This window comes from Hemicordylus capensis, chromosome 1, assembly GCF_027244095.1.
Source record: "Hemicordylus capensis ecotype Gifberg chromosome 1, rHemCap1.1.pri, whole genome shotgun sequence".
In the NCBI taxonomy this organism is placed as follows: domain Eukaryota; kingdom Metazoa; phylum Chordata; class Lepidosauria; order Squamata; family Cordylidae; genus Hemicordylus; species Hemicordylus capensis.
Genome location: NC_069657.1, coordinates 200,297,279 through 200,368,264, shown reverse-complemented (window position 1 = coordinate 200,368,264; position 70,986 = coordinate 200,297,279). Strand labels below are relative to the sequence as shown.

Genomic DNA, 70,986 nt, shown 5'->3' with positions numbered 1-70,986 from the left:
CTGTTGTTCCCTGCTTCAGAGTATGCCCTGAAAAGATGGAGGAATACACCATTTTACCATTTCGGTTGCGAACTCGAGACAGGCTAGAGTTTGTTAAGGGGTAGGAACCCGACGCATTTATTTGGCATCATGCCCGATTTAGTTCAATGGGCTATGCTTCCGAAAATGCAAGTTTAAGATCGCAGCAAGAACGGAGATGGAGGCGACCCGAAGTTCAGAAACTCCTCCAGCGACTCCGTTCACACCAGACTAGCGAGGAACAACTTTCAGCCACCCCTTATGACGGTCTGAGCGCTTTTCTCTTTTGTCCAACCCGGATCCTCCTAGCCCCTTTTCCTTAGAAAATAAGTCCAGCTGATTTCAGCAGAACTTGTTTCCAGGTTGAAAGAGTGAGGAGTAACTGCCAAATTATTCCATCCTCTGGAAACTGACTTGCCAGTAAGACCCATTGAACTCACTACTGAGTCACCCTGCGCAGGACGAGGCCGTCGGTTTCAGAGAAGTGTTTCTCCCCCATCCCACCCCACGCCCACAATCCGGGTGCCTGATAGATCTGAGCTCACTGGGCATCACTACCATTCCGGAGGGTGACCCTCAAGTTACTCGTATTTACCTTTGGGGGGCGCATTCCTCTTGACTTTCATCCACTCGAAGGTGCTGAACGCAGCTGGAGAGCGGGCCTTGGGGCAGCAATCCGAAGGCCGAGGCGCATCCTTGGCGCAAGGCTGAAAGGTCTCCGTGAGCGCGTTGTAGTCCACATGCAGGTACGCGGCGGCGGCGCCGCCTGAGAAGATGGCGGTGGCGTAGGGCCCTGGGGCTCCGGCCTCGCGTTGGGAGCCGGGGGCTGCGTAGGGCGCCTCGGGGTGCAGCAAGCTGTACTCCGCGGAGGCAAAAGCGCTCCGCGCAAGCGCACAGGGCGCTAGCTGTTGCTGCTCCTGCTGTTGCGCTGGGCGCAGCGAGAAGTCAGGCAGACTCCCTGCTGCTGGCGCTGCGTAGGCGCTTTCTCCGCCCGCGGAGAGGGGACAGGGAGGCCGCGGAGCCACCCCGCCCGGCTCTGCGCCCCCAAACTTGCCTGCTAAGCTCAGGCCGTCCCCGCCCCGCGCCAGGTACTCCAGGAAGGAGTTCATGGCGTACCCCTGAGGGAGCAAAGAGAAACAGCGGCTGAGGAGTGGGGGACCGGGGCGTCTCGGCTCTCTGTACCTGCTCCTGCTCCTTGCTCCACCATCGTAAAGCTGGCCGCGAGGTAAACATTGCCCTAATATAGATCCAGGAAGGCTGGCACGTGCTTGCCCGCCGGCCAATGGGAACCCCGCGTTAGGCGAGCCCTTGGTTGGCGCGCGACCTGGGCTGCTGCTGCTGCTGGCCCGGCTTGGGCATCTTTGACTCCAACTTTGCCAAGTGGGGAGAGGAGGAGGAGGAGGAGGATGCGGACAGCGGCAGCATCGAGGTGGGAGGAGGCGCACGGGAGGTGCCTGCCTACCCGTACCTGCTCTGCCCAGGCAGACCCAATCCTCGGAGGAGAGGAAGGGGAGGGATGCCGAGAGGGAGACCCTGGCAGCAGTGATAAGGAGGGGGTCCAGAGAGGAAAATCCCGGCTGCCCTTGCTGGAGGTGGGCTGAGATTGCTATGAAGTGGAGGAGACCTCTCGGCACCGGTCTGCTGCTGGACAAATAGTGATCCTTCCGTGCAAACCTACCGGAATCACTAGCAGAGGCCATCGGGCAAAGCTTCTCGATTCTCAGCTCAGTGGTCAGGGATGTGTTGACAGCAGGATGTGTTGGCAGGAAGAACCGGTATGGGCATGGCAAGCTGGGGGACCAGGGGTACAAGGAGTCTCCTGCTTCCATTCATTACTCCCCTGAATGGACCGAAGACTCCCTCTGTCAAGGCTGCGAGAGAACGAGCTAGCTAGCCCAGAGTGGGGAATAGCCGAGGACCAGACGGGTGCTAGGGACAGCGCGCCGAGTTTGGAGTGGGAGAGTTCCAGGCTGCATCCTACTTATCCTGCCAATAAACGCTCCATTGGGTGGCAGCCTCACTTTTTAAAAGAGGAAATCCCAACACCAATTCTTGTGTGTGCGATTAGCTCGGCTGCCTGAAGGACAGCGACTACTGTGCGAAGCAGCCCAGTGAGGAGAGGCTGCAGTCGGTCAACCCTAGAAAGTCAGTTCCATCGAAGTAATCTGCACTGAACTCTATGGGTCTGACTTTCGGGGTAGATCTCGTGGCCAGGCTGCAAGTTTTCCTCACTGGGTCACCTTGCACAAGTCGCTGCTGAGGCCCTTGCTCAAGGGTGGAGCATTTGCTTTGCAAATAGAACGCCCCCGGTTCACTCCCTGGCAGCATCTCCAGGCAGTACTGGGGAAGACTCCTGCCTGAAACCTTGGAGAGCCGCTGCCAGTCAGTGTAGATAATACTGAACTAGATGGACCAGTGGTCTGACTCGGGCAACTTCCTCTCAGCCAAACTAACCTCATATGATTGTTATGGATTTATTTATTTTTTAAGTGAGACTGCAATCCTATGCGCAGCTTACTGATAGACGCGCCAGCTCTGTGTAGGATCGGGCTATAAGAGCCTCCTGCATAGCGAAAAGGGCCGCGGAGATAACCTAATTCTTTTCCTCCTCCTTTTGAACTGCTACTTTGTGCCTCCTTAGCCAGCCTTTCGCTACACGTTGAGGGAGAAGCGGGATAGTTTAGTGCCACCTCCTGCTTAGCTTCCACGGGCTATTAATGATTAGCTCCATAATAATTTCAACGTGTTAGTCAGAATCACGGGGAGCAACTTCACGAGGAGGCTGCAGTCCCACGCGCCTGGGGAATTCCTCCCACTAACTGAGCTGCTTGGTGGAGCTTATTTCTGCGCTTGGGGGTGAGCGCAAGAGACGCTTCCAGCCCTGCTTTGCTATGTAGCTTCCCAAACCTAAGCTCGCTCCCCCACCCCAGTAGTTTTAAGGGTATGCGTCCCCTTCCCAGTATGCGTTCCCTTCCCAGCCCAAAGACTTTATCGCTTGTTCTTTGCGATGGGACTCCAAAGGTTCTTTGCACTTTCATGGGAAATGTGACAAATATTTAAAATGCTAACCAAGTTGTCTGTGAAAGAAAGAAAGAAAGAAAGATCCTTTAAACGTTAACGCTGCCTCAAACACCCCAGTCCTTAGCATCTCTACGTGGAAGGGAGCCCTGTAGTTTTCACTGGAGCTTACTCCCAAGTAAGGGCCTTCCAGGCCAGAGAGGGTGGGTGGCAGCTCTGTTCTTCTGCCTTTGCTTTGCGAAGCACTTCATCTCTTCACTTGAGCTTTCTAAAGACTCTGGGCTGGGCTGAAAAGCATCCGGAAGCCAATGCAGATCGGGGTGATTTCTACAATGCACGCTACTGTAGTGGAGGAGCTATTAATGGTCCTCCGCCAGCCGGTAAGTGCTCTGTGGGTCCTTGTGAGTGAATCCGAGGCCTCCCGATGTTAATGGGCTTCCTTGTTTCCCTTGGTAATAATATCAGCTTTGTTGCTTAATGACTGCTTTCAGTTGGCATGGTAGAAAAGAGAGGAAGCGGGTTTACAAGTGGTACAATTTCTTTGCTAAACTCTCAGCTGGCTCCAGCATTTCTCCCTTTTCTGACGTTATTGTCCGGCAGGAGCAGAAAAAATCGGAGATTACTTATTCCTCCCTTCCTCCAAGGGACCACCAAGTGATCACCACTAAACATTAATAAAGCATATCCATTAACTATACTTTTGTTCTCCTGCTACTTTTGAGCAAATCCAGGCAAAGTCAACATGGTGTCACCACTGCAAAGAAATTACCCAAGTGATTGGTGGATGGAATGTTAATTTCTTTAAAAGAAAGATGGCAGGACTCCGGTCTGTTTAGAAACCCTTGACTGACAGGGTCAGCAGTGAAGCTGATGTCCTCCAAATATTAACAAGGTTTCTGTTACTATCTCATATGTGCCAAGCTAAGCTCTGACACTGAAGATGCCCATGCTGAGCTTTGGAGAACTGTGTCAGATGAAGGCTGCCGTCCTATGAGCATCTACTGAACACCAATGGGGTTTTCTTTTGAGCAGGTTGGCAGTCTGCTTCCAATCTATAGTGGAATTAACCTGCTTGCATCATAAAATTATCCCTTGCTACTGTAATTACTCCTCATCTATGGATGCTGTTGCAATGTAAAGTCCCAACCCACATACTCCAACGGAATTTCTTGAGAGTATGCAGGATGAGAATTGCAGTCTTATAGCACAATCCTAAATATGTTGCATCTGGCATCATTGGTTCCCGTTTGGCTAGAAGTAAGTCCTACTGAGCTCAGTGGGGCTTAATCACTAATAGATATGCATAGGATTGCAGCCTAAAACGTATTGGAAATAAGACATTCTTAATAACAAGAATTAGCATGTATTCTTTGAAGCATGAATTTAAAGCATGAATGTTTTAGTGCATTCAAAGCTTTGTAAGTGTGCTATAAGTGTGGTTTATATCGTTAAGATTTGTGGGAGACTGAGAGAAGGAGGCTTACTTAAAGCAAGAGTTCATGGCTGAGTTGAGATTTGTACCAGTATGGTACAGCAGTTTGAGTACATAGTCTAATTACAGAGGACTTACACTATAGAGGTAAACATAAAGTGTGCCGTCAAGTCGATTTTGACTCCTGGTGCCCACAGAACCCTGTGGTTTACTTTGGCAGAATACAGGAGGGGTTTACCATTGCCTCCTCCCACGCAGTATAACATGATGCCTTTCAGCATCTTCCTATATTGCTGCTGCCCGATATAGTACCAGCAGGGATTCAAACCAGCAACCTTCTGCCTGTTAGTCAAGCATTTTCCTCCTGCACCACTTAAGGTGGTAGACTATAGAGACCCAGGTTCAAATCCCTGTTCAACTACTAAGCTCTGTGAATGACTTGGAGCCAATCACTCAAGGTCCCCAGTGGGACCTGGGGACCACTCCAAGAATATGTATCATTCTGATCTCCATGGAGAAGCGTCAGGTTTTTTAAAATGTAATAAACCAGGGACCTTGAGTTCCAGCTCAGACTCACAGGAGTGCTTTAAACCAGCTGGGATTTAATTTTGAGGAAACATGATTAGGATCAGGCTATTCAATCAATAAAACATATACTTGCACATGCTTGTTTATGACTAGGATCTAAGATTATTGGCATTACCACTTAGGGGTGTGCAGAACTAGTTCTAGTCAAACGTGGTTTGAAAGAACCCGCCCAGTTTGACCAGTTTGGACTGGAACTGAACCAGATGCCTCTAAAGGGATGCCAGTCCAAGTATGAGCCGAACTGGTCTCATTTCTAACAAACTGGTTTTAAACTAGTTCGGGGGCATGCTTGTGAAGGGGAATCTGGATTGGGCCCAGTGCTCTAGCGTGGCCCGGTTCCAGCTTTTGTGCATGCGTGGAGGCTGGAACCAGGCTGTGCTGCCGCGCAGGGCCCTGTCTGAAGAGCTGCCCCACCACCACTGTCCTCCTCAGACTTCCGGTGCCCTCTCGCCCACCACTATTAGAATCTCTTTTTTAGGTAAGCAGGGTTCCCCCCTTGCTTGTAAAGTGGAATCCTCACTGGATTCCCCTTTACAGGCATGCCCCCTCAAACAGCCGAACCAGTTCGGAACCAGTCTGGCTCAGTTTGATACTCAGACAACCAAATCGGAAGCTGGTTCGACTCGAACTGGCTCATGGTCCGACAGTCTGGTTCAAATGGGGCTTGAACTCAAACTGAACCACCAGAATTGGTTCGTGCACACCCCTAGTACCACTTACTTCCAAGGATTAACATTAGGCCCAGTGATTCAAGAGGACTGAGAACAGTAGCACAAAGTTTTATAGTACTTTTCTGTCATGTCAGGTACTGCTATCATTCTAGTGCTCGGGGCTTTGTTTTCCAACCAGCTAGATTCTTCCAGCTATCATGCAAGTAAAGGAAACTGAAGGCCACAAGATAGAGAGCATTTAGCTAGAGAAATTGCTTGTGGCATATAATGGAGGAGAGTCAGATTCCCCAAGGTGTCTTCCTCTTTGCAGAAGTCCAGCCTCCACATCACAGGAAAGTGCAGTGTGGGTGAGAATGACAAACTGCAAAACAAGTTGGGTGATTATCTCTTCTATTGGAGAAATTTCTGCCTTGAAAATAAATTAAAAAATCAAGGAAATCCACTTCTTTCCATTGCATCTCTTACAGTGTGAGAAATACATATCAACAGGAAACTTATCAGCACTCCTTAGTAAAATTCTTATTTGAGTCAAATTCATATCCCCAGTTTTGAATCTTTACAAAATGCTCTGATATGGATCATGTGGTTGAAAAGCTGTGGATTTAAACACATGGACCTACATCCAGACTAGTGTTGCACTAGAACAGGGATTCTCAACATTGGGTCCCCAGATCAATGACATCAACTCCCATAATCCCCAGCCCCAGTGGCCTTTGGTTAGGGATTATGGGAGTTGAAGTCCAATAACATCTGGGGACCCAACGTATTTGCTGCAAGTATTGTCTGAACATAGATCTGCAAATGCACTCTATGTTGTAATCTGTCAGATTTGAGTCGGGTCTTTCTCCGCTTGCACTCCAGTCATTTACCTTGCGGCTTCAGCTCCCATAGTTTTTCCATATACAAAGGGGCCAATTTTGAAGCAGATCAGAGAGGACACTTAGGAGTGATCATGTCTACTGCCCAGGTGAGTTTGCTGTTCCAATTCTCCACTAGGGCATTAACAGAATTACTGGCAGAGCCAACACTAAATCCTTCCAAGGCTGGAATCCTATTGGATCCAAGAACCTTCTTGGGTAGACCATCCTAATAGACCCCTCACCCCTGCAGAGGTGGGATGTGATTTTGAGTCCAACCTTAACCAGATGGTGGTCTCTCCATGACAATGGGGAAATCACAGGAGTCCCCACCCACAGAACACCACCCTCAGCAGAGTAAAAGAGCAGATCAAGAGTGTGTCCAGCAACATGTGTTGGTCCCAAGACCACTTGGGATAGGCCCATAATTGTCATGGCCGCTGTGAACTCCTAAGCTGCCCTGGAAAAATTGGTCTTGAACATTGAAGTCCCCCACCACCATAAGTCTGGGGGACTCCAATGCCAAGCCGAGACCAAGTCCATCAGCTCAGTTAGGGACTCTGTTGGGCAGCAGGGTGATCAGTACACCAACAGCAGTCCCAGTCTATCCCTGGTCCCTAAACTCAACTACACACATTTGATATGGTTAGATACTTAACGCAGATCCTGGTAAGGGAGATGTTATTCTTATAGACTACAGCCACTCCACCTCCCCACCCACGTCCCATCACTTGCTCCTCAACAGAGTTCCCTGGAGGGAGAAGCTGGGACCAGACTGGGCCACCAGCACTCCTAACCAAGTATCTGTGATACATACCAGGTTAGCCCCTTCATCCAGAATCAGATCATGGATGGTTTCTGATTTATCCTGCACCAACCTGGCATTCCAAAGGAGCACTGTTAGGCTCTGTGTGTAGTTGACGCTGCTTCCAAAGGTCAAAGAACTGGCAGGATAGTTGAAAGTGGAAATAGCCAGTGTGATGTAGTGGCTAGAGTGCTGGACTAGGACCGGGGAGACCCAAGTTCAAATCCCCATTCAGCCATGATACTTGCTGGGTGACTAGGCCAGTCACCTCTCTCTCAGCCTAACCTACTTCACAGGGTTGTTGCGAGAAGAAACTTAAGTATGTAGTACACTGCTCTGGGCTCCTTGGAGGAAGACCGGAATATAAAATGTAATAAATAAATAAATAAATAAATAAATAAATAAAAATAGCTATTCCCCTTCCCTTATAGCAGCCTGATGACTTGCCAATGTTGCTTCTTCTATTCCCCACCACCACCAACACATTGTAGACTAATCTCACCCATGACTCAGACAAAGGAAGCTATCCAAACAACAACTTGGATTATATTCAAACAACAATTCTATTAGCATCGTGAGATTAACATTGTGACACAGTGATGCAGTGGTTAGAGAATTTTTGATTGAGACCTGAGTTCAAATCCCCACTTGCGCCACTGGTGACTTTGGGACAGTCACTCTCTGTCAGCCCAACTTCTCTTACAGGGTTGTTGAGAGGATGAAATGGATCAACTCCATCCATATATGCCACCCTGTGGTGAGCTCCTTGGAGGAAGAGCAAGAAATAGATATGAGGAATAAATAAATGAAAACTAAAGATGGCACTTCTGGCTGAAATATTTTGCAAGCTACTCATTCTTTAACTATTTGTTAATAAAACATAAACACTGTTTTCTGGGTTGATTGCTGTCAGAGCTTAATTTCTAGAAAAAGAGATACTCAGCTGCATGTCTGTCTAGAAAGATCAACTCTGATCTGGAAACCTGCCCTTAAGGCTAATGTATAGAGATTGCTTAGAGTTACTCATTTGCAGGGGCGTATCTAGGGTAGGGCAGGCAGGGCACGTGCCCCGGGCGCCACTTGAAGGGGGCGCCATTTTGTAAAATTATTTTTTTTAAAAAAAATGGCTGCCAAAAACAAAATGGCTGCCGTGCATGCTCCAATGGCCTCTGTGAGGCCCTAGGTCATGCCAGGCCTTGCAGAGGCCATTTGAGCATGTGCGGTGGCCATTTTGTTTTCAGTGGCCTTTTTTAAAAAAAAAAGGTTATTTTTAAAAATGGCCACTGCACATGCTCAAATGGTCCCTGCGAGGCCCTAGAGGCCAGTGGGGGGAGGAGGAACCTTTGCAACCCCCCCCCCGCCTTTAGGAAGCCCCCCAAAGGGGCTACAGGTAAATATATATATATGTATATATATGTCACTGTACACATATTCAGATTGGCACTATGTACAGAGAATCAGGGCTTGTGAATACTGAGCGGACGCTTATGAGCTAGGATTGTATTCATTTGCTCTTACTTTGCTTCTTGTGATAAGTGAGTTAAATGTGATGTTTTGCTAATATGGCTATTAATGGTGAGTTTGTCTATGAATCAGTGTGAAATCCTTAATATTAAGGCCCACTGGGAGTTTCTTGCTCTCTTTCTCTCATCTTAACTGTCTTTCTGAAATACTAGAATATATTCCAAGCAGTGACACAGTTTACTCTGCATATCCTTTAATTATTTCCAGAGTATCTGGGAAAAGTCAAATTCTCCATTTATTTTAAAAACTTATGTAATGGTGATGCTACAATGCATAGTAGAGAATTAGACAGGCACTTCTGTTTATTTTTCCAAGTACACCTCCACATAGTATTTGGGTATTTCATGAGCCCCAGCATACTGAAATTTGTAGTTTTCCAACATTTTTTGGTCTGGCTAAGTCCACTGCTAAATGGTTTTTGAAATATTAAAAGATTAACGAGCCTGACTTGTATTTTTGAGCTGATATTATGGTAAAGTTATCTGAAAGATGGGTGTCAAATGCTTGGACAGGGGGCGCAATTTCAGTGTTTGCCCTGGGTGCTATTTTCCCTAGATACGCCTCTGCTCATTTATGAGAAACGCAGACTTTGTGCTTACTGAAGAGGACTTTCATTGCCTGGGAAATCCACTCTGTGTACGCCCCTCTTCTGGAGCTGCTTCCGGGCATCAAACAGAAATTCTGAAGCTGGCTCCTAGAGAGGCTCTGGCTCAAAGTAAGTCTCACAAACCGTAGGTTTTCCATCACTTGCTCTGTTTATATTAGATGATACTTTTCAAAAATGAAGGCTTTCGAAGAATATAAAGCAGTTGGCTTTGGTCATCAAAAGGAAGCCTAGTGGTCCTTGATTCTTATTTTCTGTAAAGGTAAAGTGTGCCATTGAGTCGGTTTCAACTCCTGGCGACCACAGAGCTCTGTGGATATCTTTGGTAGAATACAGGAGGGGTTTACCATCGCCTCCTCCCACGCAGTATGAGATGATGCCTTTCAACATCTTCCTATATCGCTGCTGCCCGATATAGGTGTTTCCATAGTCTGGGAAACAAACCAGTGGGGATTTGAAACAGCAACCTCTGGCTTGATAATCACATCATTTCCCCACTGCGCCATTAGGTGGCTGTAGCCTTTATGAAACACATGGGAATAGTAATTATGGTCACCATTTGCTTCTGACATCTTTGACCACAGAAACTGATATGCCTCCCAGTGGCGCAGCAAGAATGCTGGCAGCCCCAGTCCAGTCTCCCCCAGTGGCCCCCGCCACCCCAGCCATGCCCCCTGCACCTGACACACAAGGGGCATGGTTGCATTTGCAAATGGGGCCATGCACTCCATTTGTGAGTAAAATTACAGCCAGCTTCATGTCTGCAGCGGGGGCCAGGAGTGTCTTCCCTGCAGGAAGACACATTTCCAGACAGGCTGGGAACCCAGCTTCATCCAGGGCTGAGTTCCCAGCCTGGACAGGAATGCCTCTCCCTGCCTTTACAAGCATGGAAAGCCACTCCTGGCCACCACTGCAAACACAGCATTGGCTGTAATTTACTTGCAAATGGGGTTCACGGCCCTATTTGCAAATGCAACCATGCCACCTGCACATCTGACATCAGATGCAGCGGTGTGGCTGGGGCACCAGGCATGACCCCTGGGCGTAGCGGCCCAAGTTCTTTGGGGGGGGGGGGGAAACACACACACACACACACACAATGTTGGCTCTGCCCTCCGATGCCTCCACCACACCAGAAGTTATTCAGGTTGGTCTTGGACTTTACTATAACTATATAATGGATATAAATGGATGTAATTTAAAAATGGATGTAATTTTCTCAGTCATTCATTTTTATTTTTATTTTGCAGCCATCAGAGGAATAATATTCCAAAAGAGTCTTTGTAGGATAGTTGTGGAACTGAAGAACATATTTAGTTCTAATATAAAGTCTGATAAGTTCGTAATAAATACTGTATAATTAAGTTGAAAATTGGATACATCCCACTAGTGGCATATTTATATCAAGGATTATGTTTTCTTCCTTATGAGTAGGAGATATAAACTTTATAGGAGCAATCTGGGCTTTCTTTCTTTCTTTCTTTCTTTCTTTCTTTCTTTCTTTCTTTCTTTCTTTCTTTCTTTCTTTCTTTCATTCTGAAGGAAGCTGTTGAAGAGCTGAAACCTGTAGATTAAACCTATATTTAACAAGAAATAGGGGAAAAATACAAAGGGCTCCCAAAAATGGTGGACATTTTCTGCAGGCAGGATAGTCATTGTTTGGATTTTTCCTGTAGTGATAACGCAATGTCCTTGTCTCAAAAAGTAATAAAAACATACTTTAAAAATAAAAAGGAAAAAACATGAAAAAGACCTAGAAGAAAAAGAAGAGAATGCCCTTTGTCACATGTGATATCACAGGCATAATCAATGTAGAAACAGAAAAAGGCACTGGGGTGTGCAAGGTGGGGTTAAAAAAAAAAGTGTTCCCAAGAAACTCCATTTTGCAAGGAGAGGTGTGGAAATCTGATTTTTGCTGAATTGTTGCACTAGCATGAACAATGGCTGGCATCTAGACTAAGTTATTCAACAATTGTACTACTCTGGGGTTATTTTAAAGCAGAGGTTCTCAACTGTTTTTAACAAGTGTACCCCTTCTGTCTCAATCCTTCAGATCAGGGAGAGAGAGAGACAGACAGACAGATAGACAGACAGAATTTAAAAGTTACAGTTGAGATAGGCTACTCCAGCTCCTAGCTTACATCCAGATTTTGTTACAGATGTGTACAATTTTCTTGTCCTATTAATATCAGTGGGAGTACTCAGTGCTAGTTTTCTGGAACTTGTCGGGCTGAGGGGTGGAGTATGCTGTGCTTCCGCATATAGCCAGTCAATCAGGAGCAGAGGAGGAGGGTCCTCACCCTCCTCCTTTCCCTTCTGCAACAGACACATCACTGGACACTTGGGCTTCGCACTGGTGATCTTCAGATTGATCTGGGTGGTGCATGACATTTGAGTCACACCAACTATGTATACTAGTGGAAATACACACACACACTGTGCTTAGAATCCATCCCTTTCAGATTCACAGCATGAAAGTTGCATGGAGTCACAGCATGAAGGTTGCCAGAACAGGGAGGAAAAGAGCTCAGGTGAGACTGAAATATCCAAGATGGGACTTGGAAGAGGAGAAAATTAATGAATGAGATACAAAGTTTACAGAGTTCCTTTGGAATACAATGTGAGGGAACTGCACAGGTATCATCTACACATGCAGCAGATTTAGATGTTTGGGTGAAGAGAATGGGGGTATCCTTTTTAATGTCTTCTCATTTTTTTCATTTTTTTCATTTATTATTTATTTGCAGAATTATTATTATTATTATTATTATTATTATTATTATTATTATTATTATTATTATTATTAAATTCCTGCAAGTAAAAAAAAGTTTTTGAAACTTTTGCTCTTGAAAAGGCCTATCCTCTTGAAAAGGCCTATCCTGAGTATTCTCTCTCTCTCTCTCTCTCTCATTTTAACTGGAGCCTTATGAAAATATATTAAAGCAGGGGAGGTCCATGGGTCATACCTGAGAATCTGGGGGCCCATGGGTGCAAAAGGGTTAAGAAACTCTGCTCTAGGTGAATCTGGAGCATATTAATTATCTTGAATTAATTATCCTGAAAAGCCAGTATGGCTTTCTTTTGTTTTTATTGTAAGGAAACACCCATTGCTTTCAGTAATGAGGCCTAATATTAGTCACCTATATTTGCATATATCTTTATGTAATTATGTTTGTTAAAATATTTGCATCCTGCCTTTCTGCTCAATCAGTCTTCAAGTTTAACATTGGTTAAAACACTTAAATGCCAACATCCAATACTCTACCTCAAAAAATAAGTCCACAAAATTTAAATAGATGCATGTAATTAGAATGATCTCCCATGTACCCAGAATGATCTCCCATGTACCCAGAATGTTGGGGGCAATATGCTAAATCATTGTAAACCGCTTAGAGAGCTCCGGCTATAAAGCGGTATATAAATGTAAGTGCTATTGCTATTGCTATTGCTATTGCTATGTACATCACCAACACCACATCAAATGGAGAGCACCAAAAAAGTAAGGGTGTTCCTTTGTTTTCTATTTTGTATTCCTATTGCCTTCATTCAAGATCAGTCCCCTACCAATACAAAATCCTCATATCAAATACATGGCTAATATTTTACTAAAAGGCTATGTGGCATTTTTTATCAAACAAAACTTTTACGTCTTGTTCTCAGAATTATTTTTGGTTGAGACATGAAGCAAGTGAATATGTCACTGTCCAGTAAAAAGGCTCACATTCATTGCTGGAAAACATACTGGCCGTTTAAAAAACCCCAAATGGAGATTTGAAAACTTAACAAGGCTATTCTCACGAACGGCCAAAAGCGAGCTGAGGAAGCCTATCCCACTTCTGGGCGAGCATGAGAACCACCGGGCTCACAAGCGATCCCAGTTTCCTCAAAATCCACTGAAGTAGCACTCACCTAAAACGAGGTTAACAGAGCAAGCGTTCTGTTAACCGCGGGGTTTTGATCATGTATTGCTGTGCCACGGCTTCATGCCGTGGCAACACACGAGGAGACTCCCGGGCTCAGGAGTCTTTCCAGCATGCCCTGCGCACTCACACAGGGCATCCTGAAACTTCTGGCACAGCCTCCTCCGGCAATCTTGTGGGTGGCCAATCCGGCTGCCCAGGACTGCTGCCTTGATCGTCTGCGGGGAGAGCGGGCTAAGAGAGCTAACCCTGCTCTCCCCACTAACCCCCTTACGGCGAGTCTCACTGATCGTGAGACTCACCTCAACATGTCTTTGGCCTCAGCTGAAAGATATTTAAAGGCTACTTCGGATACCTCAGTCCTGAACATATGTGACAGGAAATGTCCTATTTCCAGTAGGGAGTTCAAAATAAATCTGTTTAGATCTTTAGTGAAAGCGTCATTGATATAATTTCAATATATTTTCATTCCTCCTTTCCTCCCTCCCTCCCTCCCTCCCTCCCCCCGCCCCCACCGCTCGGACTTTACATCTGGCCCTCTGGCTTTGTGATTCCATCTTGCCCTGACGAGGAGCTGCCTGCCAGCCTGCTGCCTTCAGAAAGCCTGACAACTAACACCTGTGTCAGCCAGCAGTCCTTTGTGGCAGAAGGGGCTGCTGGGAAACTTTAGAGACTCATAAATACTGCTGAAGTCACGCCGGCGGCCTGTAGGCGGCCGCCAAAGCCAGCCTCCAAAGGGGGCCGGCCTTTGGGGCCGGGCCTTCAGGGGTGGGACTGAGGGCTGGGGGATGGTTGTTTTGTGGGTGGGTGGGTTTTTTTGGTCAAATGCTGTTTCTATTGCCCTGAGTTGTGCCAGGCCTAGTTGATGAGATGTGTTTGGGCTCTCCTGAAGAGGATGATGCAGGGGGTGCACTTGGCAGCCTTGGGGCAGCTATTGCTGTAGTGGTAGGGAATAGAAGAACTGGTGCTGGCAGAACAGCTGGCCGTTACCAGGGAAGAGAAATTAGTAATTTAGTAACTATTTCTACTTCCAACTGTTCTGACAACTCTCAGGCCTTGGGGAGCAGCATCAACTACCCACAGAGCCTGACCTTGCTCCTTTGTAATGCCAGGTCAGTTCAAAATAAGACCGAAATTGTTCATGATTTGATCGTGGATGAGGGAGCTGACCTGGCATGTATAACTGAGACCTGGTTGGGGGAAGCGAGTGGCCCAGTGTGGGCTCAGCTTCTCCCTCCAGGTTACTCTGTTGTGGAGCAGGTTAGGGGAAGTGGGCGGGGGGGTGGCGTGGCTGTGGTCCATAAAAATACTATCTCCCTTACCAGGGCCCCTGTGAGACAGTTGACCTATATTGAGTGTGTATTTTTGAGGCTGGGAACTAGGGATAGATTGGGGATTCTGTTGGTGTACTGTTTACCCCGCTACCCAACCATAAACAATTGCACTGGCTGCCGATATGTTTCTGGGCAAAATACAAAGTGCTGGTTATTACCTTTAAAGCCCTGAACGGCTTAGGTCCGAGTTACCTTAGAGAGCGCCTTCTTCTGCGTGATCCCCACCTCACATTAAGGTCATCTGAGGAGGTTCGTCTCCAGTTAACACCAGCTCGTCTGGTGGCGACTCAGAGGCGGGCCTTCTCTATAGCTGCTCCGGGGCTGTGCAATGCGCTCCCTGCAGAAATCCGCAATTTGAAGTCTCTATTAGCCTTCAGGAGAGCCCTTAAAACGTATTTGTTTGGCCTGGCTTTCCAGGGTTTTTAAATTCTAACCCGATTTTGGGGTTTTTAATTACTGGAATTGTTTAATTGCTGTTTTAAAATGTTTTTAAATTGTTGATCGTTGTTATATTGTTTTTAATTTGTTTTAGCTTTTTATTGTTTTAGTGGTTTGTTTTAATTATAAACCGCCCTGAGCCATTTTGGAAGGGCGGTATATAAATCAAATAAATAAATAAATAACTACAATACGAAACTAAATAATCAAAAGACATGTCAGGTCTTAGGCCACTTTGTTAAATATGTCTTTCACCAGAACATATTCAGAACATAAACTCAGCTGTTGAATTATAATCTGTGGTGTATATATCTCATTGAAACCAGCAGAATAAATTAGTTTACATCTAAGTGCTTTGACTTTATTTGATCTGGCTTCATAACCTGCCTATGGCAGAGGAAAGTAATGAGATTCTTAACAAATAAATAAAAAATAATAAATAGACACTATCATAATTCTGTCTAGCTCTGGTGTACACAATATTTTTATTTTCCAAAAAAACACAGCAGGGGCTGCTGAAATGAGTTACATTAATGTGTCACGCATCAAGAATCTTGTAGCATCCTGAAGACTAACAAAATTATTGTGGCATAAACTTCCATGAATGAGAGCTTACATCATCAAATACATGAAATATTATCCTCAATTGGTGCATAGATATAGTTCCAAAATCTATGAAATGCAAGATATAAAGTGGGTCGGTGACATTTTTGTGCAAAACATATTTTGTATACACAGTAAGAACAGTGACCATTCACAACTGTAGTAAATGGTGAGTAGCACACAGTCTTCCTAACTTTGCTCTGCTAATCTAATGCATGCAGTGACATGTAATCAGATCTGTGAAGACCTGAATAAGAATCAAATGTACTGATAATTGTAGTTTCATTTCACAGTTTCTCTTCCTTCCTATCTTCCTTTATTCATTCATTCATTCATAGAGGCTGAGTTTCAGGTCAGCAGCAGAATGTCCTGTGATATTAAAATGTTCTCCTACTAGAATGTTGCCATTTTTTAAAGGTCAGATTTATGTCATTTGATTCTCTTGCATAGAGACTGATCTGTTTGTTCTATATAGAAAGCAGGAACACATTATGGGTGTAGGTCATAGCGTATTATGATAAAGCATTGGAGGAAGACCAGGTGAATTATTCTTGATCACATGCTGCTAATAGGACCACTTTTCAACAAAAATTCTCAAAGCATTTTACATGGAAAAATAAATTATAAATAAGATGGCTCCCTGTCCCAAAAGGACTCAAAATCTAAAAAGAAACATAGGGGAGATGCCAACAACAAGAACTGGAGGGATACCCCTGTTAACTGAGCAAAGAGACACCTTTAAAAAGTGGCAATTCTCTTATATTTAGCAGGAGGAGAGCAACTGGTCCTATCCAACCCCAGCACAGCATCCCTCCAGTGGCTATGGCTGGTGTCTACCTTATGCTTATTTTTAGATTGTGAACCCTTTGGAGACAGGGGACCATCTTATTTATGTATTATTTATTTTTCTATGTAAACTGCTTTAAGAACTTTTGATTGAAGAGCGGTGTTATAAATATCTGTAGTAGCAGTAGGATGCTGTGCTGGGTTTGGATAGCGCCAGTTGCTCCCCATCCCACCAACACTAAACTTAAAAAGAATTGCCACTTTTAAAAGTGCCTCTTTGCCCAGTTAGCCGGGCTAACTAATCTGTGCCTCAAGACTGTTGATTTTGTTGCAACGGACTAATATGGCTACTCCTCTGAAATTTAACAAATTTTGGAACTGACTAGTTCAGCTTACGGAAGGGGCTTGGTATGTATATATTTTGTTAATAACTGCACAATGTAGGACTTCTGTTTTAAATGTGTATTATAATATAACAATTAATGTGACCCTTAACAGAAGTCTGTAAGGTAGGTCAGAGTTGTTTCTGTGGCAGAGAGAAAGTGCTTTGTCTCACATGATAAAATGAGTCTAGGGCTTGAACACAGTTCTGCCTCTAGCGGTCTGGTCCATGAATTGCACTGGCTTGCTAAAAGCTGAATAGTGGCTTGGATAAGGCATGTCAACACTACTTCTTAACACTAATTCTTAATAGCAGTCAGTCAGCACTCCAACTGAGAGAGTCATGTGTGGTGGGCTTCCCCCTTCAAACACTTGAACTGGCCTTATAATGGGGAAGAGGTACAGCATACGCAGCAGCAGTCAAATAGTATGTGACAACCCACACATGACAAAGGTGTGACAGTTTCCACTCTACATACTTCAACATTCATTCAATTGGTGGTAGGAGATTTGCAGAGGGCAGCTAGCAAATATACGGATGCCTGAAGAATACGGGTCCCATAAACTATTTTTTAAATTTAATTAATTAATTAATTAATTCTGATCACTGATCTAATTAATTAATTCTGATCACATGCTGCCAATAGGAGCTATGCTGCTGCTGCTACAAATATTTATATAACACTTTTCAACAAAAATTCTCCAGCATTTTACATGGAAAAATAAATTATAAATAAGATGGCCCCCTGTCCCAAAAGGACTCAAAATCTAAAAAGAAACACAGGGGAGCTTAATTAATTTTTATTTAAGACCCTCCTATGCCACCTTTCAACAAGTCCCTCAAGGCGATGTACAAGGAAAAGCATCCCAACAACAATGTTAAATCAGCAGTTCAACGCAGCAGCACAATTAAAACCTTTAAAAGTCTGGGATAAGATGCAGATTGCTGCTGGGCACCAAAAGGATAGCAACATGGGTGCTAGGGAAGTCTCTCTGGGGAGAGAGTTCTACAAATGGGGTGCCACAGCTAAAAAGGGGAAACCACTAGGGGTATTCATGGACCGGTTGGTGCGGTTCAGTCCAAATTCAAACCGAATTCAGACCGAACCATGGGTATCTGAACTGGTTTGACTGAACCAATTGGCTGGGCTGGTCAGTTCGATGAACCCGCTCAAACCAGTTCAGCATGGTTCACCGTCGAACCACTTGAACCGGCCCGGTTCACGCTGGACTGGTTTGCAGTTGAACCAGTTCTGCACATCGCTAGAAACCACCCACACTGGTGGCACCACGTTTGTAAAGTCCCTCAAGCAAGTACCTCTGTGGAGCCCCTTAGCACTGGTGGCAGGGACAGAGCTGCTCAGGGGTGTGCGCAAACCAAATATTATGATCTGGTTAGAATTCAGATCAAATTCAAACCAAAACGCATGCTATCAAACTGGTTCAGTCAAACCAACTGGCCAGTCCATTGGACCAAATCAGTTTGGTGGTTCGAGTGGCTTATACTTGTAAGGGGAATCTGGTGATGATTCCCCTTTACAAGTAACAGGATTGGGGTCCTGAATAAAACCTAAGGGGTGGCTGGGTGGGGGTTGGTGAAAGAAGTAGTAAGGTTCTTACTTGGCCAGTGTGGCTGCTGGTGCCGCCGCTCACCCCCACTTCAGCACAGCCCCAAGCACATGCGGTATCCTGTTAGGAAGCTGCCCACGCGGCGATGATGCTGTTCCGGCCTCCACACATCTGCAGAGGCTTGGACTGCGCCACTGCTGCATGGGTGGTTTCCTAACAAGGCATTGCACTTGCTTGGGGCCATGCCGGGGTGGGAGTGAGACAAGGGGACCCAGAAAGAAACCACACTGGTTGGGTAAGAACCATACTACTTCTCTCGCCACCCCCACCTGGCCCCCATTCACTGCCAAACCAGTTCACTCAAACCAGGCTTGGTTCCGTTCGATCGTGGACTAGACCACCCCTGGTTCGGTTCACAATCAAGCTGCTGAACCAGCCCAGTCTGAGATGAACTGGATCGGCAGAGAACAATTCAGGCACACCCCTAGAGCTGCTGTGCTCATAAATATATTTTTACCCACAATGCAGTGCCATGCTATTGCATCATTGGTCACAACAATGGAGATGGAAAGATTGCATTATAGGTAAAGGAGCATGATGTCAGCATGGCCACTAAGGTGTGCTCTGAGCCTTTGCCACCACTGCCACTAAGGTAAGCCTCCACAAGTGTTTGAGGATACTTACCTTGGTGGTAGTGGCAGCAGCTTGGCATAGTTCTTGATGGCCATGCTGGTAGCTGCCATCGTTTTTCACATGGTCTTCAGGGGTTGGCCTGAAGAGAAAACCCACCTCATCTTAGATGGCAAGAGCACCTGGAAGAGAGCCCTCCCAAGACAAGCTTAGTGTAGAGGTAGGTTGATGTGGGAACAGGCATTCCTTCAAGTATCCTGATCCTAAGCCATGGAGGGCTTGAAAGGTCCACACCAGAACCCTGAGTTGTGTTCCGATAATGACCAAAAGCAGATGACTTTTTAAAGCACTGGTGAGATATGTTCCCACTGTCCTGCCCCAGTTAATACTGTAGCAACTGCATTATTAACTACAGTTTCTAAATAGCTGTCAAGGGCTACCCTGTGTGCAATGTAACACACCAGTCAATTCACCACACCATAGCCAGTGTGGTGTAGTGGTTAGAGTACTAGACTAGGACTAGGGAGATCTGAGTTCAAATCCCCATTCAGCCATGAGACTTGCTGGATGACTCTGGGCCAGTCACTTCTCTCTCAGCCTAACCTACTTCACAGGTTTGTTGTGAGGAGAAACTTAAGTACATAGTACACTGCTCTGGGCTCCTTGGAGGAAAAGTGAGATATAAAATGTAAATAATAATAATAATAAATTAATTAATTAATTATTATAATTTACACAGTCAGACAGGTGTTATTGACTGGTTTGTTTTATCCAGACATCGAGTCATTCCCAAGGACCTGGGATGGTTGAATTTTATTATCAATGTTGCTGTTATTATATTGTCGCAGAATATAGGCTGTTCCCAGTAAAGTTGCTTTTTGTAATTGGCTGATGGTGATTTCTGTGGCCCCTATGGTGTTGAGGTGCTCTTCAAGGTCTTTTGGAATTTCACCTAGGGCACCAATTACCACTGGGATTATTTTGGTCTTTTTCTGCCACAACCTTTCAATTTCAGTTTGTAGATCTTTGTATTTTGTTATTTTTTCTATTTCTTTTTCTTCTATTCTGCTATCCCCTGGTATTGCTATGTCAGTTATTTTGACTTGTTTTTCTTTCTTCTCAACTACAGTTATATCTGGTGTATTGTAATTATTTATTTATTATTATTTCTTGCTTACACAGTCAGACAGGTGTTATTGACTGGTTTGTTTTATCCAGACATCGAGTCCTTCCCAAGGACCTGGGATGGCTGAATTTTATTATCAATATTGTTGTTGTTATTGTAGATATCTTCGCAAAATATAGGCTGTTCCCAGTAAAGTTGCTTTTTGTAATTGGCTGATGGTGATTTCTGTGGCCCCTATGGTGTTGAGGTGCTCTTCAAGGTCTTTTGGAATTTCACCTAAGGCACCAATTACCACTGGGATTATTTTGGTCTTTTTCTGCCATAGCCTTTCAATTTTAGTTTGTAGATCTTTGTATTTTGTTATTTTTTCTATTTCTTTTATTTCTTTTTCTATTTATTAAAGTTACGTCTCACCATATCGTTGATGGGAGAGGCACTCTTTGTCTGGCTCCTCTGGTGAGATTTGTCCAGTATGGTTGGACCTCTGGCATAGCTCTCACCTTCCTCAGAGCACACAAGCCCCACAACTACGCCAAGGTAGTGCCTCACTGGGGGATGATGATGATGATGATGATGATACCAGGGCATGGAAAACTGCAGCCAAGTGATCTCTGTCCAGGATAGACTGGAGAAGGCATACTGTACTCCCACTGACATTTGGATCTCCAGTGCAGTGCCACCCAGAACAGGCTGAATACCTTCATCCTAAGCAAGTGAGCCACCAACACAGTGCCTCTGACTAATCAGAACTGAGTTTTAATTGATTGGCCCTCAACCAGACTATTACAGACTCGAGATATTAATTCAGCACCTCCATTGCCTCACGTGATTACTGTAGGTTTTCAGCACAACCTTATGCATGTCTGTTCATCAGTAAATCCCACTGAGTTCAGTGAGACCTATTCCCAGGCAAGCATGTAACTAATAAACACACTTATCATTGAGGAAGCCTCATTTAAAACAGTGGGACTTTTCTGAGCCAACGTGTTTAGGATGTAATTGCCAGTCACCTTTCAAAGCTAGGAGCTTATTTTTAAACATTGGAAATGGGCCTGGAGTGTTTATCCTAACAATATTTCTTTTGAGCTTAATCTCATAGGGCTCAGCCTTTCTCTTTCCTCACCCACTCCCATAGTTTGAGGAACATAGACATTCAGTTATGCAAAATTCATGTGTTAATTCTCAAGTATTGGCTGGAAGGAAACTTAAATGGTCATTGGCATGTCATCTTTTACCATTTTCTTACCCACTTAGCAATCTCAGCAGGACATTTTGAAGTCTGGAACTAGTTTCAGATACTTATAGAGGGACCCAATGATGATGTACCCTAATTTCAGGATATCTGACACTTGAGCATTCCCAACAGCTTCCCATCTAGTCTTTTCTTCAAAAACCTTCAGAGAAAGAAGCTTCACCAACTCCACAGTGAGTGTTCCATTGCTGAACTGCTCTTGGAGTTTGTACTTTTCTCTGACATGTAGGCTACAGATGCATTCCAAATTCACTCAACTCAATAATGACCAAGAATGACAGCTACTTCAAGCATTCCCAAAGCCTTCATCTTGCCCAGGGGCAACCCTTCCATGAGACATAACCCCTGCTAACTGAGCAGGAGGAACCCTTTAAAGTGGTGATTCTCTTTATTGAGCAGGGGGAGAGCAACAGACCCTATCCATCCCCAGCACAGTATCCCTCCAGTGGCTGTTGCTGGTTGTTTCTTTTTTTAGATTATGAGCCCTTTGAGACCAGGGAGCCATTTTATTTACCTTATCTATGTAAACCACTTTGGGAACTTGAAAAGCGGTATATAAATATTTGTTGTATTCAAATTCGTAGGTGAGACGATTGCCTTAGGCATGGGTGCAGGGGGCACCAAGTGTCAGGACCCCGCTGTCATGATCCCTGAGCCTAACCCCTTCTCATCTGAGACCATCCCTGATCTCAGCTTGTGACTAGACCTGACTTACCCTGCTCCTGTGTAGACCTGGCTTGGCTTGTGACTTGACCTCACCTATGCTTGCTCTCTGATAAAACTGATTTCCTGGCTCTTCCTTGGATTGTGGTCATGAGTCCTAGCCATAAGACTGGCACTGCTCAGCCCCACAAGCCATGATACCCGCCACCAGAAGTGCCACCCCACCATCCACTGATACTACCTTTCCTTGCCCCACTGGGACAGGCTGTTCCTTTCCCCTCCCTCACCCTGCTGGGGGGCATTTTTTCTTTCCTTCACTCCAAGTTGACCTAGGAAAGAACACCCCTGACATCACTGCCTGGCTTGGTGCCATGGTCTGAGAATGTTCAGCACTCACTGGCAGATGCGGGGGGAGGTGTTCATATTCTTCTTCACTTCAGGAAGCAAAATGTCTTGGATCACCCTAAATTCTGGCTAGTGGAATATCTGAAACATATGTATGTATTATGCAACAGCTGGCCCCCATATTACATATAGCTTTGGAATATTTCCTCTGTTTCAAACGTAATTTCCTCTGTAGTATTGGACTTGGGATGCTTTCATAAAACACAAGCCCAAAGTCTCCTTGGGCACATGGAACTAATTATTTTGCCACTGATTTACCTTGCATATGATTTGTGCACTAAACCTACCTTCCTCTAACTGGCTTATAGTTTTATTTTTAATGGATAGGACTCACAATCATTCTCTAATTTCTTTCTGACACCCCTTTAAAAACTTTGCAATGCCATTTTTACAAATGTCTGTTCAAACAGAACATTTGCTATCTCCATTAAGCCAGTGTTAGGGAAACACTACTAAGATTTGTTTGCTTAGAGTCCACATGCCTAGTGTCCGTGGTTCACATTAAGGTTTAATTAAACTGGTTTCATGAATAAATTACTTTTTCAGGTATTGGGTAGCACATCCTGTTCAACTCAGTCAGATTGTTCAAAAACATATTTAGAATCATCATCCATGTCCACTTTTGCAGAATTTCATACACATCCTCAATTTAAATACACTTCTTGGAAGACTAGTGTTTCCATTAGAAATAGGTTATTTAACAATGGGAAGTTACAAAAAGATGACAAACTCTGGCAGAATTTTGCAAAATATTTGTCAGAAATATAGAGCTTGGTGTTTATACAAGTATCCAGTAATGCTCACACACCAGTCAGTGAGTGAGTTTATTTTCATATAATGTGACGTCCTTTTTGGCAACTTTATGCTGAGGCAACAGCTGGCAAATCCTATCCTAAGGGTTAGCTTGCTGATACAGGAAGTCAGAGCCACACTCTTGGACTTCACCTTACATCTATTTCTGAAACACCTAGAATTGTTCCTTCTGAATGCACAACCAGAGCACCTGCAGGCAAGAGGGAGTTACCAGCAGACTCAGGATAACCCAGAGATACACTGGTTTCACAAAACTCTGAAAGAAAAAAACATATGGCAGCAAAAAAACCCACCCCCAAACTGCCCCAAGTAACTCAATGGATGGAATGTTTGCAAACTCAGAGGGCATTCAACAGACAACCAGGTGGGTGGAGCTAATGGAACTTAAAGGCAAGGAGGGTGGGGAGGAGAGCTCGAACAAAAAGAGCAGTAAATTTCTTAGCTTGAAGAATACTCCTTCAAGACAGTCACAAACCCTTCTACTTCTGAGGGGGGGAAAGTTTCTATAACCCTTTAGTTTCTCACCACTGTTATGTTTCTGAGGGGTAAAGAGTTAGACATATTTAAAACTTGGTGTGAGGTATTAACACACACACCCCGCCGCACCCTAAATAATATGATGTGTTTGGGCTTTCCTGAGGAACAGAAGGGGGCGTTGTGCACTGAATCTATTGATCTGCTGATTATTTTATGTGTGGACACAGTCACACAATACACACACAACATATACCTTTTTTGTTTTCACCACAGGGATATGCTGTGACATTTTGTAGAGGATCCATACTTCTATCAAGATAGTTGTGTAGGTATCCAGATGAGCAACAAGATCAAGGGCGAATAATAGAGCTATCAACCAAATAGTGTGATTCATCAAATGCCTTTTTAAAAAGCCCAATAAATCGGTTGGTTAATCAATTCATTTAACTATATTTCTGTACTATCAACAATTTAACTAGGGCAGCAATCCTATGCATGCTTTCCTGGAAAGAAAACCTACTGAATGCACAGTGGTACTTACTGGATAAACATGAAGAGGTTTATGCTGCACAAGTCATATACTGTATTAGGACACTGAGTGTAAAATTACTTACATTTTAATAAACAAAAGCCAGGAGATTGATTAAAAGGAAATATTTAATATATATTCCTCTATTCTACATTACTGTTTTGTCAAACTATGCATTTAGAAGTGCTCTAGACACTTTTGTAGTCTGTGAACTGGGCTGAATACACAAGGTGATATTCCTAATGGACAACCTTTTGCTAGTGGGAATGGGCAAAAATTGCTCTCTTTTAGAGTTCTAATTCACCAATGTTTTAAACAGGTTATGTTTAAATCCTCTCTGACATTCTCTCTGACCAGTGGTGGAATTTTGAAAACAAGCAAAAATAGGAGACATGGAACTCTTAATTACATGTCCAAAATGTGAGAGTGCAAATCCCTAAACAAGCAGCAGTAAGGGAGAGGCGGAGAGAAAACTCGTTCCTGAAAAGACATGACATTTTCTGTTAAAAAATAATAATAACTAGCTGAACCCGCACAGAGCATCTGTGCGGTAGTTCACTTCCTTTTAGGGGTTAGTTGGGAGAATTTGTTTGGCTGGTCCTCCCACAGCTCTCTCACTCGCTCTGTCCCCCCCACAACAGCTCTCTTGCTTGCTCTGTCTCTCTCCGCTCTGCTCCTCTCTCGCTCGCTCTGTCTCTCCCCCCACCGTGCCTCTCTCGCTCTGTCTCTCCTGCGCACCTGTCTCGCTCGCTCTGTCTCTCCCCCCGCGCCTCTCTCGCTCGCGCTGTCTCCCCCCGCGCCTCTCTCGCTCGCTCTGTCTCTCCCCCGCACCTCTCTCGCTCTGTCTCTCCCCACCTGCCTCTCTCGCTCTGTCTCTCCCCCGTGCGCGCCTCTCTCACTCTGTCTCTTCCCCTCCGCGCCTCTTTCGCTCGTGCTGTCTCCCCCCCCCACGCCTCTCTCGCTGGCGCTGTCTCTCCCCTCCCGTGCCTCTCTCGCTCGCTCTGTCTCTCCCCCGCACGCCTCGCTCGCGCTGTCTCTCCCCCGCGCCCCTCTCTCGCTCGTGTTGTCTCTCCCCGTGCCTCTCTCGCTCGCTCAGTCTCTTCCCCCTGCGCCTCTCTCGCTCACGCTCTCCCCCAGCGCCTCTCTCGCTTGCTAGAGTCAGAAAGGCATTGCCTGATAAAATCAGGCAATCAAAAGCCAGAATGTACCTGAAAAATATCAAAAGCCAGAAGGAAACTGCACAGGATTCTGGTGTTCAAGGACTAAAGCTTCTGTCAAGACAGAGCCAGGGTGCAGATACTTTTGTTGAAGGGCCACCACAGTCACGAGGCCAGGCCCGCCAGCGTGGGCCAGCCAATTCTCCTCCTCCTGGGTGTGCCAGCCAATCAAGCGCCTCCGCAGGCCCGGGCAATCAGCTGGGCTGCTGGAACGCATTTTCCCCAGGCACACCTAGGAGAAATATATATATAGATAAAGGAACCCCTTTAATTGTTCATGAACTGTGGGAATTTGTTCAAGTTGCAAGAGAGTTCCTAGGAGCTCAGGGTGTATTCCCTAGAGGAGGTGGCAGTGTCTGAAAGTCTGCTGAGCTTGATGAGGAAGGAAGAATGCATTTGGAAGGAGAGCCATTGCTTTGGAGGAAGGGGGGGGGGATGAGGGCTGGCAGTCTAGCGCTCCCAGTGTATGAACCAGCCTACCTCAACTCTCCTGTTTGCGCCGTCTCTGCTTCTCCGGTGCAAGCTTAAGGGAAGGGTGCAAGGGAGGGAGCGCCCCCTCAGACAAGTAGTTCACACACACACACACACACACACACCCCTTACCCTCAATTCTGTTTCAGAAATCTAACATGTGGGGGCACCGCTCACCCTCCCAGAAATGCAATCTGCCCATTGTGTGCCCCGCCTCCATCTTTTTCTAGTGTCGCCTCTGCCGGTGCTGCTCTTCCAGTTGCATGGCAGAGTGGATTAACCAGCTCAGTCATTTCCTTTTCGTTCCTTCGGTGGGCACTACTGCGATGGTTCTTGGCAGCCCCATTTTTCGTTCAGCTTCAGGGAAATTTAGAACATGAAGACTACCAAGGCCTTTTCCGGGGTAACATAATTGGGTTGTTTTGTTTGTTTTTATCTTCTTGAGTACGTTCATTTGTCGGAGGACGCCCCTTGGCAACAGGGACTATAATAAACCTTTTTAGTCCTCGTCAAGTGTGACTCCGGATCACCTACCAGAGAAGTCCCTGTGCTGGGCTGCACACGGTTTGAGGTTTACTGTGGAGGAGAGTTACGCGGGTATAAGTTGAGGGCAATCACACAAACAACCGAACATAGAATGTTAACCAGCAGAGATCTCACCACCCTCGCCCTTTCCTCTACTTTGTCCCCCTTTTTGTAACCAGAAGGATCCAGTTGCATCTTCTCAGCTGGCAGCCCAGAAGTCAAGCGGCTGGTCGGTGATTTTTGGACGGTGCGTTCATTTTTATCTGGCCCTGGCTGCGCTTTCTGGTCGAATCCCAGCTGGCCCCGAACTGGAGCGGAAGGAGGAGGGACGGCTGTCGAGCGAAAAGTGCACACACGGCGTGATTGATGAACTCTTAATAGATCCAATCCCCCGTTCGCCCTCCTGCCTCCCCCGGCGGCCCTGCTCCCAGTCAGGAGCACGCAGTCCTTTTCCTGCCGCAAACTGCTTCCCTCGGTAATAATGAGGAGATTTGTTGTTTGTGTCCAGTGATTAACTTACCATTTACTTCTCTTGAAAGTCGTTTGGACCCAAGTAGCTAAGCACTGGCCGCGATCTCCCGTCTGGGTTGATGAATGCGCGCAGTGTCTGCCACGTGGTCGCACAAAGAGGCGCAGCCAACCTCCGGCCTGGTGCAGGCGCGAGGACCGAGAGCGCTTCGCGCTATTGTTCCCAACCTCGGTGCGACGACGCGGGATGCATCAGGCAGCGTGTGCCTCCACTGGCACGGGCATGAGAACTGGCAAAGTTTGGGAAACCGAGCCAGCCACTCCCGCGTGCCCTTCAGCCAAGGCGCTGCGCTTTCCAAAAGGGACAACACGTGCAAGGCGGAGAGGAGGCAGGAAGAGAAGGCCGCCACCAGCACCTCGTGTCAAGGAGCAGCTGCTGCCATCCAGCCCAGCCGTCCCGGAAATCCCCTGGCAGCCGCCATGGCGGGCTTTCTAGGCGGCCTAGGGCACCAGTCAAAAACCCCGATAGAGTCACGGCCCGGGGCGCGTTCATCGACGAGCTTCACTGTGTGTGATCCGCGTTCTTACCTGAGGCTGACTGCGAAGCAACTGTGCGTGGAACTGCAACCTAAACAGTGTTTCCGCGTTCAGCAATGCCTGGCCAAGTCCGTGGCTGTAAGGCAGAGGAACAGTCTCGGGATGGCTTTTCTCTCGATTCCTGTGCAGTGCGGGCCGGCGGGCGCATAGGCCGCGCACTCCGGAAGCGGTTCAAAGGTGCTTTGATCGCCCAGTGTGAAAATACCCACAGCCCCTTCCTCCTGGATCCTCTCTCCCTTTTAAAGGCGAGCAAGAGGAAGGCCATCTTTTAAACGAGGACTGTGCAGCATGGCCTGGGCCCTTAGCAAGAGAATGGCAAAAGGGGAGCCAAACGGTCTTGGGAGCCTTTCAAGACTATCTGTGACATCAGCTGACTATGCCACGATCTCTCGGTTGTCCTTAAGCAGGCATTGAGAAGGGAATGGCCATCCAACTTTTTCTGTCATGACTGGGTGTAGTTAGGGTACACTGGGTGGCTACAGGGCTGGCCTTAGGCCATGGCAAGCAGGGCGACCGCCCTGGACCCCGCTCTTTTAACCCCCCATTAGAATTAACTGGAAGGGAGGCCTGTACTGGCTGATATTCCCCTAGAACAGCCTTGGGTGGCTAAGACATTGTAGGAGGATCAGGGGTGCAGATCCCACCCAAGCATAACTCAGATCTGCAGTCCCCCAACCAAAACATATTTCTCCTCAAAACAGGAGCGTAGCTAGGGGAGAGGGGGTTGTGTTCGCCCCTCTCCCTGGCGACCCCTCATAGTGAAAATAATGAAGAAAACAGGGGGGTGGAGCTGTGGGGGCCCTCAGGAGCTGGGGAGCTTCGGTTCTTTGAACCCATCCATTCAATTATAGATACACCCCGCCTCAAAGTGTCTTTCCTGTCCCCCACCAAAAAAATTTAAATGAGTTGTTTCTTAAGCGTTCGCTCTGCCTGCTCCTCTGAACAGGATAACAAATACAGAGTGAAAGTGAGGTCTACAGTCCTATGTAAGGGTAAGGTAAAGTGTGCCATCAAGTCGATGTTGACTCCTGGTGCCCACCAAGCCCTTTGGTTTTCTTTGGTAGAATACAGAAGGGGTTTACCATTGCCACCTCCTGAGATTATGCCTTACAAGCATCTTCTTATATCACTGCTGCCCTATATAGTACCAGCGGGGATTTGAACCGGCAACCTTCTGCTCAGGGGCGGAGCCACCATTGGGCGAACGGGTTCAAAGAGCCCGGGCCGCCACCAATCAAGGGCCGCAAGTGCAGACCCAGACACACACCCCACATCAGACATGGGAGCGTTATTTTGGTCCCAAACGGGGCCACGCAGCCCTGTTTGGAGCCAACGTTGGCCCGCACTGCATTGGCAGTGCGGCCGGAGTGACTCTCCCTGCCAGGGAGAGCCATTCCTGGTCTCGCTGTCAACACAGTGGGGGCAATCGATCTCCCTCCCAAACGGGGCTGAGCGGCCCCATTTGGGAGGGAGACCACGCCCCCCCTGCGTCTGATGTCAGGCGTGGGGGCATGGCTAGCCGGGCCAGGGGGGCATGGCAGCGGCCACACACGGGCCTCGACTAGCCTCACTACACTCCTGCTTCTGCTTGTTAGTCAAGCATTTCCCCGCTGTGCCACTTAAGGTGTACCCTGCCAGAAATGAGCTTCACTGGAGGGACTTCCTCCTACTAACCATACATAGGATTGAGCTGCACGTTATCTTATGTTCCCCAGTATCTGGAAGAAGAAAACGCAATGTGTTCAACAGAATAAAATGCTATAGATTTTCCTGGAGCAAGCCACTCTCTATGTCACCTTAAGTGGCGCAGTGGGGAAATGCTCGACAAACAAGCAGAAAGTTGCCTGTTCGAATCCTGCTGAGATGTTTTTCCCAGACTATGGGAAACACCTATATCAGGCAGCAATGATATAGGAAGATGCTGACACGTGTCATCTAATACTGCGTGGGAGGAGGCAATGGTAAACCTTTGGTATTCTACCAAAGAAAAATCACAGGGCTCTGTGGGTGCCAGGAGTCGAAATCAACTTGACGGCACGGCACACTTTACTTTACTTTACTTTACCACTCTCTGGGTCAGCGGTATTCAAGCATGAAACTGTCTCCCCTTGTACCCAAAGTGGTGCAGTCTTAAGGGGGGAAATCACCACTTGGTTCTGCTAAACTTACTACAGTACATAGAAGAAAGACACAGCCTTGGCTTATCATTTGTCTCATTTCTCAAACCCAGTTCAGAAAAAGGATTCCAAGGATCTCAATGGCTAAAATGCAGACCAAGTTACTCAGTACAGTAGTACTACTCAGGAGTTACTCTAAAGGGCTACTTAATTTCAACAGGACTTCCATCGAGTCATTTAATCAGGATGCCAGCCAATGTACATGCACACAATTTGACTCTTTCCCTTTTTATACAAATAACCTTAAGGGTAATAATTATTTACACATCAGCCCTCCAGCTTTGACTAACCTTTTTGACACAGCCTGAATGAATGCAGTTCAAGAGTGTTTGGCAAAAGCTGCCTCCTTCCAAGCAAGTTTGTTGTCCTTGTTGCTTCTTTCACTGCTGTGCTAAATGGCTTGGAATTTATCTTCTCCTGCTCTGTGCTCCCAGGTTGCTCCAACTAGCCATCTCCATCCCCAACCCTTTGCCAAATCTGCTGCGATAGCCATCTCTGCTCCAGCCCCGCCAGCAGTTCTGCCAACTCCACAGAGGCCTCAGAAGAGAGAAGCAGCTTGCAAGCTGCAAAAGGAGAGACCCAGCCATGCAAAAGGCCAGTCAAAACAGGCTCTGTGGAGAGCACTAGCAATCTGGACTGCGGTGTGCACGGACCAAAAGATGTGCTTCGATTTGAATTCGAATTAATTGGAACTGAACTGCATTCTGCCGAACTAGTTTGGTAGAACTGACCGCCCCGTCCGGCCCATTCAACCGATTCAGTGGCTCGAAAGGGGAATCTGGTCTTTGTTGAAGTGCTGCTTAACCAGCTTGCCACGGCTCCCTGCTCACTTGCTGTTCACTGCCACCAACCCCCAGCCGAATCACTGCTGGATCACTCTTAAAACACAGGCTGCCCACACAGTGGTGGTGCAGTTCCACACAAATTGCATGGCCAAATGGTCCCTGTGCATGCGCAGAGGCCAGAATCACACCACCATTGCAAGGCCTGCGTTTTAAGAGTGATCTGACCTGTGATTTGGTTGGGGATGGGAGCAGCCAGCAGCACTGAGTGGTGAACAGTGGCGAGCGCCAGCAAGCCGAGTAAAAGAGTTAGACAACTTTTCTGCCCACTCCCCCACCGGCCCACTTCCCCTCGATCCAGAAGAACCAGCTCGCATCAAACCAGGCTTGGTCTGGTTTGCTCACAGACCGAATTAGCCCCAGTTCAGTTTGTGATCAAACCACTGAACCAACCCAGCTCGGTGCAAACCAGTAGTACGTTGAATGGTTTGTGCACACCCCTAATTGGGATTGCATCATCTCATACTGTGGGGGAGAAGGCAATGGTAAACCACTCCTGTATTCTGCCAAGAAAACTACATGATTCTGTGGTCACCAGGAGTTGACACAGGCTCAACAGCACAACCTTGCCTTTCCTTGCCTTGCCTAGCTCTGCAAGAAATAACTTCTGATTGAACATGGGTAATTTATTCCAGTGCAATTCAAAACAGACATGATCCCACACTTGAGCTACCCTATACTCACATGTTCACAAAATTCCCCCTGAGTGCAATGGAACTTTTCCCCAAATGCAGTCTTGCAGCCTGATCCTGTGCATGTTTGCTTGGGAGTCAGTCCTGCTAAGTTCAATAGTGCTTACTCTCTAATAAGTGTGCATAGCGTTGTTTTGTGTTTGACACTTCTTTTAAAATCCAAAGGATTTAGGCTGGCTCATGCCCATTCGTGTCCCATTACTTTTAGTGAAACTTATTTCCATGCAGGGGTGTTCCTAGAGAGCCCTGATAAGGTGGGGCCTGGGGCAGTGGAGGGTGGGGGCCTTCTACTTAATTTTAATGGCAGCAGCAAGAGCAGGCAGTTGCTCTGCTCACCCTCCCCTAAGGATAGCCCTCTTTCCACATATTGTGTTTGGGATGACAGGTGAGAACCTGCAGTGCTGTGCCAACACTTTTGGAAATAAGTCCTCTGGAACTCTAGGAAGCACCCGCAGGATCAAGATGTTACAGCTGGAGTACTAAAATTGAAGCTGAATTATTCCTCTCGCTTTCTAAGGGGCTATAATTGGTTTAAACCAATGATGCACGTCTTGTTTCTAAATACATGTAATACTTAACACATTTCAATCTTAATTTTGATGTAACCATCTTATGCGTTTAAGAAGGGTTATAACTTGGCCCCTACTGATTTCATTTCCACTTATTTCCACATAAGTGTGTTTGATATAAATCCATATTTTTGATAGTTTATTGGATTTTATGTCTGATGTTTTATGCTAGTGAATTAACTTTTATTGTAATCCTCCTTGTAAGGTCTCTTGCTTGAACAGTGGGGTACTAAATGTCTTAAATAAATTAATTAATGAAATTATTCATATATCTGGTTGTTGGTCAATAAGCCGTTTAAGTAAATATTGTAAATATTGTCTCAATACAGGAGATATTTCCTGAAAAGAATTTCTGTTAACTAGGAGACAAAAGAAAGGGAATACTGTATATTCACAATCTGAATAAAGAAGTCTTACATGTGGGTTGGGGTTGTGAGGGGGATTTTGGAGATTGTTTATCACTTGGAAGGTGGGGAGGTGAAGAATTTATTTTAAATACAAGACCCGAGTTCAAATCCCCATTCAGCCATAATATTGGCTGGGTGACTCTGGGCTAGTCACTTCTCTCTCAGCCTAACCTACTTCACAGGGCTGTTGTGAGGAGAAACTTAAGTATGTAGTACTCTGGGCTCCTTGGAGGAAGAGCCAGATATAAAATGTAAATAATAATAATTATTATTATTATAATTATTATTATTATTATTATTATTATTATTATTATTATTATTATTTCACTTAATCTCACACCTGGTTAGAAGTCCACCTTTAATCCACCTTTAATCAATTTGAGATTCCAGTAATCTGTCCCACCAACTGATCACTATTCCTAGTCCTCATTATCATCACATTTAGAAAGAATATTACTAGTGTGGAACGTTTCAATAGAAAAACTAATCTCAAATGCAAAGAATGACAATCTGTTTAGTAATGTAGAGTATGAATAATCCAGTCATTGAACTACTAGTGCAGTTTTCCAAAGAGAGGTAGTCACTATTTATGTTTCTTCTCACTCAGGCTGTATATGGGAGACCCAGCCCACAAATTAGTATGACTTGACACTAACATCTAACCGTAATTAAATTGGGATTCTATGTATATGTACTAAGTCCTTTGGATGTCAATGAACCTTTCTTCCAAGTTTAGGATTGGGATGCCAGTCATCTAATCCATTTTATTTCTGGTTTATCTCAGCAGAGAACCGGCCAGGCTTTGAAATGTTCTCAGCATTACCAAGTTTCCTGGTGTTGCCTTTCTCTCCAAGAGGACGACCATGGGAGAAACCGAAAACATCCAGAAATAATAAGGAAATGCTACAAAATTTATTTAGGCAAGACAATTTCAGGGAAAGAAATAGTAGGTCAAAAACAGCACAGAAAATACACCTACAGGTTTTGACAGTCTGCTTTCCAGTAGGCTTATGAGATCACCCAGCATTCTGTGTGTGTGTCCGTCTGTGTGCGTGTGTCCCTCCCGCCATCAACTGTGCAATGCCTAGACCAATATGAACCAAATCGGGTACAGTTATAGCGACACATAGGGACATCTCAGTGCAAGCCTATGCAAGTTTGCAATGATGTCATCCACCCCATCCAAGATGGCAGAAGCGTAAACTTTGGAGGCGCAAGTGGGCTAACTTGTGAACCACCTAACCGATTTCAACAAAATTTGCTACAGCTATAGGGACACATTGCATAGGGATGCCCAAATGGCATGCTGTGTGATGATGTCATCCATTCCAATTCAAAATATAGACCATATTACTCCTATAGTACAGGAGTTACATTGGCTGCCAATAAGTTTTCGGGCAAAATACAAAGTGCTGGTTATAACCCATAAAACCCTAAACAGCTTAGGCCCACGGTATTTAAGAGAGCGACTTCTTCTGCACAATTCCCATCGTCCACTGCGTTCGTCAGGCAAGGCCCGTCTGTGGCTACCTTCAAGTCATTTGGTGGCCACTCAGGGATGGGCCTTCTCAGTTGTCGCTCCAAGACTTTGGAATGCACTTCCTGCTGACATAAGACTCTCCCCATCTCTAGCGGTTTTTAAAAGATCTTTGAAGGCTCATCTTTTTAACCAGGTCTTTTAGCTTTTGTAATTTTAAATATTGTAAATTGTTTTTGTTTTTAGGCAGCTTTTTGGAGTTTTAATTGATTTTAATGTTTTGTGCTTTTGTATTGTTTTATGATTGTGAACCGCCCCGAGACTTTGGTTTGAGGCGGTATAGAAATGTATTAAATAAAATAAATAAAATTTTAAAAAATGGCAGCCGAGTTAATATCTGTGGTGTAAGTGGGCTAATCTGTGGACTGCCTAACCCATTTGAACCAAATTGGGTACTGTTGCAGTGAGTGACACACACAGACACCTCAGTAGCATAGTTTGTGATGATGTCATCCACACCGATTCAAAGTGGCGGATGCCAAACCCTTTGAGGCACAAGTGGGCTAACTTGTAAACCGCTTAACCAATTTGAACCAAAATTGCTGCAGCTGTAGGGACACAGGGACACTTCAATGGCATCATTTGTACCATTTTTGCTCAATGGCAAAGAGGCACCTTTTAGCGTGGTGATTCTCTTTATTTAGCAGGGGGGGAGTAACTGGCCCTATCCACCCCCAGAACAGTACCTCCAGTGACTGTTGCTGGTTTATGTTTCTTTTTAGATTGTGAGCCTTTTGGGGCCATCTTATTTATTTGTTATTTTTCTGTGTATACCGCCCTGAGCCATTTTTGGAAGGGCGGTATAGGAATCAAATCAAATAAATAAATAAATAAAATAGTTTGTGACAATGTCATCCACACTGATTCAAGATGATGGATGCATAAACCTTTGAGGTACAAGTGCACTAACTTGTGAACTGCTTAACCGATTTGAACCACATTTGCTACAGCTGTATGGACACATAGGGATGCCCCAATGGTGTAGTTTGTGATGATGTCATCCACCCTGATCCACAATTGTGGACGTGTGCACTTTTGAGGCACACTTGCCCTAACTTGAGAACAGTCTAACCAATTTGAACCAAATTTGGTGCAGGTATAGTCAGTGATGCACAGGAACACCTCAATGGTGTAGTTTGTAATGATGACATCTACCCTGATCCAAGATGGTGGACGCATGAACATTTGAGGTGCAAGAGATCTAACTTGTGGACCTCAATTTGAACCACATTTAGTCCACTTGTAGCGACAGTGAAAGAAAAATAGGCTGATTAGTTCTTACTAGAACAACTTGTTATACCTGAGTTTATAGCAAAAATCCAGAAAGGTTACATGTCCTAGTACACAAATAGGTGGTGGATCTGTGACTGTGCAGTTTTCTGAATCTTGTGTCTAATAACAGTGCGATCCATGGTAGCTTATAGAAAGAGCAGACTAGCACTCAAGCCTGACAACGTTTATTTGGAAGGAAGGAAGGCCCTCTGATGTGATGGAACACACTTTTCAAAGCAAACATTTTTATAAGGTTCCAAGCAGGTTTAAGACTCGTGTCTGCTCCTCTTTCTACCCCATCTTTTGTTGTCTGTCCACACACCAGGAGAAATGTGTATTGCGATTGTAAGCTCCTCGGAACTCCTTGTGCTTCTTCAATTACTCTGTAAAGTACCATGTGCATTAGTTATGCTATGATGATGGGTTGATGATAGGTTGTTATTTTATTGATGATGATGATAATGATGGCTGGCATATGAGGTAGATTTCTCAAAGCAGTCCTAATGAACTACTTTGGGTTCAATGGGACTATTTTTAGTAATTTCTCTCATCATGTCAGCCAGTAGTAGTAGCAGCAGCAGTGGTAGTAGTATAGTATAGCATAACAACGATTCATTTGTCCCATGTATTTCTCAACCGTCTAACAAATGAACAAGTACACTAATAAGCAACTAAGTAGGCCTGCAAACCTATGCATCTACTTGAGAGTAAGCCCTATTTAACACAATGGAACTACTGAGAAAACCTGTCTGGAATTCAGATGTATCACCTGCAGCCTAATTGCTATGTATGCTTGCTTAGAAGTAAGTCCCACTGAATACAGGATGCTTACTTTTGAATAAACAACATCCTGCTAGGACTGGAGTGCACCCTAGCTATTTACTTGAAACCAGTGAGCTTTTTGTTTTACTTGGCTGGCTCATACCCAGATAGCAGTCTATATAGCCTGTTTATAATACTACTATCATGACCTCTCCACCCAGGGGGGTTCAAAAAAGGTAGGATGGTCTGCACCTCCTCCCCCCCCTCCCACCATAGCCTAACCTTTTATTTCACACCAACCAATTGCTACTCCAGCAGGATCCTAAGCATTTTATTCATAAGGAAAGAAGTTCCCTTGTATCTTGTTCCTAAGCAAGTGTCCCAGGATTGTGGCCTTCGGGAAATAAGCATGGCATCGAAATAAGAGTGGCCAGCACTTGAAAGCAACTGAAATGCCTTGTTGTGCAGGCAAATCTTATGCACATTTACACCAAAGTAAGCCTGGCAGTTCTGTGGCGCTTCCGCCATGTAAGTGTGGCTATGTGTGGCTATGATTGCAGTCTTCGCACCCTTCTCCTTTGGAGGGGAAAGGGGAGATCTTGTTTTGTTTTGTTTGAGGAGCTGTCCGTGGGTTTCAAGTTAATATGACCAGTGTGGTTCCCTTTTTTATTTTTATTAAGATCCACGTATCACTATCCAACCCTTTAAATATTACACCGCACATAAACCCCCCATGTGTGCGTGTTGCAAACGCACGAGTCTTGAGCCTCTTTAGAAGTGCCTTTTGCTTTATTTCTTCTTGTATGGCAACCTCTGCATTATTGCTGGGCAAAAATGGCTACTAGGGCCCTTTGTTTGAACACGGCGCTGAGAAAGAGAGGGGAGGGGGAGGAAGCGGTGGGGGTGGAGTGGGGAGACAGACAGCCCATGTGAGGCGAGTAGGCTGCAGGAGCATCAACGCAGCCTTGCAAATAGCTTCAGCAAAGCGTATCCCCCACTGACCCCGTGGAGTGGTGCCCTATCCAACGGAGGTTGCTTAGCTACAGGGTTTACGCCAAGCCAATGAGGAAGGAGGCCTGATAAGGATGCCGTCTCTCGTTTCTTTACCTAAGTGTGGGAGTGATCGCCCATTAGAATACAAGGCTGGGCAGCAGGAAACCTATTCCTACACAGGGGGTTAGTTGAAAACACCGCTCCCATTCGGAGAGGTTTATTACTGATCTTTGAAGGAGAACCAAGTCTGCTTCTAGTAAACCTCCCTGCGTCTGCTGAGCGCTGCACGTTTCCCTTCTTCCCCGCTTTAGAACAAGCGGCCCCTGTTCAACTATGACATTCCAATCGTCCTGGAATCGATGGGGCGCCTGCTGCTGAGTCCAACTGGGGAGAGTTGACAGGCGCCCTTGGTCCTCCAGATCTTAACTAGACACCATGAGGTTGTTTTGTCAGGTCCTAACGAAGGCAAAACACAGAGAAAGGAAAGGAAAGGAAAGGAAAGGAAAGGAAAGGAAAGGAAAGGAAAGGAAAGGAAAGGAAAGAAAGAAAGAAAGAAAGAAAGAAAGAAAGAAAGAAAGAAAGAAAGAAAGAAAGAAAGAAAGACTTTCCCTTTAATCACATGTTATCATCAGACACATTACTGTGATTTCTTCCTAATCTTAATGGGCAAAGGCCATATTTGCTGCATTGTTGCTGTTGTGGTGGTTGCTCAAATTCACCTGCCCTCTCATTGGTAGATGAGTTGGAACAAGCAACTCCTGTGTGTAGGAAACAGCTTGCAGCAGTCTTCGTGTGCAATGGCTGCTGGTCAATGGCTGGGGATTGTGTATAGGAGTGAGAGGGGAACGGTTGCAGCTGCACTCTGAAAGTAATGGGGAAGGGAAGTTTTGGCTACATTTGTGGACATGATCTGACCCTGGACATATTTACTCAAAGCTACGTCCCATTGATTGCAATGGGACGTACTTTCTGGAAAGCATGCTCAGGGTTGCAGCCATCGCGGATAAGGCGAAGGGAGGGGGCTTAGAAGCACGTGGTGTACATATACACCCCAGACGCACCTGCCTTCGCCTTTGTTTCCTCACAACCTCGCTCTCTCTTCCTCACCATACATGCAACTGAGAGCCCCAGAAATCCATCATAAAATGTACATGAGATCCTGAGATACAGTGAGTATGTCTAAATGAAAAGAAATAGGTGGAATCAAATAAAAAGATGGATGATAGAGAAAGGCGACTTCTTAATACACGATCTTTCTTGCTTCGCAGCAGCAGCTTACAAAGATGCGATCTCTCTGCTCCAAAGCGAGGAAGAAGGGGGGGGGGGTGTGCGGCCTCCCCGCAAACGCGTTTTCAAGCCCTGGTCAGTTAATCTGGCTACAAGTACGCCACGTTACATTGAAATGCAAGCGCCTTCCTGCCGCTCGAAAAGGTCTTTCTGCCATGGGTTTGGGTTGTTCTTTGGAAAGGGTGAGAGAAATGAAATCTTCCTCCCGAGAAGGAAATATTCCAATGCAATGAAATTGTGGACCTGTTTACAACATTGCTGTATTTTCTACAGATAACAACCCAATCGTTCAAGAAATGCCCGGTCAAAAGCAGCAGGCCTCATGGTAGGTGTAAAAACGAGCTGTTTATAATGTATGGAGATCTGAATTACGGGCCAAAGAAAAAGATCCGCTGTGCCAGAAATGTCTCAGAGCATAAAACACAGGCATTAAACTCTGCGGGTTTTGCAATAGATTGTACTCTCTCCCTCCCGGTCCCGCCTCGCTTGGGCACGGATCCCACGCCTGCTTGCTTGGAAGTAAGCGCCAATGAAATCAATGGGGCTTTTTTTTTGCCAAGTAATTTGTTTAGCCTCGGAGTGCTCCACAAAGAATGTGGCACAAAGGCAAAGAGCCAGAAAGAGAGCGGAGGGAGACATTGCTTCCAATAATTGGATTATGGTTAAATGGAGCCTTAGCCGGTCTCCAACCATATATTCGATAAGAAAAATATGATTTGGAGACCTGATGCCGAAGGGCTTTTGGAAGAAAGGAAGAAAACTCTGTGCAGCAGCCTGGTCACAGTTAGGCTACCTAAATCTCGCTGACTTCAATGGGAGAGAAGCCATATAAAAGCTTTGCCAAGAGCATTATGAATATTGAGGTTACTGCTACCCCAGCACCATGTTGCAACAGTGTTGTGTGTGTTTTTTTTAATGGCAGAACAAGTTTTCAATCGCTCCCCGATCCCTCCCCCCGCCCCCAAATAAAGATGTTTATAAATTATGTCCCCTTTACATGACTTCTTTAAGAGGGAATGGCCATGCAAACCAGTCCAAACCACATTTGAAGTCAAGCGCAGAAAACATTCAGCTGAGGATAACGCATGGGCTTCCCAGTCTCAGACTCAGCGGATGCCTACTGAGTGACATACCATACCATAAAGGGCCTACAGGGTTGGACTCCTGATGCATTGTTTTGATTTATAGGGGTGGAAAGTGAAATATGCCCTCACACGAGAAACATAACATAAAATCTACATGGACTATTTATTTATCAATTCAGTTGCCGGAGGTTTCCTGGAAGACGTACAGGAAATCTCCCCCGCCCCACACACACACACTTTTGGCTTCATTTTTGCTATAACTCACCCGATGTGTTTATTGTTCATTATGATTTATTTAATCATGCCGGAAGCAATAAATTGTCATAGAAAGCCATTTTCGATCCGGAAGTGGTTAAAATATGTCTTCGTTCGAAGCTGTTTATTCTGTTTTGTTTACAGATCTACAACACTTGGGTCAAAGTGAAATTTAACAAAAGGATACATCCCACCCCCCTTTCTCTCATTATTAACATGGCATTGTTTTTGAAAAATGGTGCTGAAGGGAGTAGCGATTTTTATTTTTAGTCACCATTATTGTCCAGCCAGACACAAATGTAGGAGTTAAAACCTCTCACACAAAAAGAATTGCAGGAGTTGCCACCAGGACGTGTGGATAGACAGAGCTGCATTATTAATCAAACTGAAAAGTGAGGTTTCTTTCCAGTTTTGCTGGGAATTCAGAAGATCTGAATCTTAGCTGCACACTTTCTTTCAAAGCGATAAGGAACGCTTCCTCCTGAATTAATGGGCATGTATCGTTTCTAACATGTACCTAATGCCACTTTCATGTTGAGAAAAGCTTTATAAATCCGGTAAGAGATTAAATGCAACATATAAATAAAGAGGAAGAGTGGGTGGGGGGAAAGTGTATTTCTTGTCCCTTTTAGGCTGGGGCAGAAACATTTGTTTACACAAGCTTTGTACCAATGTCTGCTACAGAAGACTATATTTTCAATAGTGATAGATCTCATTTCCTAGCTCAAAAACCATTCTCAGGATCCTCTCAAGGATTTCTTTTCCTACACCCTATCACAGTCTTTCCTTTGTAGATATTTGATTGTCAATATTTCATTCAGTTTTCTCTTCTTCTTTTTCCTCCTCCTTAATCAGCAAAAGTAAGTTCGGCTATCGAGTGACATGTACAGAATTGATTTATGGTTACCATAAAGACAATATAAATAATAATAAACGAAACGGACAGCTGTAGCCTGAATTACTATGGAAATCCTAATTACATCAACACGGTTATATTGTTCCTCATCTTCTGTCTTTGCTTCTTTAGATTTTTTTCTTTTTTAGAAAAATAACAACAACCAGACAAAATGATTTATGCAGTAAATAGTAAATTGCCAATATCTTGGAGAGGTCCCCCCCTTCTTTTTTCTTTTGTATGTAGAAGTTGACCAGAACCCAAATGGCCGAGGAGGTCACAACATGTCAGTTATAACAGTAAATGAAATCCACTCCCAACCTAAAGAGGCTCGTTTTTCATTCTAAATAAGAGATCACAGCAATACCAAACAATCTGAAATAAATTAATGTGTTATATATTTAAAGTTTTTTAAAAATGTAACGGCTCTTTGTGTAATGCTTCGGTTTTTGTATTACTCTATGACTTGACTTACAGTTTGCTTAATCCTTACATAAACTACAAACACCAGCCACTGTTACAATTGTTCAAAGCTACTCTTTCTATTTCAGACCAAATATACTAAATAGGTGAAAATGTATAGTCACCAAAGACCTGAATCAATCTTCCGAAGTTAGGGGGGAAAGGGAAAGTGAAGAAAGTCTACAAATATCCACATAAATACATTGAGACCAGGATTAAATAAGCAGTGATTAAAAAACAAAAAGTTCATCTTGAAATAATAAATACATCTTATTTAAGTCCAATGCAATCTTTTACATTGCTGAATTCTATAAATTAACTTATCCAAAATCAGTCCCCATTTTGGTCCCAACTGTTGTAAACTCATCAGGACTCACTCCCTGCTAATACTAATGGATCTCTACAACTTACCTTTCGGTACATCATTACGAATTATTACTCCCTTATGAGTATTTTTAAAGGATATTGCACTGTCATGCTTTTAAACGGCTACACAGTTTAAAAGAACCAAAAACAAAAACTCCCAATAATTTCCATGAGTCGCTAAAGAAAGAAATTAGACAATGCAGCTGGGACTGGGGGAGGGGGGCATTACTCAGGGTACTCAAAGTAAGACTGTAACATCAGGGGAAAGGTGAGGTAATTTAAAAGCTAGTACATTTCATCTCTTTCTCTCGCTCGCTCTCTTTCTCGCTCGCTCTCTTTCTGAATCCGTTCCAGTCTACTACAGATGCGTTAGTTTAGGGGCTTCCTGAATCCTTCCCTGAGATGTGTGATGAGAAGTAAGATCTGTGTATGTGGGATGGGGGTCACAAGGTCCATGGTGATGGTTGCCTGGGATCTGAGCAGCGCAGCTGTAGTCCACGCTGGCGGATGAAGGGTGAGAAAGATGGCTGATGTTGAACATCGGGCCAGACGCTGGCATGGAATCAACAAAGTTCCCTCCAACATACACGGGGCTGCCCTGCAAGTTGGGATTTGCGAAGCCGCCGTTGCTTTGCATGGCGTGATGGTCATACTCAGCTCCCGGGTATCTTTTCTGCTGGGGCAAACAGCTACTGAGAGGAGCCGTGTAAGCCGCCAGGCCGTACATGTTTTGCTGCGATTTGGCAAAGGAGGTTGGCGACGGAGCGTCATAGCTCAGGCTGTTGACGGTCGGGAGCTGGCTGGAATATCCTACGTGATTTGGGCCGCTTAAAGGCGGGCTTCGATCAGGGGACTGTCCTACCGGGGAGTGCATAATCCCTTTGGCTTTCTGGTCTTTTTTGTATTTCATCCTCCTGTTCTGAAACCAGATCTTTATCTGACGCTCTGTCAGGTTCAGCAGATTGGCCATTTCGACGCGGCGTGGGCGACAGAGATAGCGGTTGAAATGAAACTCCTTCTCCAACTCCACCAGCTGCGCACTAGTATAGGCGGTGCGGACCCGTTTGGAAGCAGGGCCTGGGGGGCTTTTATCTTCACAGTTCTCTCCTCCTGTCCAAAAGGAGAGAAAGAAGAGGAGGTCGGTTGGTTCATTTACAAACCTCGATAGTGCAGCGACGGGAAAAGGGAAAATGCTGCGACACTGAGGGACTGGCCGAAGTCTTATGCGCTAGTCTGAACAATGTAAACAGATCGCTGTTGTCACTCAGTTCGAATCAGGCCATTTACTCGGAGTGGTCTGAATGAACAGATATGATGATGTCCTTATAGAACCTCTTTGGTTCTATAGCAATTAAGCTCTAGCTATCCTTGAGGTAAGTTTTATTCTCCCCCCCCCGCACCCCAACACACGCACACCCTGCTAATTGTAAAGCCTCGTCCCATTATACGCTTTCAGCTTTCTACACTGGACTCTAGAACTGGAAGTGCACTGAAAGTCGGATGAGAAAGGGACTAGAATGTTCAAGCCCCACGTTCAGTTTCAATAAATTATTGAAGATCGTCGCCTCATATGCGCGCGGGGGCGCCGGTAATTAGGAACAGGGTGAGCAAAGCGACACTTCCACCAAATCCTTCGCTCTCATCGGATTTCTTTTTTTAAGCCGATGACACTACCGAGATTCTCAAAGACCCCACTCCTCGTATACACACATACACACACTGCATAAAATGAGACTAGCGGGGGTTCGATCTCCCATCGTGTTGGGAGGGAACACGATTGAGACTCAGCTATGGGGTTCTCAAAGGGATAGCAAAGTTACAGTTCGAAACGGGAGAGTTGTAAATCATCTAATTTAATTGGAAGAATCGATCGATCCCTGACAAAGCCCAGGAAGGTTCTCTTGGCTGGCCACAAACAAGAACAAGGCCTAGGCTTCAAAACTTTAAAGACAATGGAGCTGCTGCTGCTGCTAACAAGAGTAAACCAGGCCGGTTGCGCTTTATTATCTGCGAGGCGGTGCTCTAACTAACTGGAAGACAGCAGAGTAGAGATTCCCACAGGAAGAATTTCCAGCGTCTTCTCTTTTCACACCCAGCGGCAACCATTTAAAAGCCAAGGAAGACTAGCAATAGGGTAGGAATAGCAGGATTTGCTACCACTCCCCGCTTTTTCCTGCACATTTTGAAGGCGAGAAGTGTGTGGGGCATCACATCGACCTCTCAGCATTCAGGTAGTGGCGGGTGGGGGCATGATGATCATCCCACCAAGATGGTTTGACAGGAGAGAGTAATAAAATGCAGGCAATAATCATCTGGGAAGATGAACCCACGCCGGCCCGGAAAAGAGGGACCTAAGGATGGGTATTTTTCATTCGGCCATCTTGGTATTTGTGCTTCCTTACATTGTCCCTTAGGTTCCAAAGATCAAAACATGTATAATGTGGCTGGGTGGGAAGAGGGCACTGGGAATTAGCTGCCACTGGATGTGGTGATGGCCACCAATCTAGACTGTTTTAGAAAGGAATTAGACACCTTCATGGAGGATGGTGCTATCAGTGGCTCCTAGCCTTAATACTGGCATACTTCCATCAGATTCAAAGACGGCATGCCCCTGAACACTAGGTTCTAGGGAACACCAAGGGGAAAGGGCAGTTGCCCATGTTTCTCCACTTGCAGGATTCCTAGATATATCTAGTTGGCCACTGTGTGAAGCAGGATGCTGGACTAGACCTAGACAGGCCTTTGGCCTGATCCTTTTATGCTTTTCAGGGGCATATTCACCACTCCCTTAGTTACACCCCTGAAAAGGATAACCTTCAGGCTTTCAGGAGCTGGGAGGCCTAGGTTTTTGAACCTATCAGCTCAGTTATAGCTATACCCCTGATGCTCTTCTTAAGTTCTTACATTCAGTAGAACCTGACATGAGGCTAAAGAGAGGAGTACTGTGGAAATGAGTGGCATACTGCTCCTGGGACTGTGATGTTCTAGAAGGGAGGACTTTAAAAAAAAAACACAGGAGGGACTTATCTTATAATAGTGGGCATCCTGCAGCCTGGAGATGTATATATCAGGCAGTATATAAATATGATAAATACATAAATAAATAATAAAAATAACCTTCTGTGGGGGGAATAACACCTTTCCTAACTAAATTTTTGAAATGGGGGGGGGCATCTCTGACCGCCACCCCTTCCATTTATTTATTTTTCCTGAGAAGAAAATACATTTATTTCAAAGAGACCTTTCCAAACCAAGATACTTAGGGACACTGTTTTTCATACAGAGGGAATCAAAACTACACAGAAATAAATCAAGCTACTTTCAACAGAACTTAGTGGAAATAATGTTTGGTTTGGGTATGTCAACCTAAGGTACGCTGTGGATGTGGATTCAGAAGTATACTTTGTTTTATGTGGTATAGAATTTTCATATGTGTTGCTTCATTTTAATTTCTTGTTTGCCCCATCTCTAGGGCTTGAGGCAGATTCACAATTTTACAATATTCTGGGCCAGTGAAAGGTATAGCTTCTAATTATCTGCACTGGCCTGTACATGTTTACTCAGAAGCAAATCCCACTGTATTCAAAGGGACTTACTCACAGGTAAATATACATAGGATTGCAACTTATGCTCCTCCTCTGAAGCAAAGTGATAATATATTTCAGTTTGACCAACTACTGTTTGAAATTCAGAATGTAAACTTCTAGTCACACAGCATTCTTCCTCAGACTGCTTGTTCAAAGGAAAATGTTAAAAGAATAAAGGGGGGAAATAGAAATTGCTAAAACAGGTCATGTAGTTTATCCAGCTCTCCCAGGCCAGGAAAAATACATCCATCTCACTTTGTTTATCTTGCAGATCTGGGAGAGTGGGATAAATGTCATAACCTAGTGTATGATATTTAAGGTAAGTGAGACTTCCCCCTCCATCCTTAAGTATTCAGCCAGGGAAAGCCAGTGCTTGCCTCCTGTAGATTTAAGGCTAATTTGGCCAAGACAGAGAAAGAGACTTCCTCACACATCACATTATTAATCTATGGAATTTGCTGCCACAAGATGATGATAGTCACTAGAGCAGATGGCTTTGAAGGGGGTTACGGAAATGCTGGAGGAGAGGTCTATCTATGGCTATTAATCATGATGGCAAGATGGAGCTTCCATATTCAGAAGCAGTATGTCTCTGAATGCCAGTTGCTAAGGAGGGCTGCTGCTTTCATTTCCTCTTTGTGACCTTCTTAGAAGAAACTGTAAAGGTACTGTGGGAAGCAGGGTGCTGGACTAGATGTGCCCATGCTCTGATCGCAGGACCCTTCCGGTGTTCAAATACAGGGCCGCACTTCAACCCCCAGGTGTTGGACTACAACTCCCATTATCCTCAAGCTAGAGTAGCTAATAGTCAGTGATGATGGGAATGGTAGTCCAACAACTGCAGGAGGCCCAAAGTTGTACAGCCCTGGGCAAATATGTTCCCTGTTTTTGTGACTGGTGGCGAGGAGGATTAAGCCACCTCCTTAACAAAGCAAGGACTGGCGCCCCAGGAGGAACTGGACGGGTACCTGCAGGGGCACAGCTGTTTTTCTGCTTGGAGTTCTGCCGCGACTCCTTCATCCAGGGGAAGATCTGTTTGCTGATCGTGGCGTTGGAGGCGCTGGCAGAGTTGGGCCCGCCTTTGCCCTTTTTGGCGGGAACCGCGTGGGCGGAATTATTGTTGGGCGGGGAAGGCGAGGGCAGAGAAGGGGGCGGTGCCTGTGGTTGCTGCTGCTGCGGTTGCTGCTGCTCGCCCAAGCCAGAGGGCTGCTGAGGGGCTGCCTGGCTGCCACCCCCGGTGCGCATGCAGCTCCCGCTAAGGTCGGCGCTCTTGTGCGGCGGCGGCGGCGGCGGAGGGGGCGGCGCTCGGATGGGGGCGGTGCCCTGCAGGGAGCAGGCCGAGCCCGGGTAGTCGGTGTCCAGGGCAGGCTGGGCGTAGGGCTGCGGAGGGGCCGAGGTGTAGCCGTAGGCGTCCGCTTTGCCGTAGCCGCCGTAGCCCCCGAAGAGCGCCGAGTTGTCGTAGTAGGCGGTTTTCTGCATCTTGGACTCTGCGGTCGCCAAGGCCTCGGGAGCCCGCTCAAATAACATTGACTGCCGCCGCAGCCCTCCTCACGCGGCCCCTTCTTCCTCACCTCTTGGGCTTCGGCCGCCAGTCGGAGCCACCTGGGGAGTAGATGGGGAGAGAAAGAGAGGGGTTCACTGGGCAGGAGGGACACAGAGAGGGGAGGGCGCCCAGGGTGCTGCTGCCGAGAGTGTGCCAGGCGAGCAAACGGGGAGACCTTGCTTGGCCCCACACGTCGGTTCCTCGGGCACTGGGGGCTGGCGCGCACACGGGCTCCCCGCCCCCTCACCCAGAGACGCGCCCGTCAAAGGTAGAGTGCACACCTCTGCCCCCCACCCCCCGCGCCCATGGCACGGTTCTCCCTCCTCAGGATTCATCCCAAGACTGCCAAGAGCACGAGCTCAACCATCTTTGGACGTTCGTCTCCGAACAGCACCGAAAAGGTTACGCACACACGGGCCTCTGCGTACACGCGTAGGAGCGTTCAGAGGCAAAGCTGGCTTACGCTCGGCTCTCAAGCATTCACTCACACACACAGCAAGTCAAAAGCAGACAAGGAACTATTCCATAGTAGCTCTCTCACACACAACGCACAACACGACTCCCAGGTTGTATCTGTGTTCCCATACTCGACCCCTGCTCTCCTGACACACACAGACGTTTCTCTCATTCACCCATGTCACATCACACTATAGCCTATCATTAGACACATACACCTTTGTTCCGTCCCAGACATAAGGAAGTTCATACACTCCTGGACAGTTTTGCTATGGCAATTCCAACACACAGTACCCTGCCCCAAAAGGTCTTTCACCTGCATACACTCATATAGCAGGATCCTTACATCATCTCTTCCCGTTTATCCCCTTTTACACAGCCCTTGGCAAACTCTCCTTTCTGCTCCCCCTCCACCGCAGCAAGAAAGTCACACATATTTAAATATAGATGGCCTCTCCTGACTTTTCCCATGCTTCGTCCCCCCCTCCCCCCCCCCTCTCTCACGCACACAGAGAGAATGGTCATATATATTTCACCATGGGCTTCACATTCATACAACCAAACTTATCTCTCACTGTCTGACAGTGTCTTCATATCTTTACACCCCAATCCTAAACACAACTGACTGGGACGCAAGTGTCACTGAAATCAAGGAGCTTCTTTTAAAAGTAGATATGTCGAGAACTGGAGCCGAAAGACAGACGTCCAGAGTCATTAATATTTAGTGGCAAACCTATTACATTCTTACACCCCGAGCACATTAACTCGGAAATATACAACTAAAATCATTTGAATTTACCTCCATCTGATGTGTGCAAAATGGTCGAACAAGTGACTATACATTACAACGCAAGAAGGTAATCAAGTTGAATCTAGCACGGGATACTTTGGAAATAAATGCAATATTTGAATTTGTTGCACACTGCCCAGAGCCTTTGGATGGGGCGGTTTATAAATAAATAAATAAATAAATAAAATTTGAACTCAGATTAGTGGATTAGACAGAGATATATTATGTTTTCCTGTACAATGTTTCTCAGAGTTATTATCTCCCTTCTATCTATTTAACTAGAATATTTATCACTGCTTTCAGGAAAATAGAGAAGTGTTTAAAGAAGACTTTCCAAAACTTGGCAACCTCTACTACTTTCTTGTGTATTTGGAACTGATGCCAATATCACGGCTTCAAAACAAAAGAACAGCCATTCAAGCAAAATTATTTTCTTTAATTTGTCATGCTAAACTACTCTGGACCAGCTGGTAAAAATGCAGGCTTATTAAAATGACTTCATTTCTAATCAACAGTTTTTCCAAAACACTTATTTCCCTCCCCATCCTCGCATGCTGACTATTTTTTGAAGTGCGCTGCAAATACAAAAGTTTAGTTCCTCTCCGTTCCACCCTATTATCGTTTATTTTTTATACCAGCATTTTTTACTTTTTCTATGCTTAATCTCTGGACCAAGTTGTTATAAATATTAACCAACATTTTTCTTTTCTTTTTTCCCTTTCTCTCTCTTCCCTCCCCCATCCTTTTTTTCTCAGGTCACGCATGCGCGAGAGTATTTGTGAGCCTAGAGTGACATGATGGATTGAACCAGAACTGGAACCTGAAAAACCAGAGAAATTCCATCTCTATTGTAAATCCTGTCTCTTGGTGTTTTGTTTTTGTTTTTCCTGGGAAGATTTCTAAGAAGTTAAAGTATAACTAAGGGCATTCAATAACTTTCATTTGCAATATAAAGAGGAAATACATAGGTCAGGTACCCTAGCTCTTAGCCTTAACTGTCTCAACGGGCTTCTTGGTGTCTTGTGGGTCTGAAACAAAAGCAATCTGAAGTACAGGAGACAATTTCCAGAGTTTGTTGTTGCTGCAAGCTCTCCTGTTCATTTATTACTATGCAGAAAAGACTGCCCATTTCATATTTCTTTATTCTGATTTAGGAAAGTAGCCAATACAGGAAAAAGTCCCCATATTACCAATAGTTTGCTATGTAGTATTTGAGTCACTCTCTCCCTCCCTCCGCCCCCTACAAAACCTACCTCACAGGCTTGTTTTGGGGATAAAATGTAGGGGCCTGAGGACTTTGGAGGAAAAGCAGAATATGAATCCAACAAAGAAAGGATATTTGGTTCTCTGTATCAGGTTCACAACATATTTACAAGCCAAATCAATGAAAAACACTTACTAAAGGTAAAGTTGTGCCATGGAGTCATGTGGACTCTAGGCAAAGTAATTAAGATTACTTGGAATATTCTCTGAAAAGCCTGATTTTCTAAGAGTGGTGTCATTGGCAAAGAGTAAGAACTGGGTTCCTAAGACTTCATTCCTAAACCATTTATTTAGAAAGAAGACCAGACATATTCAGTGTATGTACTTCCAAATAAGTTACCAAGAACTGCAATAAGCCCTTCTCTCTCTCACGCCTTTCCTTCACAGAGTTCAGGGTAATATAATGCTTCTCCCCCTCCCCGCAACATATTATCCTCACAACAATCCTGTAATGTAAGTTAGTTAGGTTGAAAGTGGTCACTGGCTACTCAGTGTATATGACTGCATCTTTGGCATGACAGCAAGCAATTTGCTGCTTTTTAATGCTGAGTCTTGAGCAAGTGGTTTGAAAACTGGGGTTTACAGATTATATACTAAAGATGGAATCCTCCTAACCAACCCAAATATGTTCAAAGGCATATTTCCCCCTGTATTTTATTATGTAACCGCAGCTTGCAGCTACTACTGGAAACTGAGTTTGGGCCCTTAAACAAACCTAGTGGTATTAAAATGAGGTGGGGGGGCCCTGAGTGGATGCTGGGGAGTCTAAATGCTTGCTTCCAAATATATCACCTCAGGGTCACAGGACTCAGTCATTTAAGTTCCTTTGAAAGTGATACCCCCAAACAGAAAATCCTGTCCCTAACACCTTCCTCCTTCCAATGGTTTTACAATGCTTTATAGGTAGTGGGCATGGTATTTTTCATTTCATTTCATAAGTTTGCAGTCTCCTGATACTCAGTTATGGATGTCATGGATACTACTTAATTTACCATGTATAATATTTATCACTAAATTGTTCTTAATTTGTGATATTTCCCAATGACTTTTCCACCTTCAATTTAACCTACAAAATATCCCAGCTGCTTAAGTTTCCTGATAACTTTTAAGTTTTCCATTCTGCATTTTTAACAAAAGAGTCAATGAAGTTCTCAGGCACATTCTGTTCTACCAGTAAGGATTCTTAATGTTTTCAATAAAGCAATAAATGAAGTTTTAAATAAAATAAACCTTCAAATAACTGAACAAGAATGTATGTTTGATTTCTTTTGGTTTTCCCCTCAGAAACTTAGATTTCTGAACAAATATCACAAAGTGGATAGTCTAACAGAAAACATGATCAACAGGAGCTGCAGAGTTACCTTCCTTTCTCTGCACATTAATAGACTTTAAGCACTTTTAACATCCCAAATTAACATCTAGAATCATAAACATCAACTCTCAGACATTAACAGCCTCACTGATAGCCTGCTTTAAAGGGTTTTTGTTGTTTATTTCAGCCCAGCACACTGCACTGCTGCGTCCTGTTTCATTCAGCAAAACCGGGGTTTCCTAAAGCACACACGAGGTCTTCAGACAGAATATTGCAGCAAAACTGAGAAGCTTTATTTCTTTTCTGAAATACCAACTGCTTGTGAACTCTGCTTGAACCTAAAAAGGAGGCAAAGGGCTATAAATCACATGGACAATGCTCTACTGTTTGGTGGCTCATCTTTTAGATCTCCCCACACACTTTCCCCCTACTTTCCTTTCTTTCTTTGAAAAAACCCTAACACGTTTTGGTTTTGCAAAAATATCATATGCTTAAAGCAGGGTTTTGTAGGTAAAACCACTTGGTGGTTTGGTCCAAACTGTTTACAAGCAGCGTGGGAGGCAGAGGCGAATTCACTCTAAGGAAGCCACCAAGTCCCCGCGTCTGTGTTTCGAGTTTCCTTTCCATGCATCTAGAGAGGTTAACCTTGTCTGAACCGTCGTGCCATTAGGCAGAGTAATGGATCCCTTTGTCCCCTCACCACTCTCAATCTACTGCGAAGAATAATCTCTGGAAATCAAACTGATTACGGGCAAACGCGAGGCTCAGCTTCTTCCCCTTCTCTCTCTCTCTCTTTCTTTTCTCTCCCCCCCCCCACGCCCCCACAACCACCATACACACAAACACCACGTGTGTCACCAGAGGAACAACAAACTCCGCTCCTGACAAGTTCCCGGCGCTCACAATTGTGTTCGATCCGAAGCCCAAGCAACATATTCATATGAAGCAAGTTCTCTACTAATGCGTCCACTACACTTAATTCTGGTGGGGATCAATATCTAATATGATACCGAATAAATAAAAGGCAGTAAGAGCAGCCAGAGGAGTGGTTATTAAGCAGCCGGAGTTCTCACAGCGCATATCAATGCACCTGTCATGGTGGTGTGTAACAAAATTTATGACTGCTGGCGCTAGGGCAGTAAACGCTTCAGTAAGGAATGAAAGCAGGGAAGGAAAACACACACACACTCACACCCCAAGACCTGGGCACTGCGAAGTGTAAAACAGGCTGCGTAGGAGGGAGGCCAGCAAAAGAATGCCCCGTCCGCAGCATTTTCCTTCTCTACAGCCGGCCAGGGGGGATCTGTATATAAAGAGTCCGGGCGGTTCTTCCCGCAGCACTTTCCCGTCTTCCAAAGCAAGGCCCGTCGCATTCACTTCTGCAAGGTCTGGAGCCTTAGCCGAGAAGCCCTTTCTGCCACCACCAACAGAAGGCTTCTCTGGGTCTTTGCCGGAATGCAAGGCGTCTGGATGAAGCTGCTGCAGCCGCTAGGAAGGGACTTCGCGAAATGAGCTATTCTTTCGAGGGGAAAATGGGTGATGGATGTAAATTGACCACAACTGCCATATTGTATCACCGCCGTCTTATATCATTGGGCTATCATTGCCAAGCCGGCTGAAGTATGGTGCATTTGCTGTTAGGAGCTTGTATACAAGGGCCTGCGTAATTCTAATACGCGGATCCTCTTCTTTTTCTCCCGTTCGTCTGTTTTGCTTCCAATAATTTGCCGTTTACAACACAGTTATGCTTCTAGTTAATTTGGTCACAATAATTCTTACTGCAGGGTGGCTATCACTCGCCTATACTCTTGGGAACCTATGTGTTGGGCACGATTCTAGTTGGTTTCAATGGCAGATATTTAAGCACGCGCTTAACTCTCCCAGTCAAAGCCATGAGATCTGAAGGTGCCCAATATGGCGGGATCGTGGCCATAATTTTCTTTAGCGTTTTATTTTTTTTATTATGGTAGCCACTAAAGTCATCCACATTTTGAGGGAGCAAGACCATTCTAATAAGGCTTTATTGAGGACTTATCTTGTTTCCACTCCCGCTTTAATAATGATCTACTGAAGTGACCTGATAGGTCTACTTAGACGAAAAAAAATAACCTTCATGGCAATAACCTTTTATCTGTGCACTTGTATTTGTTTAAGGCCACGGAATATTAACACATTTTTGAAAATCGATTGTCAGCTACATTATAAGGGTGCATTAGAGCTCTTAGGGGGAATCAACTGCCAAGGTTTTGTTTTGTTTTTTTCCTTTTCTTTCCCTTCCTCCATTTAAAATAAATCAAGTGTTGGAAAACCCCAAGTGGAAAAGGGAAGATAACAAATGTAGGCAGAACAAGCAAATAACTCACCGCTCTTATGTTTTTTCTTGATTTTTGTCTGTAACACTGTGAGTAGGATCTTCAGATTCCTTTGGATAAAACGTTGGGATGTACCTGGAACAAAGGGGCAAACTCAGTGGAAGATTTCCCTCCCCCTCAGTTCTGTACTCCAGACTTCATTATAAATGTGTATATTATTATATACATAATAAATGTGTTTAATATATGTCTGTATTAGGTATAACAATATTAGAGAGAGAGAGAGAGAGAGAGAGTATATATATAGAGAGAGAGTATGTATGTATGTGTGTGTATATATACACACACACACATATATACTTTCTCTCTATATATACTCTTACTCTCTCTCTCTCTCTATATATATATATATAATATTGTTATACCTAATACATATAATATGTGTATATATACACACACACATACACACACTTACTGCCGGGTTAACTTATATAGGATTGCTTTGAAAAAACAATATAATATATTCAAATAAGAGTTTCTTTGTTCGTTGAAAATAAGGCATTCGATTTTTTGTGTATTTTTATACCAAAACATTATTGCAACTTTGAACAGAATACATCTTGAATATGTATACTTTGAACATAATACATAGTGATTCTATACAGTTACATGCTCACACCTACCACCCCTCTTTCCCAAGTTTTAACCATTTGAGGAAATAACGCATTGCAAATGCTGACACTTGGCAAGAAAATGCTTTTAAAATCCCTCATTCCCACAGTATATTTTGGTTTTTTTAAGAACCAGTTTGCTCCTAAGGTAACGTTTTGTTCTACCTCTTTTTTGTGCTGCGTTGTGTGTATGTTTTTTAAGTGGTAGTGGTGAGCACTAACTTTTTAGCACCCATAAAATGAAGAGTAGTTGATTGCATTTAACACTGTACCCAGTAATAGCCACATGCATCTGGCATAGTAAGACAAGGAGAATTAGACTCAAGGCACACCATTCTGATAAGAAGAATGGAAAGCTAGAAAGACCCTGGCGCCATACCCCAACACTCATGCATTATGTATAGCTTGTGGTTAGCCTGGGTATGTCACACCAAGAAAAGCCCGGCCATCACACCCCTTCCAGCATCTTAGCAGCCCTTCTTCAGCTTTCTCCTGAGCAGAGTTCCATAAAGATGCAGCCGGACCCTTCTTCCCCCTACCCCGCCCCCCTTTAATCTTCTGTTTAAGATAGCACACAGTTTGTCCACCTTCGCAGAAAACTAGCCCCCTATCTTTCTGTAGTGGTACCATTTCTTTTTTGCCTCTGGATTTGCCCACTAAGAACTTTGGAGACATTAGCAGTGTTGGCGTGGGGGTGGGGGTGGGGTGGTGGGAATCTCCCCACAGTGAAGGCCTGGTCATTATAAAGGGAATATCTAACAGGCATAAGCCTTTGAAATGACCTTTGGCTTGTACAGCAATAACTCACCACTTAATGAACGACCAGCGGAAGCCCCTCCAATAGCTGGCAACCAAACCGAGCTTCCAACTTTCTTCTGGATGACCCTATCCGAGCCCAGCTGTGATGAAGCCTGCCTTCCCTCTTCCAAGCCACCTTTAATTTATGCTGGCAAACTGGAGTTTGGGGAAGGGGAGCTGGCTGGTACACACGATCATCTAACCAGGTCCTCGGTCCTCCAAGGCCTATCCCAGCAACGTCTACTCTTATATAATACATTCACGTGGGCGTGAGCCAACTTTGAATTTACTTTCCTCCCTTTTAAACGAAGTGAGTTAGATATAAGCATGGTGTACAGTGTGTGGGGCGGGGGAGCTTAAGTTGGGGGGGTCGGCGATGGGGGGGGCGGGTCAACGTCCTAGAAGCTCCTGAGCTGAAGAATCATTATTTGCAAAAGCCAGCCATTGTTACCCGCTGTTGATTAACGTGGTAAGTTTTCATTTTGTGTCTAATTAATTATCGACTTCTGCATGCTGCTGCAGCAACACGACAATTCGGGGAGACCCTGATGAGAAACGATTTTTAAAAAGCAACAAACAAAAAAATAAAATCAAACATTTCCAAGCTGGTTTGGGCTAAAATCCGTATTTGGAAGGGAACATGCCCTAAGGTCCGGGTGTTCTTCGGAATCTTCTGTGGATACCCTCTCGGAACTGAGGTTGCCTCCTGAAACACAGACCTCAGCCTAGGCTCTGCCTGAAGGTTAGCAGGGAGTTCCATAGACCCAAAGGCCAACGTCTGAAGACCCATCTTCAGGCCCGGCCCCAAGATAGAAAGAGAGAGATGATTGAAAATTTAGGTGAAGTTCCGAGCAGGAGCCTTCCCTGTCGTGCAACGAAATGAAATGCCGCTTGCCGTAATTGGATTCAGCTGACTAACTTGTCAGGCCCGCAGCTTGGAGGCATAAGAGCGAAAGGAGCAGGCGGGCGGGGGCAAGGCTCGCTTGCTGGGAAGCTTCTTCCGACCAAGCCCAGCGAAAACGCAACTTCTTGTGGCTGTCTTCCCTTCCCATCGCTCAGCATAAATCATATGGCTTATCATCAGGGAAGGGAAAGAAATCAAGCAAGACTGAACAAGAAAAGCAAAGAAAAAGCTAGGCCAGAAAAGATTCTGGATCGAAATTCCTTTTGTTCCCGGAAAGCAGGTTCACACAGAGCTTACAGAGCAATTCTAAGCATACTTACTAGGGAGTAAGCTCCACTGAACTCGACGGGACTACTTCAGAGTAAGCATGAATAGGATCAGCACACTTGCTTGGTAGTAAGATTTACTGAAGTCAGGTTTACAAGTAAACTTGTCTTAGACTGAAAAACAGCCCCATCCTCATCACAGTAGTTCCAATGAAATCGCTTCCAAGGACATGAACTTCCAGAGACGTGAGTGTTAAGTTGGGGTGACTTTTAAGCCCCCTGTTTGAAAGAGCATGGACATTTGTTTCCTTACCTGCTAGAGCCCGAGTAACCTACTAAAGTCATATTACTTGATAGTATAGCATCGCATCTACTCTTGATCTCAGCCAAAAGGCCGAAAAGCGATAACATTGCGTTTAGTAGACATTGTTGTTAGAAATGTGATTTCTGCTTAGCCACAATGCAATCGGAGTTAGGCACAATTGGGCTCCAGTCCTAAGCACACTTGCTGGGTGCCACATTGATGGGTCTTACTTCCGAATAAGCAGGCAAAAGATCAGGCTGCCCAACTCATTAAAATCATTGCGTGTAGGTGTGCCTCACTGTTGGATTCTGACCATTGGAAGCTCCTATAGACACAGCTAATTCAGATCCTTCAGCAATATAATTTTTGATAGACCCAATGAAAATACATTGCATTTATGGCAAAACGGGTATGTTTTGTCAGCATTTTCGTTTTGACGAGGGTGGGGTTTTAATTCAGAGTATGGTCGTTTCAGGCTAAAACAAATACTCAAAAGAAAAGACAAGGTCTTTTTGTGGGTACGGGACTGCTTCTGGAAACAGTCCTCCAGAAACAATACACAGTGACACCATTTCCACAGGGTGTGTTTTAAATACGATTGCATAGATATATACTTGGTTAGCTACACTACACAAGGCACTGGAGCTGTCCAGAGCCATTGAAATACATGGGAGTTTGGCCATAGAACTCAATGGGATCTGAATCACACCCAAATAGTTACTTTCTGTTCTTTTCCTGGGGCGCAAAGATACATCTTACTATGAACGCAATAATAACAAATCCATATTTTGTTTCAGATCACCTCAACACATTCGCCTTCGGGGCAAACACAATTGGGAAAAGTCTTAAGTTTCCAACGACATCTTACTATTTCAAGCTAATTGGAAATAAAGACACCTGTCTCTACAAAAATAGCCACTATCCTCCAGATTATCAACACATTCTAGTTCATCTCCCACTATACTCCATTGGGAAGCGTGGGGGGAGGGGGGAAAGCGACGAAACTCTGATTCAAGATTCCATCTTTTAAAAATGCCCCATGCAATCGCTTACCTGTGTCCCTGCTTATCCTAAAACTGTCATCCTTGGGTCAAAATCTGTGGGCTTGCTGCTTTGAGGAGATCTCCTTCCTCCTTTGTTCTGCAGACAATACTCTCCTAAACCTGATCTTGCGGGTTTGCCCAGGCATTTCCATAGACCAGTATTCCCGATAGAATCAAAACCAAGACTCGAGCTCCAATAAAAGAGGGCGAATGGAGTTCTGAGTTTGTTGTTGGGCTTAATAAAAAAAAAAAAATCCTTCGCGATCAACCCCACGTAATAAAAGACGCCAAATGGCTCTTTTAGCGTTTCGCTTTGTTTGTAAATAACAAGCTCTGAGGCCATCGACGCATCATCATGATAATAAGTATGATGATGATTATTATTATTTTGAAAGAGCCACAGAGAAAGCCTTCTGTAATAAGAAATACAGTGGCTGCTGTTAAAATACAAGCATATTTGTTCACGTGATCCTGAGAGAGGAGATGGTTCTGATTAAGGCTGGAACTTTCAGTCGGATTTTCCTCTGCAAATCCTCCCCCAGTAGTCTCGATCTAGATGTTTGTGGAGTTGGGATGGGCTAACCCACGGGGGCCAAAAGCACCCACAAAGCCTTCTATGGGGGGAAAGCTCGGCAACCACCCCTAAGTCCATGAAAGGTGCCCATTACAGTCCGGTGCTAAGGGGCACCCCAGTGGCTTCGAGAGTGTCTCACAAATCCGTATACATCCAGTGGGCTCGCATCACCTTAGCAAAATATTTCACAAGGTGGGGTGGGGGGTGGGGAGACCAGCCCTTATCGGATACTGGCGACAAATTAAAGGACCGCAGCAAATTTGGCTCAAGAATCTCTATAGGATTATAATAATATGTGAGTAGAACAAATGGTGAATGGGGGGGGGGGACACGGCTCATGTCAATGGTAGGGGAGGGGCTTCTCCCCCATTGCTCCTCAAAATAATTATTAGTTTAAAGCTTCCTGATGAAGGAAAGAAGAACTGTGGATTGCGTGGTAGGCAGAAGTTCTGGCTAAGAGCGTCGGATTGCCCTCAAATCCATGGACGACAGGATGGCTGCTGGTCTGTCCTGCTCTGCAGCATAGAATGATCTTGTTCTTTGCATTTTGTTGATAAGGGAGAAATGAAATGGATAAAGGAATTGGCGAGTAGTGGAGATGAAAGAGCAATCCTTTTAACGCTTCTGTGCAGAGCCTGTTGTTTTACATTACTTCTCTTCTTGGATCGCAACGCCCGCCTGTGTTTGTATACAAACCATCTTACATACAAGAATCGCGTGTGCTCGCACCCAACAATATTCCAAGCAAGTCAGAATCGGCGCAGTCTTATTATTTGTCCTTTGCCCGATGTCTCTGAAGTAACTCGGAGATGTAAAAGCACCCAACCTAATCTCGGATCTCCAAAGATTTCATTACCATCCAAAGCATGGAGATCTGACAGTAATATATTACCTTACAATTCTCACCATAAGTGTGTGGTATCATTTATCTAAATTACTCTGCTTTCTCCTGACTTTGCAAACCAGTTTAAAAAAAACACCAAGGAGTGGGGGGAATAAAAAGGATTGGAATCCAGTTATCTAAGTTCAAGGGAAACTCTGTATCTTTATTAGTGTGCGCATATAATAAGACACCCAACTGACGTTAAGCCTTACTGTAGCCTGATCTTATATGAACACTTCCTCGGAAGAAAATCCCAACCAAGTATGCTTAGGATCGCAGCCCATTGATCCCATTGATTTCAGTGGGAGCTAGGCATGGGTGGGTTATTGGTCCTTCCTTCTCTCCTTCCCCCTTCGCCATCTCTAAACCAGCTAACCTATCACCGCCGGAAAGGGCCGGAAAATTCTAGTTAAAATTTAACGTTGAAGAAAATAATGTAAACCTATCCCCTGTTCTCATTAATGAGAGCAGAAGCTGAAAAGCACACCATCCATCAAGCAAAGATCAAGGAGGAAGGATGCTGGAGAAAAGACATCCTTTCCCTAGAAAAACAACTTGCAGCTTTCTCTTGAAAAAGGAAATCGCACATTTCCAGAAGGGAGCCTTATGAACGGTGCGGTTCAAACAAACAAACAAACAAACAAGCCAGCAAGCAAAATTCAGACTAACACTGCTGCGAGCCAAGTGTGAAACTCGGCTAGAATGGGACTCCGGTTTGGTCGCGATGCGTCTCGGAAAAGGATCTAAGGCTTTTTCAGGCTAGCATATGTTCATCGAGCAATAAAAGGGGAAGATTTACAGTCTTTGCCGGGCCTCCTTCCCACTTTTTCTTCCCCTCCACACCCCACTCCTCCATCACATACACACATGGATCAGCCTCGCACCCTTCCAGGAATTACTTACAATGATTTATAACAACAAACCCGGCAATTGTCAAACTGATAAAATATACGGGCGATATGCGGAATCAGCCTTATCATTAAAGGGCCTTTTCCCTTTCGATTCGGAGTCCCCCTCTCTCTCCCCCTCCTCTCAGTTTGGGGTTCTTTCTGGAGCAAACCGAGAAAAATAAACTTGTGGGGGTGTGTGAATTCTAAAGGAGCACTTCTGTTTCTTAGTAACATTCCAAACCATAAGCATTTGTCATCTTTGAATAATTGAATTAATGTGTTATTGTTTGAATGTATAATTCATAACGCAGGAAATTCTGTCTATGTCCTGACACACCACGGAAGTAATAAAACGATAATCTGGATTTTTAGAAAGATCTCCAAGTGAGGTTTAATAAAGACTATACCAGGAGCAGAAAATATGTCCAAATAGCCAGGGATTCTGTCTCTCTCCCTCCCTCCCTCTCTCTCTCTATATATATCCAAAAAAAATTCTCAGAAAGATATATGCCTATGTGTGTGTATCTCACACAGAAATCCGTTCACATACACACAAGTTGCAGTTCAAAATGTCTCTTTAATTAAAGGATACCTAAACAAGTTTCAAAACCGTTCCAAAGTCTGGCTATGTGTCTCCTATGAAATGACTAAATGCCAACTTTCTTCTATTTTCTCTCCACTTCATTTTAGAAGCACACACGCAGAGTGCCCCAAATCCCCACGCCTTTGTGTCATGGCACCACTATAGCCTTTCAGGGTCGGGAGGGGGTGGTGGTGAAGTACCCTTAGAATTCATTATCTGTTGGTTAAAGTCTGCCTTGGGTAAAATTTCAACTCCGTTTTATAGCCTTCTATTATGACGCCAAGAAAAATTTACGACCCTTGCTTGAAAAGAAGTTCAGGGCCTTTTCTCACCATTTAAGAATGGGCAGCAGATGCCCTGACAGCTAGCATTGTTCCCAGTAAGATATAAACAACCAGTAAATCTTCTCCCCTTTCCCCACATAAGCAGCTTTTGGCCAAATCTCGCTTTCCTCTGTGGAACTCAGGAAGGATCCGTTCCTTGCTCAGGACCACAATATCTCATCATAAAGAGTAAACATTGGGGTGCCCCCTCCCCTCCCCCCTCTACACACACATACGTACTCACACACCCATATGCCTGGAACAGTCTCTGACTAGGGCAGGGTTGCAAATCAGGAAGGGAAGGGGCCCTATTTGTCAACCATCTGACAGCTAAGTTCATTAAGTATTTCGAAATATAAAAGAAAAGAAAGAAAATGTGTACATACCAAGCTTCGCTTTCTTTCTTTCTTTTATTATTGGTATATATATTTTTTTTCCTTCGGCTGTAGCCAAAGAGCTAGGTGTGCATAGAAAGAGCCTGCGCCCCTTTGTATATTATATTCTTGGGATCTCTTCAGTTTTCAAGTCTGATAGAGTCCTTTGCTTGGCAGATTAATGACGACTCCGTGTTTCTTAAGGGACGCGCTGAATTAATTATTTCGCCCATCACGTGGTCAGGACTTGGAGAAAAATCTATTCTTATCATCTTCCTTGCACTTTGAGAGGCTGTCTGCTGTGACTCTTCCCTAGCAAGATTATTTGGGTCTACATGATTATATTGAACCCTCTCCACCACTACCACCTCCCGCCCCCCGCCCCCCCCAAAAAACCTACAAAGAAAATAAAAGAGATGAGGGGGGAGGCTGGGCAAATATGGCCGTTGGAAGCTCTCTGAGGCGTTCCATTGAAAAGTCCCTATTTACTATACTGTAGAATGAATGGAGGTTTGGTCTTGGCTCTGTTTTCCTTCCTCCTCCTCGCCATAATGACTAGCGGCGATGCAACCTACAAAATGGTATGGATGTCTTGGTGAGAACGGGAGGAGTCATTCAGCAGAGACCCTCATCCTCAAATGTGTCCCGCATATTTGCCAGTCGTGGCGGCGGTGCATAGACAAACACACAAGAATGGGTCCCTCCTCAGCCTCTCCCCTATGGAAGGAACTGAGGTCTTGGCGTTTCCAAGTTGCCCTGCGGTGAGGCTTCTTTTCCGGCAGGATCTTTTGATTTTTTTACTCCTGCCTTGGCTTTTCTTCGATAGACAAGCCACATGTGCCAAGCAGGAGGGGTGGGGGGAATCAAAATCTCTCTGATAAAAATAGCGCCATCGACCTCTGGAGAGAGATAGGTTTTTTATTGCTGTCGGGGGTGTTTATGTCGGAAGGAAGGAGGAGTCTTTCTTGCTCAAAGTCTACAGAACTTTTCCAATTCTCATAGTGTCTACAAATTGATTCCTATGGAGATGATGCCCGAAAGGCATGGCTCTCCCCTTCCTGGAGTCTGGACTTCAAGTCTGCAATGTGATTCCCCCCACATATTGTATTGATTCTGTTATACCCACCCACCCCACCATAAGGATGTTTACCTGGAAACAAATCTATTGATTCCAGTTGACCTTACTTCCTATGCATGTGCAGGATTCCAAAAGGGCTTTAGTAGCACCAACAGTCCATTGATGCCACTGTGTTGGATCAGAGATACAGACAGAGGGGGAAATCACTTAAGGAGACTTACGGTGGGGATAGACTTCTGGGGAAGAGAAATTAAATACTAGGTTGGGTGGGAGTTCAATAGAATGAGGGGAGAACTCTTCAGAGCTCTCTGAAATGGAGTAGATCTGAACTCCTGTGTTGGGTTGTGACTCCAGGAGACATTTACTTTGGAATGGGTTCATCCATCACCAGAACTGGTGATGGATAAATCCATCCTCCATCCAGATTCTGTACTCCAAAGGACGCAGCCCAACTCCATTAAACCAATGTGAATTCTGTCAGGGATTTCAGTGGAATTTAGATCTCTCCTTATTGATTCTTGCCTAGCTCTGAAATTTTAAACATTCAACTGAATTTCTACTAGGACCAAATTCCATTGCAACCAATAGCCATACATCTAGTTGCTTGGAGGCAATCCTGATATCCAAATACTATGCATGTTTATGCCAAAGTGATAAGAGTTCAGATAGACTTAATCCCAAGTAAACATGCATAGGATTTGGGCCTTAACTTAACTATAGCCTTAAATATTACTAAAGTAATTGTAGTAAGGAGTAGTAAGTATTTTATTATTTGTTTGTTTGATTGATTGATTGATTTCTATACCACCCTTCCAAAAATGGCTCAGGGTGGTTTACACAGAGAAATAATGAATAAGGTGGATCCCTGTCCCCAAAGGGCTCACAATCTAAAAGAAATGTAAGATAGACACCAGCAAGAGTCACTGGAGGTACTGTGCTGGGGGTGGACAGGGCTAGTCACTCCCCCCCTGCTAAATAAAGAGAATCACCATGTTAAAAGGTGCCTCTTTGCCAAGTTAGCAGAGGTAGCTTCCATCCTAGCAAGAAGTAAGTCCCATTGAAAGCAGTAGGGCTTATTTGAGAGTAAACATATCTATGACAGGGATGAAAAGGTTTTCTGAACCTTTTCTCTAGTAATTTACAGGAGAGTAGGGATGGCCAGTTTCTTCATCCTGAGGACAGGGGATCCTTCCCAGGAGCTGCTGAGGAATACAGAATAAGCGTCTGTATCACTGCAGCTTTTCACATTAAATACCAGTGCTGATGTAGCTTTGCATACAGTATTCTAGCTATGACCTAGGCAGTCCACTCTTGAAACTTTGTCTGATCACAAACTAATCAGAAGGCTTCAAGGCATGCCACCAACTCTGAGCCTCAGCTTCCCATCTGCAGTATGAGAATATGAATGTGGGCCTACCTTACAGGCTTGTTGTAAAAATACTGGGATAATATATAGGAAGGAGTGAGCTGGTCTCGTGGTAGCAAGCATGACATGTCCCCTTTGCTAAGCAGGGTCCTCCCTGGTTGTGTATGAATGAGAGACTACATGTGTGAGCACTGTTAGATATTCCCCTGAGAGGCTGGGGCTAGATGGGGCTGCTCTGGGAAGAGCATCGGCAGGCTTGCATGCAAAAGGTTCCAAGTTCCCTCCCTGGCATCTCCAAGATAAGGCTGAAAGAGATTCCTGCCTGCAACCTCGAAGAATCCACTGCCAGTCTGTATAAACAATACTGAGCAGGATGGACGAATGGTCTGACTCGCTATATGGCAGCTTCCTATGTCCTAACATTCTAACAGCATGTTTTTTTCAGCGGCAAGTCCTGATGTGTTCAGTGGTACTTACTCCCAGGCAAACATCCATGGAATTGCTTTTTATTAACAACAATAAAAAGGCTTATTGTTGTTAAGCATTTTCCAACCACCCCTCCCCTCCAATAACAGAATTATAGCTGATGTGAGGTTTGGTGTATAGTTAGTGGCCCTGCCCTAAACACAAGCATACCCAAGTACTTGACAGAGTGGGGTTTTTTGTTGGCTTTGCTACAGATCTTTAAAACGGGGGGGGGGACCACACAAGCACACCACATCGCATCTTTGAACTGCCCCCACCATTTCAAAACTCATTTGAGAGCCTGTTGTCCCTAGAAATGCAACTTGAACCTGGCCTACCCCTCCACTTGGGAGCACAGAATTAGAGACAAGTTTTTTTGAACCCTGGCCAAAACTGGCCCAATAAAATCAATGGGACTTATGGCCAAGTATCGTGACCTAAGTCAGGAAGTTAGGCATAATACATGAGATCATACCTAAGTTTTAGCACAAGTCAACGTAAGTAATATAATGTGCATTCTAGTGGATATGCCTTACCTCCTTTAGCTTGCAGAGGCTAGTCCATTGTATCTAACCACATTTACTCAGGAGAAAGTTCTATTGAAATCACTGGGAGTTAATTCCAAGTCCAGCTGTTAATCCTAAATACATTTACTTGGAAGCTACTGCGATGGGATTCATAGAACTGAGTAAATATGCTTAGGCCTGGAATAAAGCATTCGTCTGCACACTTACTTGGAAGTAAACTTACAAACAGCAATGCATGCTAAGTAAACATGCTTAGGAAGGTTTAGAAAAAGACCCTACAGAAGTGAGTGACACTTGCTTCTCAGTAAATATTCCCTCTTTTAAAAAGAGAGGGAAGAGAGGGATTGGCTGATGTACTTCATTGGGATCTGGGTATAGCTAGCAGCACTCCCCAGGATAATTGCCAAAAGTAAAACCATGCTCATTCACAAAGGTAATGTGAGTACAACTGAGTTCAGAATATCTCAGGTATAAATGGCTATTACACACACACACACACACACACACACACACACACACACACACACTTTGAGGTGGCAAACATGACTCTTTTTGAGAGGGAATTAAGATAGTATGTCTGCTATTTGGTAGGTGCCTAGTCTATGCTGTTTCAGGAAAGGTACAAAACAGAATACCAATCTGGGTATTGGGATGGTGGTTTTTTTTTTTTTTTGTTTTAATTTTGTCAAGTATGTACACATAGAGAGGACTTGGACCAAAATAATTTGTATAAATAATACTTTAATCAGAAGCAGCAAAAACATTGGCAAAGTCTAGAAAACATTTCACATTAACAACAAAAACTGCTCTTGGACAATGCAGCTTTATCACAAAGGTTGTGGTAATATATATACAACTTTGTAACTCTTCAGGGGAAAAAGGATGGTGTTTTCTCATCTTCAACTTGGTAGCAAGACAATCTCGGCATAGATCAAAACGAGTATTTATTTATTTCATTTTATTGAGTAGGGTTCTCAAGATCACCACCACCATTCTCCTCCCCATAAAAGCAAGGGGAAAATGATAAGAAAGTTAATGGGGGTGGGGGGTTTCATTCATTTTTAGCCAAATGTTTACATCCCAAACCCGCCTCAAGGAAACCTTTTGACACTCTGCCACTTCCATCATCCTCTTTCAAAGATTGGCCAATGTAATGGCAACCAAGATTTAAGACTTCAGAAACCGTGCTCAAAGGGGAATTTCTCCAACACGGCTTTTAAGGTCTGGACCAAACATTTGTCCAGAGGACATTAACATTACAAAAGGACTTTGGGCCAGTTCTGTTTTCTTCACACAATTTGAGTTCACTTCATTTAGGTCGGGGATGGATGAGCTACACTGTGAAGTCAAATTTGTCCCCCTGTCAGCTTCATTCGAAAGATGTTTACCCGGAAATAAGTTCCCCTGATAAATGGGGAGTCTTCCCATGTAAATATGTTTATTACTTCTAAGGATGTTTAGTTTCCTTGCAAGTAGGTCTAGCTCCGGTAAGAGCTAGAAAACACTTCTGCAGCTACAGAGGGACCAGAAAACACACAGATTTCCTCTTATTTAAACCAACCTTATGCTGCAGTTTTTCTACACCTACTGTGTACTAAGCCCCATTGGAGTCAGTGGGACTTGCTTCTGAGGAAATAGGCATAGGATTGGGCTTCAGGGCCGTGATAGTAAACACGGTTAGCTTGGAAATCAGTTCCACTGAAGTCAATGGGGCATAACTTCTCAATGGACGTGCTTAGGAGGTGGTGAGGATTCCAGACACACAAAGGAAGATTCCTCTCACATCCTTCGCCAGATGCTCATCTCTGCCCTCACCCACTTAATTTACTTCCTAGAATATTACTCCAAGGCTGTAATCCCATGCAGATTTACTAGTGAGTAAGCCCTCCAATGAACTCCATGGGGTTTCCTTCCGAATAAACCTGCCTAAGACCAGGCTGCATGGTTGCAATCCTGAACATTTGTATTAAAGTCCACCGACCAGTGGGACTTGTTTCCTTTTTGTAAAGTTGCAGAGAGGACTGGACTGGATTGTGGTCCTCCCGTCCAAAAGGACACTGCCATGTGACACTAACAACCCACACAGGCCTTGAGTTCTACACAATGGCTGATTTCCCCTTTCTTAAATAAAACTCTCCAGAGTAGCTTCTGTTGAGACCAGACTTTTGGAAGGGACCTGATTAAATCCGAGCATAGTCAGCATCCAAGGTTCGACTTGATGCTTTTAAAAAATGGCTTCGGGTTTTTCCAGATCACAACGTTTGAGGCTAGGACTTCCCAGGGGCTGCCGCTGGTTGCTTCTCTGTGCTGGAGAACAAGGAAGGGGACTTTGGGTCCAAAAGGTTAAGGGTTTAGAGGTCATTCCTCCCGGCTGAAATACGGCTAATCGAATAGAAAATTTGTCCTCTGGATGAACCTGTGCCTACCATTTAGCCGAACTTCAGTAAAATCCCTTTTCAGCCTCTCAACGTGAAGGCGTCAGAAAAGAAGACGTCTTCACTATGTGTGGACTCCGTGCTTTTTGTCATAGAGACAATGACGCGGATAATGCCAGAAAATCCATCTTTAATATCACGACGGGCAGATATTCAAGGGAAGGCCGGTACGAGTCTGAGAAGGAGTCTCCCCTCTAAAAGGAGAACAAAGAAGGGGCTCTGGGACCCAACCACAAAGGAATCAGTCTTCGAAGGGCCCGATCCCAAGTCAGGAGTCGACTTGGAAGTAAGCCACACTGATTGCCAAGCCCCACTGACTGATAAATAAGCTCTTTAGGAACACACTGCGGAGAAAGCAGAAAGGCCAAAATGATCCGCTAGCAACAACCACGACGGTGGTCCGCTATCGTAGATGTGAATGTTTTCTATTATTTTCGAGAATCCCTCCCTTTTTCTCTCGCTTTGCTCTCTTTCTCCAGAAAAGCATTCAGCATTTGGTCTGCTATAAGAGGACTCCTGTGAGATTATCCTGCACCGAGATAACAAGGGCAGACGCTACTAGATTCCATTTCTGGAACGCACCCGTTTCCATTCTTAGAATTAAAAAGGCATCTTAAAGCGACTATCCTATCCGCACTAGCTTGGGACCAAGGCTGCAGTCCTATACACACTTACCTGAGAGTAAGGCCCATTGAACACAATAGGGCTTACTTCTGAGTAGACATACATAGGCTTTCCTGTGAACCCCGTACATCAGCTGGACTTGCTTCCAAGTAATATAGGATGGAAATTTCAGCGGAATAGGGTCTGATCAAACGGACCCATCTTCCTTTCTTGCCAGAAGCTCTGCCTTTGCATGTGGGTGGGATTACTACCTCGCTCCTATCCTGAGGTATGATTGAAAGGGGTGACCACCTTCCTTTATGTTATGTTTTAGGCTCCTTTCTGTGATGTTTTCATTCTTTAATATGCTTTCAGGAAAACTTGGTTGCTCTAAAACACCTTTCTGCATAGGTGCAGGAGACATGGGTTTATAACAAAATATGCAGCAGGACCTAGTCTCCTCTAAGCATCCCCCCCTTTCTCCTCTAAAATGACCTTAAAATATATCCAAGCATTTCATCTGGGTTTGAATCAAATGAAACACAAACCTTGCCATCCAAAACATGCAGTTCATTCCTTTTTTAAAAAAAATCACAGTAGTTTAATTCAAAATATGGTAGTAAAAGAAAAGAGACAACATGTTATCTAGTCTGAATACAAAATAAACTTCATCGATGTCAGAAATAACTCGGAATATGTAAACTACATTTTTGTTTTGCATTGCTTCTGCTTACAATTGTTTTCGAGTTTGTTTTGTTTGGAGTCTTCATGAGAAGATATTGGCTCAAAGTACAGCGCATGAATAAAAGGAAACGTTTTCGGTCCACTTCATTTCAACGAAGTTAAGAGTTCTTGTTAAGAGCTGGAAACCATGTTTGTATATACAGTGAGACCAGAAAACAGGAGGTGGCGGAGGTGGGTGGGTGGGGAGAAGAAGTCCTCTGCATTTGTGAAAATGTTCTCAGTAATACGGCTGGGGGAGATACTTGCTTTCGTCCTCTTTTGTATTTTTGGTTTGACTGTTCTTTCGCTTTCCCCCTCTTTTCCTAACCAATGAATAAATAAATACCCTAACACAATTTTAAAAAATAAAATAACCCGTTTCACTTCATGTTTTCAAAATATTTCTGAAATGTTAGGGGAATGGGTAAGCCTTTTCTTTTTCTTCTTCTTTTCAATGATAAAGCCGCTGGGAGGAAGAAAAACAGTTCTTGTTTTCTCATCTCCGTGCAGACTTCAGTTTCAGACTTACTCAAATACACAACCCCGAATGGCACAGAGTGGGACAGCTTCATTCAGAATCAAGGACCCAAAGCTTTCCTTGCAGTTACCAGGCGCAGCATCAAACCATTTCGTTTGCAAAGGTTCACTGCTGTGTGTCGATAGAGGAGTTTTATTTAAAAAATATTCCTATATATATACATATATATATACACATATACATACATATATCACTTTCTCACCACCTGGATGCAGAGTTTGTCTGTCCGAGTGGCTGTGCTGTTCTGCATTCTTCCTACGAAGTCCATAACATCATTGGGTCTGTCTCCAGGAACTTAAAGCAGGATGAGGACACTTTGGGAGTCTTTAGCTGCTAGCTGCTTTAGCTGATATCTGCTTGGCGGGCGCGCACGCGTGTGTTTCTAGCTGTACGTTCTGGACAGTTCAGTTCCGAATCAGACTCCTGAAACAGGGACCATTTCCAAGTTATAAAGTTGTCAAGTCCGTCTGAGGTTCCTTGGCAATAGTCTGTAAATGCTGGCTGGAGGCAGAAGAAGAATTCGAGGACCGGCCCTTCGTGTTGGGGAGTTTGTGGTCTTTCTTCCATTTCATTCTTCTGTTTTGGAACCAGATCTTGATCTGGCGTTCAGAGAGACACAAAGTATGGGCTATTTCAATCCGACGGCGCCTAGTCAAATACCGGTTGAAGTGGAATTCCTTTTCCAGTTCAAGGACTTGCTGCCTCGTGTAGGCTGTTCTGGAGCGCTTAGGTTCCCCTCCGGTGTAATTAGGATTCACTGAAGGGTAGAGAAATAACAGGCAGGACTTAACAACAACCCCCCGAAAAACTCACAAGCCAATCTCCACTGTCTCATCATCAGCCTGTGCAAAGCAAAATAAATCCCACTAGCTAGCATGTGGCTGTTTTGGAAACCATTACTTTTGCTAATAGCATCTAGGCTTTTCTTTCTTTCTTTCTCTCTCTCTCTCTCTCTCTCTCTCTCTCCTCACACCTGTACATAGTACTCTTCATAAACATCTCCAGCATCTCCCTAACATGGAGTAGTCTTCTCCTGCTCCAGGCACATGGCCAAGGGGCCTATTTCCTCCGCCATAAAAATTTATGGCGAATGTAATTGGCTACCTCGCTTTCAGCCCCACATCTCTCATCGTGGAGCTTGAGAAGGACTTTAGTGGGGTGGGGAGAAGGAAGAGGAGGGGAGATTAATGGATGGATGGGGGAAAGGGGCTGCTTACCCGAGTTAACGTGGACTTTCTTCATCCAGGGATAAACCACGGCAGGCTGCTTAATTGCTGCTGCTGCTCCTGCTGTTGCTGGTGACCCACTGGAGCTTTTGAGGTTTGGCTGCTGGCTGCAGGCTCTCGAGGCGGGCATGGGAGGCGGTGGGCAGTGCTCAGCTTGCCCGGGAAAATGACTCGGTGGGCCGGATTGCTCCTGCCCATGACCCCGCGGCTGCACTGCGGAGCCTTGGGCATTGCTACAACTGAAGGGCTGTTCGCTGTAGTTTGACCGTGGATAGATCCCCTGATGCTGGAAGTCAGAGCCTTGCGAGGCACCGTAATAGTCTGTGCCCTGCTCAGCTAGGTAGCTGTTCTGCAAATATTCCTCGCAAGGAGGAAATTTGGGGTCCACATACTTAGAGTTCACCATATACGAACTCATGGCCATTAATTTCGGAAGGTAGAAAATACTAATTTTTCTCGTGTTGTCTTTTTTTCTCCTTCCACAGAGCCCTCCTACTTGCTGTCAACTGAATAAAGTTAGGCGCCCACGTGACCGGCTCAGCCAATCGGGAGGCAGGGAGGCTTATCACCGGATGTGTGTGTGCACCTCATAATTTCCACAAATTTCACTAAATAATATACGGGTAATCAAATGGACCCACATGCGGTCTGATTCGTGTGTCTCCATCGACCCACCCAGTCTCCATCCGAAGGAGATATGAATACCATAAAACGCGATTCATCAATTGATGGCAGTCTCAATGACACTCACAGCCAAACCCCATCTGCCCTCTTCCCCCCCTCCCCCAGGTAAATCAAAGCCTTTTGTCTCTGCTGACTTTTCTAACCTTTGATGCCCTTTAGTTTAAATTTTGGCAATCATATGAAAACATTAGCTGGTTACATTTCAGCGAGTGCGAGCCAGAGAGAGACGGAAGAGTGAAGCAAACATTTAAAATCAGGAAAAGGGATAGGAAATCAGAAAAAGACATCAAACAAGAGGGCAATATGTTGTACAATGGATCTGCTCTGCCTTTGTTTAGTCGGGGTCAACCAAAAGTTACTAGCATCTATTTGGGCAGAATGAAATTAGGCAATGAGTAACTCACTTCAAATTTAGTGTTAAAACAAATATTTTTCTTCAGAGTCATAACTAAACCTGTTCTGAGATCTCTAAAGTCCAACTTTTTAAAATATGACATTTAACTTTAAAAAAAATACAGCTTTAACGGGATCATTCCAGTATTCAATTGTTTGAAGCTTCCTTGTCGAGTAGAGGTCGGGAGATGCTACTTTCCCCAGTACTGCATCCAATATTAGCATACATTTCTGGAGAAAATCGGGGCACGGGGATGAAAAAAAAAATCGCTACTATCAGTCAGCCCCCATCCCACCCCGCACCAGACACCTTTTATTCGTAGTAATTTTAAAGGAAGACATTTACTGGCTAGCTAATTTCCCCTCAGATTATTTCTGATAATTATATTGATGTGAACATATTTATGATGGGATGTACAACTAAACAATAAGCAGGATCTAGGAGGAATTGTGCTGGTATATTAGACCGAGACAAGAGCATCATCCAGCATGCGCGTGTCTTTGGAGATCTTCTATCGTTACAACTTCTAACCATTTGCAGAAAGGTGAAGTTTTTGCATCGACCATATATTCCCCTAGAATCGAATCTGTGACTATGTAAATACCACACAAATTCGGTTCTACAGGGTATATATAGACAACGTAATAACCTTCTGTGTTCATCTATAGAGGGTACAAAGGCAGCGTCACTGTAACCTTCTGATGCCACTGACTTTCTTCCGAGGAATGTCAACTACTCTGTAGGGGTAA

At 44.8% G+C, this 70,986-nt stretch overlaps 3 protein-coding genes and 2 long non-coding RNA genes across 8 annotated transcripts in view; 1 reads left to right on the top strand and 4 right to left on the bottom strand.

Moving 5' to 3' along the window:
- HOXD1 (homeobox D1) overlaps positions 1–1,218 on the bottom strand; it is a 2,603-nt gene extending 1,385 nt beyond the window's left edge. Inside the window, exon 1 of the mRNA XM_053298748.1 lies at positions 614–1,218. Within this exon, the coding sequence (XP_053154723.1) occupies positions 614–1,127 (514 nt within the window). The 5' untranslated portion in view covers positions 1,128–1,218. The remainder of the gene's footprint in view (positions 1–613) is intronic.
- A 21,987-nt stretch (positions 1,219–23,205) lies between these two features.
- LOC128336453 (uncharacterized) lies at positions 23,206–28,102 on the bottom strand. Its single transcript, XR_008311976.1, has 2 exons — positions 27,177–28,102; positions 23,206–26,988 (listed from the first exon to the last, which is right to left on the bottom strand). It is a non-coding gene; the product is annotated as an uncharacterized LOC128336453 (long non-coding RNA).
- Positions 28,103–40,870: 12,768 nt separating this feature from the next.
- HOXD3 (homeobox D3) lies at positions 40,871–60,330 on the bottom strand. 4 transcript variants are annotated; one of them, XM_053276057.1, is made up of 4 exons: positions 60,211–60,330; positions 52,637–52,720; positions 45,878–46,511; positions 40,871–42,432 (listed from the first exon to the last, which is right to left on the bottom strand). In XM_053276057.1, the coding sequence occupies exons 3-4, from the start codon at positions 46,434–46,436 to the stop codon at positions 41,681–41,683; spliced, it is 1,311 nt and encodes a 436-aa protein (XP_053132032.1). In that variant the 5' UTR covers positions 46,437–46,511; positions 52,637–52,720; positions 60,211–60,330; the 3' UTR covers positions 40,871–41,680. The 4 variants fall into 4 exon arrangements, with proteins under 4 accessions (XP_053132032.1, XP_053132051.1, XP_053132062.1 ...); XM_053276076.1 differs by lacking the exon at positions 60,211–60,330 and adding an exon at positions 54,065–54,129; XM_053276087.1 differs by lacking the exons at positions 52,637–52,720; positions 60,211–60,330 and adding an exon at positions 47,255–47,320.
- On the top strand, positions 47,192–50,212 carry LOC128336457 (uncharacterized). The gene is made up of 2 exons (XR_008311977.1): positions 47,192–48,168; positions 48,454–50,212. It is a non-coding gene; the product is annotated as an uncharacterized LOC128336457 (long non-coding RNA).
- A 6,950-nt stretch (positions 60,331–67,280) lies between the features above and the next one.
- Positions 67,281–69,583, bottom strand: HOXD4 (homeobox D4). Its single transcript, XM_053276127.1, has 2 exons — positions 69,151–69,583; positions 67,281–68,690 (listed from the first exon to the last, which is right to left on the bottom strand). Exons 1-2 carry the CDS (start codon positions 69,581–69,583, stop codon positions 68,380–68,382), a joined length of 744 nt encoding a protein of 247 aa, XP_053132102.1. The 3' UTR covers positions 67,281–68,379.
- Positions 69,584–70,986: the final 1,403 nt, after the last annotated feature.

What these genes read in the sequence shown, in the direction of transcription:
- HOXD4 (XM_053276127.1), bottom strand. Translation starts at nt 69,583, where the DNA reads ATGGCCATGAGTTCGTATATGGTGAACTCTAAGTATGTGGACCCCAAA. An exon ending in GAAAGTCCACGTTAACTCGG is followed by an intron (nt 68,691 to 69,150) that starts GTAAGCAGCCCC and finishes TCTACCCTTCAG; the next exon opens with TGAATCCTAATTACACCGGA.
- HOXD3 (XM_053276057.1), bottom strand. Translation starts at nt 46,436, where the DNA reads ATGTTATTTGAGCGGGCTCCCGAGGCCTTGGCGACCGCAGAGTCCAAG. An exon ending in AAACAGCTGTGCCCCTGCAG is followed by an intron (nt 42,433 to 45,877) that starts GTACCCGTCCAG and finishes CCTTTTGGACAG; the next exon opens with GAGGAGAGAACTGTGAAGAT.